The sequence below is a fragment of the Dipodomys ordii genome, unplaced genomic scaffold (genome assembly GCF_000151885.1).
Source record: "Dipodomys ordii isolate 6190 unplaced genomic scaffold, Dord_2.0 Scaffold93, whole genome shotgun sequence".
Taxonomy (NCBI): domain Eukaryota; kingdom Metazoa; phylum Chordata; class Mammalia; order Rodentia; family Heteromyidae; genus Dipodomys; species Dipodomys ordii.
The window spans coordinates 2712070-2780948 of NW_012267309.1; the positions used below are offsets into that span (position 1 = coordinate 2712070).

General features: G+C 45.4%; 1 protein-coding gene across 3 annotated transcripts; it reads left to right on the plus strand.

Annotated features, from left to right (window-relative positions):
• The first annotated feature begins 9501 nt into the window (after window positions 1-9501).
• Window positions 9502-59455, plus strand: Bicd2 (bicaudal D homolog 2 (Drosophila)). 3 transcript variants are annotated; one of them, XM_013026423.1, is made up of 8 exons: window positions 9502-9881; window positions 42105-42317; window positions 47817-47969; window positions 50776-51234; window positions 51885-52934; window positions 53442-53593; window positions 55399-55609; window positions 57349-59455. In XM_013026423.1, the coding sequence occupies exons 1-8, from the start codon at window positions 9642-9644 to the stop codon at window positions 57352-57354; spliced, it is 2484 nt and encodes an 827-aa protein (XP_012881877.1). In that variant the 5' UTR covers window positions 9502-9641; the 3' UTR covers window positions 57355-59455. The 3 variants fall into 3 exon arrangements, with proteins under 3 accessions (XP_012881877.1, XP_012881876.1, XP_012881878.1); XM_013026424.1 differs by having other exon boundaries at window positions 9547-9881; window positions 51885-51980; window positions 52293-52934; window positions 55399-58551; XM_013026422.1 differs by having other exon boundaries at window positions 55399-58551.
• Window positions 59456-68879: the final 9424 nt, after the last annotated feature.

Here is a 68879-nt window from a genome sequence, read left to right on the forward strand (position 1 = left end):
CTGAGGATCACCGTTTGAAGCCAGCCTGGGCAGGAAAGTCCAAAAGACTCTGATCTCCAATTCATTACCAAAAAGCTGGAAGTAGAGTGGTGACTCAAGTGACAGAGCATTATCCTTGAGCAATAAAGCTCAGGGATAGCATCGGGCCCTGAGTTCAAGCCCCAGGACCATAACATACACACACAAACATAAGCACAGATTTTAACTTTGATGAGGTCCAACTTATTCTCTCTTCCTCCTTTTTGCTGTCTCTCTCTGAGTTCAAACCCTGGTACTGACAACAAACAAATAGTGCCTATCACACAGTATTTTAAGATGAAATTTTTTTTGCTAGTCCTGGGGCTTGAACTCAGGGTCTGGGCACTGTCCCTGAGCTTCTTTTGCTCAAGGCTAGCACTCTACCACTTGAGCCACAGTGACACTTCCAGCTTTTTCTGTGTATATGGTACTTTAGAATTGAGCCCAGGACTTCTTGCATGCTAGCAAGCACTCTACCATGAGCCACCTGAGTTCTCAGCACTAAGATGAAATCTTTTTTATTATTTTTTTGGGGGTCCGGTCGTGGGGCCTGAACTCTGGGCATGGGCGCTGTCCCTCAGCTCTTCAGCTCAAGGCGAGCACTCTACCACTTAAGCCACAGCGCCACTTCCGGCTTTTTTTTCTTTTTGCTTATGTGATGCTGAGGAATTGAACCCAGGGCCTCATGCATGCAAGGCAAGCGCTCTACCACTGAGCTACCTTCCCAGCCCGAAATTTTTTTTACTAAAAGTAAATGATCAAGGGATATGCACATATATACTCTTGTTAGGAGTTGACTTTTCTCTGTATATTTTTCATGTATGGTTATGTATAATTTTAGTATTGGTTTATTTTATCTCTGATAGAAATGAGCACTGTTGGGTTAAGATCTAACTCATCGAATTAAAAGCTACAGAATCATTTAACAGTTTATTAAACTCAATAAAATAAGTATACATTGGAAAAGTTATAACAAAGTCATACTGATTTTAGTTGACAAAAATAGCTAACTACTCTACTGAGACATACATTTTTCACTTTATTATGATTAAATTGTTCTTAGAACAAATTAATTATACAGAGACTTTGAAAAAATAAAAAAGATATTTTGATGCTTTCATATATGCATATAATGTATTTTTATCATATTCATCCCCTCTATTACTTTTTCTTTGTTCCTCCTTCTTTTTACATTTCAATGGATTTCATTAGTCTACCATACACACATATATTCGATCATATCTACCCCACCATCATATCACTGGCTCCTCTCCAAGCATCCCCTTTTACACTCAAATCATTTTTTAAAGATACTGATTCCTCAGATGAGGAAATACATGCACTATTTGTATTTTTGAATCTGGCTTATTTTTCTTAATATGATGATCTTCAATGTTCCATCCATTTTGCTGAGAATGACATAACTTCATTCTTCCTTATGGCTGAAAAAGTTTATAATGTATATCTACATTTTCTTCAGCCATTCAATGGCTGAGGAGCACTTAGCCTGATTCTATAGTTTAGCTATTGTGAATAGTGCTGCTGTAAATATGAATGTGCAGGTGTCTCTTGTATGTAGATTTTCACATACATGTATGCATATAATATATGTACATGTATATACAAGTATTATATATAAATATATATCCTATTTTCTTGTCCATTCATTGTTTGCTGGTTACTTTGGCTGATTGGACCATTAGGATATTGTTAACAGCTATGATAAAAATGAGTATACAAGTATCTTGTTTATAGATTGATTTACACTCCTTCCAATATAGGCCTGAATGGTGGGGTTCATAAGGTATGTCTATTTTTAGTTTTTTGAGCTTCCATGGTACTTCCTACAGTGATTGCGTTAGTTTACATTCCCACCAACAGTGTGTATGAGGGTTCCTTTTTACCACATCCTCTCCAGCATTTGTGTTCTCTCTATATATATCTGTTAGGCATGAGGCTTGAGGCTTGAACTCAGGGTCCGGGCACTGTCCTTGAGAATTTTTGCTCAAGGCTAATGTTCTATCACTTTGAGACACCACTCCACTTCCAGTTTTTTGTTTTTTGTTGGTTGTGGGGCTTGAATTCTGGGCTTGAGTGCTGTCTTTGAGCTATTCAGCTTAAGGCAAGTGCTCTACTACTTGAGCCAAAGCACCACTTCCAGTTTTCTGGTGGTTTATTTGAGATAAGAGCCTCATAGACTTTCCTGCCCAGGCTGGCTTTGAACCATAATCCTCAGATCTCAGCCTCCTGAGTAGCTAGGATTACAGATGTGAGCCACCCAGAGCCCAGCTTCCATGTCAGTTTTTAGGTGGTTAATTGGAGATAACTCATGAACAGGGCTGCCTTTGAACCTCGATCCTCAGATCTCAGCCTCCTGAGAAGCTAGGTTTATAGGCGTGAGCCATCAGTGCCCAGCTGGCGTATGGTTTTTTGATTGCCCATCTCACTGGGGTAATATGAAATCTTAGTGTGGGTTTGATTTGCATTTTATTATGGCTGAAGATGTTGAACATTTCTTCATCTACTTATTAATCATTGGTATTTCATCTTCTGGTAGTTTTCTGTTCAATTTGTATACCTATTCATTAATTGGATTATTTGTTCTAGTTGTTGCTTAATTTTCTAAGATCTTTACATATTCTGGATATTAATCCTTTACTTATTATATCCATTCTGCTGCAGTAGGCTAGAATCCCAGTGGGGTTTTTTCTGTTGTTTGTTTGTTTGTTTCTTTGGGTCCGGTCGTGGGCCTAAACTCTGGGCTTGGGCGCTTTCCCTCAGCTCTTCAGCTCAAGGCTAGCGCTCTACCACTTGAGCCACAGCGCCACTTCCGGCTTTTTTTTCCTGCTTATGTGGTGCTGAGGAATCGAACCCAGGACCTCATGCATGCAAGGCAAGCACTCTACCACTGAGCCACCTTCCCAGCCCCTGTTTGGTTTTTCTTATTTGTTTTGTGCCAGTCCTGGGACTGGGCACTGTCTTTAAGCTTTTTTACTCAAGGCTAGCTATTTTCTAGTTGAGTCACAATTGCACTTCTAGTTTTGTTTTGTTTTGTTTTTGGTGCTTAATTGGTGATTGCATTAGTTTACATGAGAGATATGAGTCTCAAGACTTTCCTGCCCAGGTTGGCTTCAAACTGTGATCCTCAGATCTCAACCTCCTAAGCAGCTAGGATTACAGGTGTGAGCCATCACTGCTTTGCCTCAGTGTTCTTTTATTTGCATTTCCTTTAAGACTAAGGATGTTGAAAATTTCTTCATGTATTTATTTGCCACTTTCACTTTTGTGAGAATTATCTGTTCAGTGAAATTGTCCACTTATTAATTGAATTACTGGTTCTTTTAATGTTTAATTCCTTGAACTCTTTATTCGTGTGTGTGTGTGTGTGTGTGTGTGTGTGTGTGTGTGTGTGTGTGTGTGTGTGTGGTGGGGGGCTGCCTCCAGAGTTTGAACTTAGTACTTCACACTTTCTTGTCTTGCTTGCTTGGCTGGCGTTCTACCACCTGAGACATGCCTCTAGACTGCCTTTCTGTTTGTTATTTTGAAGATGGACTGTCTCCAATTTTTCTGTCTGGGCTGGTTTTGAACTGCAAACCTCCAGGTCTCTGCTTCCTTAGTAGCTAGGATTACAGGTATGGCATTCAGTACATAGTGTTTTCATACATTCTTATTATTGATCTCTTGCCTGATGAATAACAGGCAAGAGATCAATAATATAGGCTATAGGCTATCACTTCATTCTGGAAGTGACTTCCTATAATATAAATAAACTTTTTAATTTGATGCAATCCAATTTGTCAATGCTTTCCTTTATTTCCTGAGCTACCATTTTATGATTAAGTTTTAAAATTTTGAGAGCATGGTAGATTGACACATTTTAAGAAATGAATCCAGTATGGTGGTGCACACCTGAAATTCCAGCACTCAAGAGATGAAAGCACAAGGATCATGAGTTCGAGAGCAACATAGGCTACACAAAAAAATAAGAAATAGGGCTGGGAAGGTGGCTCAGTAGTAGAGCACTTGCCTTGCATGCCTGAGGCCCTGGGTTCGATTCCTCAGCACCACATAAGCAAAAAGAAAAAAGCCGGAAGTGGCGCTGTGGCTCAAGTGGTAGAGCGCTAGCCTTGAGCTGAAGAGCTGAGGGACAGCGCCCAGGCCCAGAGTGCAGGCCCATGACTGGACCTCCCAAAAAAATGAGAAATAAGATACAGGGGTCTTATGCACTATTAATCCAGTTTCACATTTTCTTCACACAAGATACACAAATGATCAGTAAATACATGAAGTGATGTTCAACATCACTAGTCATTAGGGAAATGCAAACCAAAACCACAATGAAAAACTACCTCAGATTCATGAGGTTGCTACTATTTTTAAAACAGAAAATAAGAAGTGTTGGTAGATTGTGTAAAATGTGACACTCTTATACCTTAGTAGACAAGTTAAACAGTAGAACTGCTAAGAAAAACAGCAGTTCCTCAAAAGCTGAACAGAGTTATTATGTAACCCAGCAATATTTACTAAGTAAATACTCCAAAGAAGTGAAAGCATTCCTCACTCTGAAACTGGTATAGTACCATCATTTAAAAACACACAATGGGGCCGAAATCTAGGTTATCTACAAGCAGATGAATGAATCAAGAAAATGTGTTCATATAATGGACAAGTATTTATCTATAAAAGTGAATGAAGCTCTGGTACTTGCTACAACATGGATAAACTTTGAAAATATTCTACTAAAAGGGAACAATTACTGTATCCACATGTACCTGCCTGAGCTAGATAAACCCCACATAGAGTTGAGCCCCGCCAAAGGGCTTAAAGGCAAGGCTACAGACCTGCTCAGCCTCTTCTATTTCCTATCATGGGGCTTCTTCCTGCCTTCCTAAGGCTTGAACTCAAGGCCTGTGTGCTGTCCCTAAGTCCTTTTGCTCAAGGTATGCACTCTACCACATAAGCCACAGCTTCATTCTGGCTTTTTGATTGCGAACTGAAGGTAAGATCTCACAGACTTTCCTACTGTGAGCTGGGTTGGAGCTATATAATCCTCAGATCTCAGCCACCTGAGCAACTAGGATTACAGGTGTGAGCCACTGACTCTTGGCCCTAATAAACAACGTTAACCCCTAACTGTCTCAGTAATTCCTTCTTCCAGAGATCTCAACTGGTCACAAATCTCAAGTCATTCTGGTCAGCATGATCTTGGTAAATGGTGATAAACATATAACAGAGCTTGGCAATCTAATGCCAATAGACCTCCTCTCCTGATGTGCACGCGCGCGCACACACACGCACACACAAACACACACACACAAATACACATGTACACATTCCACATGACAAGAGGCTCCAAAATTCACTCAGCCTTCAATAACACTCATTCATAAACTCACATTTTCATAGGTCTGCAGGCCTTCTCTTGGGTACAACTTCAGTGCCTGGTAAAGAGCTGCTCATCCTCTGAGACTCAGCCCGTGTTCCTCAACTCCACACTGCCCCTCACAGCCCCCAGAACCTCACATACATACATCATCTACACATCAAAGCAATTAGCAGGTGACATCTGTACCTCCTGCAATGTGAGCCCCTTAGGACAGATCTGTCATTGCTCCATTCAGGGAGGGTTAGGCGATGGAGCAGGAAGCTGGGAATACAGAGTCACACACACACACAGTCCTGGGATCAGGTGTGAGGCTCCTCCAGCTACTTTGGGCTTCATTTACTTCATTGTGCCTCAGTTCCACAATCTATGAGATGAGAGCAGTGGAACCTGTCCTTAACTTGTTTATGAGGCTTAGGAAAGATAGCAAACATTTACCAAGGCATAGGATTAGAGCTCAAAAATTTTTTGAAGTCTTCAGTACTACCATCAGTTCTATGTCTGAATCCATGCCCCACCCCTGCCCTGGCACTGTCCAGACCTGGCATAGAGAGGTGTTTATTGAATAAATGACATTTTGATTTAGGCCAAAGCCCCTCTGATGTCATACAGCATAGATATTCAGGTATGTCAGACCTGTCTAGGTAGCTTAGTCAAGCATACCTGAACAGGCCATCACCCAGTTCCCAACTGGAGCATCTGTGTATAGAAGCTTCCAATGGGACTTCGGCACTTTTGCTAACAAAGACACAGCAGGTTGACTGGCAGGAGGAGTCTCCTTTGTCTGCAGGCCCCTGGCTAAGCAGTCAAGTCCTAGAGGGGACCACTGTATGCATGCTTGATATCCCCAAGTCCCCACTACAACTTGTTTCTGGTTCCTTCTCTGCCAGGGATGCTTCCATCCTTCTGTGCATTTTTTTGCCTTTTCAACAGAGCGAGCAGGCATCCAGGGAGCAGTGCCAGGTAAAGCTAAATTCTTTGGGACACTGTCTAGGGCCCTGAATGTGGGCCAGTTGATGCTAGGCTTGGTGGCATATACCTGTAATCCTAGCAACTCAGGAGGCTGAGATCTGAGGACTGGGGTTCAAAGCCAGCATGGGCAGGAAAGTCTTTGAGACTCTTGTTTCCAATAAACCACCTGAAACCCTAAAGTGGAGCTATGGCCCAAAGTGGTAGAGTGCTAGCCTTGAGCAAAAAAAACTCAGGGACAATGTCCAAGCCACATAACCAACAAGAAAGAAAAAGTCCATGCTCTCTGGGAGTAGCTAATATAGGGGATACTTCACAGTACAGCATATTTTGCCCACCAGAGGAAGGAAATAAATTCAGGGACAGGAGTCAAAACCCAGAAGGTTGGTGTGAGGGCAATGCCCTTCTGAAATGTGCACAACTTTCAGGGAGGCTGTGATGATTTGGCTTTGACTTGGATTTGAAGAGGACAGGATTTGAGTCTCGATTTGGGAACCTAAGCATTCCCTTAGGTGGGGGAGGGTATGTGAACATGCCTGCCATGATACAGGCAGAAGTGAAGGGGATGGGCCAGCAAGTAGAAGACTTTGTTTTCAAGCACAAGCAAGACAGACATCTGCTGGCAGATGTTAAAAGCCTCAGTCTCCTCATTTATAAAGCAGATGGTCTTAATTTCAGGTATTGTATGGACTAAGTAAAGGAATGCATATCAAGGACTTGGCAGTGTTGGGGACCCAGAGTGTTCAATATTAGTAGCCCTTCTTCCATACTATAGATTCTACAGAGTGGGGTAGGGGAGATCAAAACCTGCTTTTCTTATCCTTGTGAGTACCTTAGTCACACAGCCTTGGCCTAGCCAATTCCTATCCATCCTCTGGGTTGCCCTTGTGTGTCACCTCCTGAGGGAAGCATCTCTGAATTACTCCATCCTTACTCATCACACATCATGTATCCCAGATTCCTCCCACACAGTCCTAACATTGAAGATCAGTGCCATCCCTCTTGTAGGAAGCCCACAATGCTAACGACCACATGTGTTTGTAACTGAAAGCGCCTGAGATCATCCTAGCCACATCAGGTCTCCAAGTTCAAAGTACCTGCATCAGATTCCCATGGCTGTCCCTCTCCCTTCACAGACCAGGACCACAGGTATAAGATGGGAGTGGGAGGTTCCCTGTCAGGCCAAGCTGGGTCAAGTGCATGTGTTCTAGAGGCTGTGTATTTGTTTGAAAAAGGCTTGTTCCTTCTTTTCCCTCTGGTTTCTCCCATTTATTATAAACAGCTTGCCCCAGCCAGACACATAGGATTTTCACTGTAATGTCAGAACAATCACAGTAACCAAACTGGTTGGTCATGTTCTATTACCACTATGGCTGAATTCCTTAAAAATAAGTTCATGTCACAAGTCAAAATATGACACATTCTTCATAAACAAGACATTAAAATACTAAAAGAATTAAGGTTTCATGGGAGAAATAGATCATTCCATCTGGGACACAGTAAGTATAATATTATCTCCATCTTGGAATGTGTTGTGACAGAGATTTAAAAAGTGCTAAAAAGTTATTACACTTTGAAAAGCTATGGAGCCAATGTGGAGGGGCTTTTACTGGCCAAATCTAACATTTAAATACCAAAGGGAAAAAAAAGTTAAGGGCTGAATGTAGCTCAGTGGCAAAGCGCTTGCCTAGCAAGTGCAGTGTGCTGGGTTTGATCCCCAAATGAACAAAGAATAGACAAAAAAGTACAGTTTTAAAAAACCCAAACAAAAGAAAAAATAATGAATTGTAATCTACTGAAGAAAAGAATCTATAGATCCATACTGCTAATGAATGAACAAGCAGGAATACCTTTCCCACTCCGGCTTGTCTTTCTTGCTCATGGCTGTTGTTCTAATACCTGAGCCACCTCTCCAGTCTCACATTATGCAGGTTAATTGGAGATAGATTCTTACAGACTTTTCTGTCCAGGGTGGCCTTGAACTACAATCCTCTGGATTTCAGCCTCCTGGGTAGTTAGGAACAGGCATGAGCCGCAGACCTCTAGCAAGGTTACTCTCTTGAGAGTGGTAGTAAGCCAAGGTAACTTCTTGGGGGAGGGGGAGCTTGAGGAGTATTTAGGTGTGCTTGATGTCATTGTAAGGTGAGACACAATAAGGAAGTAAAATAAAAATGGATGAAACAAATTTGTTACAGGTCCAAAGAGGTTGGGGCATGAAAAAAAGAGGGAGGGGGACTGTAGGACCGTGCCTTTATTGAGGTCCATAGCATTATCCCTTTATTTTACCTTAGAGAAGGAGTGGATCGGCTAGTTTTAATAAAAAACGGGAGCGAAGGATGAACTTATTTACACGACGCTGGTGTTGACCACTCTTATCTTCATGACGTTCGGCAGTTGTGGGCTGTGTGGGCTCAGAGAGAAGAGGCCCAAGCAGTTGGACACAAACGACCAGCCAAGGGAGGAAAGTTCTTTCTAGGTCTAAGGTAAAGGGCACGACATCTGCAAATGGGTGCCGGGCAGCAACTGTATTAAACTCACTTATGACCCTGTGCTCATAGGGCCACCTTCCTTCCCGCACCGCCTCGCCCAGCAGTGGGGGGAGTCGCTCAAAAGTCCCCCCTACCCCATCCCCCGAGCGCCGGCGTCCCCGACGGACCGGCCTTTTGCCAGCAACTCCCGCCACGCTTCCATCCAAAGCAGCCCACACGGAGCGCGAGTCACAGGGTGTCCAGGTTTTTATTACAAGCGGGGCAATAACGCGGCCGGATGGCGGCCGGACACTCTCTACCTTGCTCGTCCCAAGGCCGGGAACCCCAAACCGGACGTTCTCCGGGTAGTCACTGGGCCCCCGGGTTTGACAGGTCGAGTCTGAAGCAATGGGAGGCGACAGACCAGCAACTGATCAGGGCGTCGGTGGCGCTGGCCAACCACCGCTCGGAGTTGGGCGGGAGACCCGCGCAACGGATCTTTGTAGTAGGCACCGCCGAGACCGCGGACACCTTCGCCAAGGCGTCAGAGAACCAGCCTCCTCAAAGTACGGACCAATCACAGCCGTGAACCGGGCGGACGCGGGGCATGGTGGGTCTTGTAGTCTTCCCTCAGTGGGACTGCAACCCCCAGTATGCCTTGCGCGAGTTAGGGAGAAGCAGTGCGGCGGCGCGGGCGGCCGTCGGGGCTGGGCGGCGGCGGCAGCGGCGGAGGCTCAGGAGGCTCCGGAGGGTCCGGCCTGCAGGAACCTTGGTGGGAGAGTCGGCTTCGGCGCGCGGCCACTATGTCCGCGCCGTCGGAGGAAGAAGAGTACGCACGGCTGGTGATGGACGCGCAGCCGGAGTGGCTGCGCGCTGAAGTGAAGCGGTTGTCCCACGAGCTGGCCGAGACCACGCGCGAGAAGATCCAGGCGGCCGAGTACGGGCTGGCGGTGCTGGAGGAGAAGCACCAGCTCAAGCTGCAGTTCGAGGAGCTCGAGGTGGATTATGAGGCCATCCGCAGCGAGATGGAGCAGCTCAAAGAGGTAAGCTGCCACCGCTCGACCCCCGTCCCGGGATCCCCGTGGGTGCCTGGGGCCTGTGGGGCTATGTCACCCTTGCCCGGCGGAGGATGCAGGGGGTGGGGGCACGGGCAGGGTAAGAGCGTGAGCTGGGCCTTGGCCCGCGGGCCCTTACCCGACTGCGGCTTGGGGGCGGAGGGGGGCGGGGAGTGCCCTGGCACCCTGCAACTCCCCTCTGCCAGCCAGCCTCTTCCTTTGAAGGCCCCGGCGGCCCTTTTTCCTTTTCGTAAGGGCTGATGCTTTGCGGTGGTCGTCGCTGTCCAGGGTGTGTCTGTAATGTGCGTGTGGGTAGATGGGCAGATGCTGAGCGCACGGACTCGAGTGACCCGCTAGGAAAGGCTGAGCCTGGATCTGGGTGGCCATAACTCTCTGTCACCTTCAAACAAAACACTTCCCCTCTCGTTGGTGCAGCTGCTTTTGGAGTATTTTCTGTTAGTTCCGTGAGTGCCCAGAGGCCAGGAAGGGACAGGAAGGAAAGGCCCGAGGAAGTCAGGGTCCCGAATTGCACTTCGTCCCTGTCACGGGCCAGGGTCCGCTAGCATCCTCTCTGGCCCAAGTGCTCTGACCTCGTCATCTTCTTCCATGATTGCTCTCCCACCGGTTTAGCTCGGATGCATGGCTTCCTTCGTCCACTTCCTGCTCTGTCCTCCCTTCTCGACCCTCCCCCTTGATGTGGCGCCTGTGTTCCTCCAGGAAAGAAACCTCAGTGGCCTGTGTCATTCCCACTGTGGGGAGAGAGATTAGACACCTTCCACCCCATCCAAGGCTGGCAGACAGCTTGCAAGAGGGGGCAGTAAGGAGGAATTTGGGCAATCATTTTCTGGGATTATTTAAACGTCACTGTGTCTTCTGTCCTCCCTGACTTCCCACCCTTCTTGTGGAGGTTTAAGAGGACACGTTTTTGGAGTGGACACACTTGGGTTTGGACCCAGGCTCTACCATTTGCAAGTGTTGTGGCTACGGTCTTCCCTTTTACAAAACGGGAGTGTAGCTTTGCTGGCTCAGAAAGGGTTGTTTTAAAGATTATATATTTAGAAAAGCCTGAGGTAGGGTCAGGCAGCAGAAAGCCTGTCGGTTTTCTTGACAGTGTACTCCTCCATCAAACTATCCTGGTCATGGTTATTGGTAACTTTCTGGCACCTTGGACAGGTGCCTGGACTCTGGAGTTTCTCTTACCTTCTTAGGGAGATCAGTAGGACTCTCTCTATGACACTGGAGAAGAATGATTCGATCTTTAAAACAAAGCCTAGGCAGAGCAGGTGCTGGATTAGCTCCTCTGGGAAGTTGGGAGTTAAGTCTTCATACCCAACTGTCTGTGACTATTGGCACCTTCTCTATCCCAGCCTCCATTGGCACTAGATCTAGTAGAGGAGTGGATATGGCACCTCCTATAAGAGCCTCCATCAAGGCGTAGGGGGAAAATGACAGAGGAAGGCAAGGGCCTGTGAAAATGTGAGTTGAGTGTGCCTTCATGCCCTTTCTAGTCTACCACAGCAGGACTTATCTTACCCCTGCCTCTCTCTCTCCATGCAGGCCAGTACTATCAATTAGAGAGCTCCTCCCTCTGCACACAGTGATAGGTAGCCTTATTTCCTTGTGGAGAGCTTGTGAACTGCTCTTAGCCAGCCCTTATAGTCAGTCCCCTTTTATATTAATCACTTTCCTTCAGTGGTATCTGCTTTGAGAAGAGACTGTTGCTGACTTAAATGGTCCCCCTTTCAGAGCCTTTCAGTTGTAAGCTCTTTGCTATCATGGACACAATTGTGTTTTGGCATAGTAAAGAACATGGCATAATCTTAGGGCAATTACCTTTTTGGCAAGTCCCTAGCAGAATTTGGAAGAATGTGTTACCATTTCTGTAGTGGCTTTTTGTGTGTTTTCTTAGTTTAATATCTCTCCTTCGCTCCTCCATACAACTTTGGTCAAACTACTTCTCTCCTCTTTGTAAAGTGGGATACTATTCTGCTTAAAGTCCCAAGCAGAGTCTAGCAGGGATGGGGGCCCTTTACACTGACTAGGACCATTTTGATATTTATAGCATCATTCTCAGTTCATACAAAATTATCAATACTGGCACGTGGTTGGGGGCAGCCAATGAGAAACATACATGTCTGTCCCATCATGTGTTTGTATTAAGTGATTTCTTGGGCCTTATACAGCCCTCAAGCTGGACATTCTCACCCGTGGGAGGAATGTGCATTAATTTCAGAAGTGCTGCCAAAATGTATTCTGGTTTACCTCCTAACCATATAGATTGTGCCTGTTCTTCATACCCATACCAGCATAGGTTCTTGTTCACCTGTTTAATCTTTGTCAATATCATATTGGAAAACTTTAACTCCTATCCCAAAAGTCAGTACTTAGGGAGCCAGTACCTTCTGGGAGTTCTCTCTCCTAGACTGGTAAACCACTTTAATTCTTTTAAGTTTATTTCTTGAACTAAGATGGTTTTGTTTGTTTTTTTTGTGCCGATCCTGGGGCTTGAACTCAGGGCCTAGTGCTGTCCCTGAGCGTTTTGTGCTCAAGGCTAGTGCTTTATCACTGGCCACAGCTCTACTACCAGCTTTTTTTAGTTAATTGGAGATAAGAATCACAGACTTTCCCATCCTTGTTGGCTTCAAACCTTGATCCTCAGATCTCAGCCTTCTGAGTACCTAGGATTACAGGCATGAGCCATCCACAGCCTGCTAAAATGGGCTTAGTTACTAACAACTTATGTTATAAATGGAGTTGCTGACACTCTTTCTTGTATTTATAAACATAACAATCATTGAAGGAAGGAAGATGGTTGACAAGCTGAGGGGGGTCCCATGGTGGGTTAGTAGAGTCATTGCTGGCCCTGCTACCTTTCTCCCTAGGGGGATGCCTGTATCCTGCTGACAGCATGGGTAAGGCTAGCAGTGGGGAGGATACCCAATGACTCAATTTGCTAATGATTTTTTTGAGTCTGACTTGGCCACATCTGTTCCAAGTTACCTTGTGTCTTCTCCCCTTCTCCAGCTTGGTAGGGAAGAGAATTGGGTAAGCTTTGGTCATCCACAGGTGTTTATAGTTCTGAGTGGTCATGGAACATCTAGCTGGGTCAACTTCAGCTTCCAGGAGACAGATGTGTTGGTACAGCACGACAGGTACCATAGGTGAATGGGCTGAGTCTGGGTGCCATGTGGGTCTCATCAGAGAGTTAAGGGGCAGATCTGGGTGCCCTCACAGCTTTGCTGTGCCACCTTGGATGGTGCTGAGCTTTGGGAGGTTGGCACCTTTGTCTTTGTGGAGTGGGTGGAATTGGGTGTTGGGCTGGGCTGGATATATCAAGTGTTTAGCCACCTTTGCTCCCACCTCATTCAAACCTAGGTCTCCTCATTGCAGTACCTGCAACTCCTCCCTGTTCTTTGTGATTTCTCATTGCTGGCTCCAGAGGACTGCCCTATGTGTCATACCTTTCCAGTTTGTAGGACCATCCTACCGGCCCTTCTTCCTGAAAGTCCCACCTACCCTTCAAGCTTGGATATTTTATGGGAAGCTCCCTTGACTAGTGTTTTTTGAACTTGCCTGAGCTGTTGTTCCCAGCACTTGGGTCACTGCTGGAGGCAGGGATAATAGAGGGATTAGTTGAAGTTCCACCTCTAGGTCTACTGCTTGGTATGCTACAGAGAAACCAGAGGTAAGGCTGGCGTGTTGGTTTCTAGAGTAAGAGAAATCCTGGGCTTAGTTACACCGAGTAGAAGATTCTCCTGCTCTTCTTATAGTTTGTGAAACTGTCTTGTGTCTGTTTTTTGATCAGAGGGGTCTCGGGGACTGGAAGATTGATGGAAACCCAAGGATTTTGGAGGGCGAATTGGTGGTGATCCGCTAGTTACATAACGATTACCTGTTTGGGTCTTGTAAATTCTTGACTCACTGAAAGTGCTCCTAGGCCTGACAGTTTGAGAGAGGCAACTTGAGACATCCAAACAGTGGTCATGTGGTCCCACTCATGTCACTGACTCCTTCTGGGCCTCCCTTTCCAACTACCAGATATGGAGCAGAAGGTCAAGAAAGAATCTTAAAGGGCCCTTCCACTTTAAAAAGTGTTTGGAACTCCCATATCAGGCCCTAGTGCTGTTTTCTGCGGTGCCTGGAAACTAGGCACTTAAACTTGGCAGAGAATCTGCTCCAGGCCGTGAATGGCTGCTCCAGGACAGTCCTGCCAGCATGTGGAGGTGTGGCCTTGGCCATCTTCCACTGGCATGCGGCTGACATAGCTGTGATGGAGTGGACCTGTCTTCAGGGATGCCAAGCATGCCTTGAGGCTTAGCAGGTGGGGCCATAGGAGGCCCAGGCTTAGTGCAGGGAGACTTTGGGCCCCAGAGGAGCTAGGCATTGCCTGAACAGGAGAGGAAGCTGTTCTGTGATGGTGTCCAGCCTTGTGGTCTCCACACTCTAATACTGGAGTGGGAGTTTGGACCCTGCCTAGATGTTAAAGAAATATGTGGCCCTAGATAAGCCACTCTGCCTGTCTAGACCACAATCGGTTAATAATGGTTGGTACCTGTCACCACAGCCCAGTGCTCTAAGAACACTCGAGCTTACAACTTGATAAGCCCTATCCCAAGTTCATTTAGGGTTTCTGCTGGACTTCCCTATCACTTTAGGACCTCAGTCCTTCCTCTGAGGGTAGAAATCAGAAAACTGTCCTTTAGGCTTAGGCCAGTGTCCCAGCAGTCAGAAAGATGAGGCTGATGAACTGGGCAGGACAGGTGCCCCTCCTCTTCCTCAGAACTGTAAGGGCTACTTTGCTCAGGTAGATGATCAAGGAACATGGGGCTCACTTCATTTTTAGAAGATATTGTGTGTGTGTGTTTTTTAATGTGTATCTTAGGAACCTCAGAATGTAAAGCAGAGAAGTAGTGTCTTTGTGGAATATGTGTAGACAGTAAATGATCAGTACAGGAACATCTGACTTTTTGTTGTTGTTGTTGTTAGCTCTTTTTCCCAGGAGTGTGTGAGATAACACAGACAACATAAAGCTGCAGAAACTGCTCAGAGCCAGTAGTTTATGCCTGTAATCTTACTCAGGAAGCTGAGATCCTGAGGATCAAGGTTTAAAGCCAGGCTGGGTAGAAAAGTATGTAAGACTATCTCCAGAATAACCAACAGAAGGCCAGGCTGGAGGCATTGCTTAGTTGGTAGAGAACAAGCTGAGCCAAGTACAAGGCCCTGAGCTCAAACCCTGGTACTGAGTGGAGGGAGAGAAAGCAGGGGAAATCTTCACACATCTGTCACAGTTCTTTTTTTTTTTTTTAAGAAAATATTGTTTAAGTAGATAGAAGGACATGGTGAGTTTGTCTGTGCTCTTGCCCATACCTGCAGTTTGTAGCCATGGCCAGTTTTGCTTTTGTATCTCAGTTTATCCTGCATGGCTACTTCTGAATCAATTGCTTGGCCACACTTGATTTTTCACACATAAAACCTAGCTGGGCATTGGTGGCTCATGCCTGTAATCCTAGTTACTCAGGAGGCTGAGATCTGAGGATCGTGGTTCAAAGCCAGCCTGGGCAGGAAAGTCTGTGAGACTCTTATCTCCAATAAACCACTCAGAAAACTGGAAGTGGTGCTGTGGCTCTAGTGCTAGCCTTGAGCTGAAGAGCTGAGGGACAGTGCCTAGGCCCAGGTTCAAGCCCCATGACCAAAAAAAAAAAAAACCAAACAAACTAATAATTGCTAGTCATTAATGTTGTCTGTTGTCTGCTATCAAGTAGCATTTGTGTTTCCCAAATTTGGCTCATAAATTTTGTTTTATGGTTTGTCTCTGTCAGGACCAGCATGTTTTATTGGAGTCAAGACAGCCATATGCAAAGTCCTGTGTACTTTTACCCAGCCGCTGTCCCTATCCCTGTCCCAGTGCTTTGGAGGAGCCCAGCAGGCAAACTCCCATCTTATCTGGCATGACTAGGCACCCTCCTGTCTTAATATTTTCCAGGGAGCCAACTTCAGTTGATGATGACATTGCTGGGTCATCTATCCAGCCATTCCTATACCAGCATTTATTGAACAACTGTGCCTACCTGAACTGAGTTGACATCTAATAGACATATCCTGAATACCATGCCCATGCCCAGTGTTCTAAACCAGAAAGGAGGGACAGCTGTTCCCATCCTGCAAGTAAGAACATGAAGGTCAGAGTGAGGACTGACTTCAAACTCTATCTCTAGCATAGCAGAGTCATTTGATCTTGGCTAGACTTGTGACCCAGAGCTGGTTGCCCTTTGTTGGCCTCAGTTTCCTTGTGTTAGGCCAGTTTATTTCTGAAGGCCTTGCAATGGAACCAGCTTTTCACTCCGGTGATGGTACTATGTCTAAGTTCTCTGCAACACATGCTGCTTCCTGCCTAGTATTCTTAGTTACTTTGCTCTGTCTTTCTTTCTTATATCCTGTGCCTCTTCCTTCCCTCACAGAGCAGCTACCAGGATCCAGGGCTGGCTGATGAGCACTGTGTCCCTGAATCTGAGGGATTGATACCATGAGTACCCTAGGAGTATGACCTGAGATACTCATGCTCACTGATGGGTACTTTTGTGTGGCACATTCAGTTCTCTAATGCTTGGATATAGGAGGATATATACACTTGCTCCAGAGTATTGTTAGGGAACAGTTTGATCATAATGAGAATTTTTGTATGTGTGTAATTCCATCCTTTAAAAGCAGTAAATGCTGAAAATGAACTTTACAACTGGGAGGAGTGGGCAGACGAGGGGGGAGGGGGAAAGGGAAGGAATGGTAGGGGAAAAACAAAGGAGGAGGTAACAATGCTCGATAGGAAATGTACTCATTACCTTACTCATGTAATTATAACCCCTCTGTACAGTATTTTTACAATAAAAAAATTTTTTTAAGTAAATGCAGAGCCATCCACCCAGCTAACCTGAACCATATGAGACTACATAGGATATAAACCCCCATATCTGGTTATACACTGCCCATCCTATTTCTTTTACCACTCCCCACATTTGGTGGTACACTTCTTATCCTGTTTCTACCACCTTACTACTGCTTGGAAGCTGCCAACCTGGTAGACCACTTATACCATTAAACCTCTCAGCATCTTGTTAAAATAAAGCACCATGTATAATGTGTGTGTGTGTGTGTGTGTGTGTGTGTGTGTGTGTAGTTTTAGCCCATTTAATGTGTTGAACTGTGCTGCTATTTAATCATTAGATTTACGGAAAAATTGCAAAGATAGTACGGAGCTCCTGTATCTTCCACATGCCATTGCCTTTTTAATTAACATCAGACATTTGTGTGGTATTTTTATTAACAGTTGATGAAACAATATCAAGGCATTGCCACTAAAGTCCCTATTTATCTAGATTACCTTAATTTTTATTCTGCATTCTTCTTTTTTTAATTGTGAAAATACCATACAGAGGGGTTATAATTACATGGGCAAAGTAATGAGTACATTTTTTATCAAGCATTGTTGCCTCCTCCTTTGTTTCCCCTTCCCAGCTCTTCCCATCTGCCACACACCCGCCAAAAAATTGTAAAGTTCATTTTTTTTGTTTGTTTTGTTTTTGTTTTTTTTTTGTCGGTTGTGGGGCTTGAACTCTGGGCTTGGGTGCTGTCCCTGCGCTCTTCAGCTCAAGGTGAGCACTCTACTGCTTGAGCCACAGCGCCACTTCTGGTTTTCTAGTGGTTTTATTGGAGATAAGAGTCTCATGGACTTTCCTGCCCGGGCTGGCTTTGAACCATGATCCTCAGATGTCAGTTTCCTGAGTAGCTAGGATTACAGGTGTGAGCCACTGGTACCTGGCTTAAAGTTTGTTTTTTGACTGTACATCTATTCTGCATTCTTTTTCTGACTCAAGTTCTCATCTAATCTTCTTGTCTCTGGAGGCTCCTCTTGACTATGACACTCTGATTTCCTCATTTTTGATGACCTTGACAGTTTTAAGGAAGATTGGTTGGGGTTTTGTCCTTCAATTGGTATTTGTCTCAAGTTTCTCATGATTAGATTGGGACTGTGGGTTTGAGGTACGGAGATCACAAAGCCAAGGGCCTGCCTCATTACTCTCCTATCAGTAGTACACATTGTCACTAAGATGGATCCCAGTTGTTGTTGACTTTGGTTACCTGACTGAGATAGTGTTGTTAGGTTTCTCTATTCTAAAGCTACTTTTTCCCCTCCTATTTTATACAGTCTTTGGAAGGAAGTCATGTGCAAATTATTTGGGAAAAGAAGGCTTATCCTTCTCCCACCCTTTATTTATTTGATTGTTATAGACTAGTGAAAGTTCCTTTTATATATTGGGTTATATTCAGTACTAATTTATTTTGTTACTCAAATTGTTCCAGCTATGGCTATTGAGAGAGTTCTTTCAGTGTATATTATGCTTATATGACATATAAAATCACTGTGATACTTTTTCCTTTTTTTTTTTGTTATTTTTGAGGTGGTACTGGGGTTGGACTCAAGGTCTTGGGCTTGTTTTGCAAGCAGCGCCTTACCATTTAAACCATGCACTTATTGATTTAGTTGTTTTTAAAACAAGGTCCTGCATTTATGCCTGGGTAGACCTGGAGGGTGATCTTGCTATTAATGTTTTCCTCAAAGAGCCACATTACTGTGTCTAGCTTTTAGTGGGCTAATGTCTCTTGGACTTTTTGCCTGGGTTGGCCTCTGACAGTGATTCTCCCTTCCCTGCCTCCCAGGGCCACTGCACTTGGCCTATTTTCCTTTTTAAACACTTTATTAACTTTGTGATACTACATGATGTTCCAGGCTTATCTTATATGTTTCCTGCCTCAGTCTTAAAAATCAGCCATTCCTTCCAAGAATCCCTTTAAAATGGGAAAGGTATTAAAATTACAAAGATCTCGTTTTTAGGTTGCTCATTGTACTAAGATATCCTTAATTATAGATACTTTCAGCTATAGAGCAAGTAGATAATATGTGTATCTACTAACTTATGTTAATATACATTTAACAGTATAGTTCTGAATGTAGCCATCTGCATGTTTATTTAGCAAAACATGACCTCATACTGCTGTGTCCAACTCTAATCCATCACCACATGAAGCATTCTCACCACTTGACCTCACTATCCATAGCATCCTACTCAATGAGACACCTGGCTCCCACTACCCACTACACAATAACTTAATTGTTCATTCCATTTCATAGGTACAGGTACAATTCATAGTATTGAATTGTTAACCCATACTACAGTAGGCTTCTGTGGTGTTCTTTTTGCCTTTAGTGTTACAGATTTCACTTTTTCCCAAAACCACTTACATTGCCATCATATTTGTCACTCCTTTCTATGAAGTTTTTAGTTATATATAAACACACACACACACACAAGCGTATGCGTGCGTGCACACACACACATACAATCTGTATATATACCTATTCTACATTCTACATTCTATCCTGGGATTCCCTAATGATTTTTAAATATTTGTATATATTAAGGTTGACTCTTTGTTGTTTGAAGTTACCTGATCTTAAATGAATAGTGCTGTTTATCTCCTATTGTAGTATCGTTTAGAATAGTTTTACCACCTTAAAAAAATCCCATGCTTCCCCTATTCTAACCCCATCTCTTATTGAGCCTCAATCAACCAACTCTATAGTTTTTTTTTCCAGAATGTCACATAATTGTAATCATATAGTATGTGGCCATTATAACTTGGCTTTTATTCTTAGCAATTATACATGTAAGATTTGACCTTGTCTTCTTATGGCTTGATTGTCTTTTCTTTTTTGCTGGTCCTAGGAGCTTGAAATCAGGGCCTGGGTGCTGTCCCTAAGTTTCTTTGTGCTCAAGTCTAGTGTTCTACTGCTTGAGTCATAGAACCACTTCTGGCTTTTTCTGAATAGTTTATTGGAGATAAGAGTCTCACTGACTTCCTTGCTCCGTTGTTCGTAGCTACTCAGCCTCCTGAGTAGCTAGGATTACAGGTGTGAGCCAGGCCATCAATCCATTCTTGAAGGCTCTACTCCCATGATTCAGACCTCTCCCACTAGGCCTCACCTCCCACCATTGTTACATTGAGCATTTAAGCTCAATGTAATTGAGCAAAGTAATTGAGCTAAGGCAGACTATGACCTGTCCCAAGTGACCCCAGGAGAGAGGTGTTCAGAGTGACCATGTGTGAGGTCATATAACTGCATGAGTAGGAACCAAAGACTCCCCTGAGAGACCAAGACAGCTGGGTTCACTGTATTTAGTATACACTGAGTCCTAGCATCCCTCAGTCTGAGCCTGAGGGTTTTAGGATATATACATCCCTTGTGACAGGGACCTGAAAAGGATCTGAGATTGGATTTGTTTGGTATCTTACTGAGCACTGCAACACTAGACAAAGGGTGCCTGTGACATTGATGCCTGGCTACCGTGTTGCCCACAGATCCAACCCCTCTTCCAGTGCTTCTGGACAAGCTAGCATTTATATCGTTACAGCCAGTGTCTGTTTCTCTTCAGGCTCCTGTTTTACCATGTGTCCTGTGGTGGGAAAGACTCTAAGGCCTAAGTTAAAGGTTCCTGACACTTGCTGACATCAGGCCTTGGTGATGTCCCTTCCTAAAACAGGCTAATGAGGTGAAGAAATGTGAGAGGGCTAGAGATGAAGTGAGAAGAAAACCTGGCTGATGCCCTACTCTTTTGTGATTTCCAGCCTGGCCCAGGCTGCTCTGCCTGCTGAGCCATCCTTTGCTGGCCTGGCACAGATGTGAACTGGAAAGCTGCCTGTTGGGACCAAGGGTGGGAGGGTTTAGGCCACCCCGCCTGTCTGACCCAGACTGCTGAATGAAGGTTTGTAATAGGGCAATCAGCTGCTTATAGCTGGTCCCCAAGTCCCAGAAGTGAGCTCTTTGTCCTTGGGCAGGTGAGCCAGGGTCTGTGGGGAACCCTGTCAGCCCCAGGACTCAGCTGGCCAAAAGCCTCTCTGCTGATGTGAGGGCAATTAGGGTGTAATCTTCTCTAAATGGCACCCAATTCCAGCTAAATCCCTCCTGCCCAGGGACGAATCCCCAGTTTTCTAAAAGCAGCTTAGTATTTGGACGCTGCCCAGGGCAGCTGGGATTCTCAGTTGGCAATGGGACAGCCACTGCAGATTGTTACTGGCTTCACAGAGGGGGGATCATGGGTAGTCAGGGACCAATTAACAGACATCACAGCCCTGTGTTAGTATTCTCTAGGTGTTCTCGTGACCCCTATAGCTACAAGTGTAGGAGTCCTAGAGGAAAGGGAACTATATAGCAGGAAGGGGATGGGTCTCTAGCCGTGAGTAGGATAGGTGGGTCTTTGGAGGAACTTGGGGCAAAGTATGTCTCCTGCATGTGGCCTGATAAACAAGGGAGGCATGCTTAGCAGTGGAGTGTGGTAAAAGTAGATATGTACTGTGCCCACCTGGCTCTGATTCCCAGGAGATCCCTATCCTCTCTCACAGGGATTTTGCAGTCTTTTCAGACTTCTGCTAATGGGAGGGCCTTAGGATCTAGACTCCTCAGCAATTCCCTGGCACTCCCTATACACTGTTCTGGGAGTCACCCTTTCTCAAAGGGTGAATTATTTATATATTATTATTATCATTTTTGTGTGTGTGAGACTCCTTGGTGGTACCACTCAGAAAGTCATCTGACCTTGTAGAGCTTCAGTTTGATTACCAGTGAAGTGGAGGTGACAGGTTCTATTTTGCAAGACTGTTGTCAAGATCAGATAAGATCACTGTCTCTTTCTAAAGGCTCTGAAGCCTATGCCATTTGCTGCCTGTGTCTGTTCAGGAAGTCTCTTTGAACAATGGGAGGAGGGTGTTGTTTGGGGAGGTCCTTCCTGGAGTCCCCTTACCCAGTGTGTATGATAAGAACAGCCAGTGAGTGTGATGAGAGTCTCTTATAATCTGTCTCTGGTTTCTCTTTAGATGAATTGGCAGGCCTGTGTGCCCAGATCTGCCTACACATAAAATCATCTAGGACTTTTATCATACTGAAGCCCAGGCCATATCTGGGGCAATTAAATCAGTCTCAGGAGTATCTCTGCTTATGGAATAATTCTGTGGGAAGACAAGTGGGCAGTCCATCTCTATGCAGTTTCTACTTGGGGATCTTGAACATTCTCACTCCGTCTATCATTTGTGATTTAGCCTGTGGCAGGATCCTGTGTACCATGGATACTATGTAGAGTGTTCATTAGCCCAGGGACCATTGGGTAAGACCAGATCTAGGAAGTAGGAGCTGTACTTGCCACATGGTCACTGGCAGTATGATCTTTCCACTGGCAAGAAAGATCAGATATCTCACAGGAACTTGTAAGACCAGCCCACCTAGCATCCCAGAGCTCCCTATACTTCTAGAGTCACCTAGCCCTACTCTGTACTTTCAGTGCTCCAGCATCTGATTCATCATCATCTCCATTTACCTCCTTTGAGTATGGTACCTATCATCTTCCAGCTATGTCCCTTTATCTGTCCTTTATTTGTTCTACAGATCTGAGTATCTGCTCTCTATTAATCATGGGCTTACTTTCTTCATCCCTGTACCCACCATGAAGATCAGGAATGGACTTGGTGCCAGTACAACATCCCCAGGATAGGCCTGGCTCTTCTTTTGCAAAGAGTGTTGCCCTGCCCAATACCATGTCTGGCTGGATGGCCCTGCCCTTGTCTCCTGCTCAAGCTTCCACAGCATCTGTAAACTGGAGTGATTAGTCATTGGCCAAAGGAGGCATTGACCTGGAGGTGATTCGGCAGTTCTGAGGGAGTTGGTGAATATTTTTTCCCTACCTAGTGGGTCCAGCCCTCCCTACTGGCCCCAGGGCTGACTCCAGCTCTGAACTGTGTTCAAGAGCTGTGTACAGTGCTCCCATGAAAGAGGTGAAGGACCGGCCTTTTCCAGGCACCCTCAGAGGCTTTTGAAAAGGACATTTAGACCCACTGCCTACTGTGTCTGGTTCTGGGGAAAAGTACTTCTCCACAGCGCCAACTGATTTCCCATAGTAAGCCAAGTCACTGTGGCCACTGTTCTTGATAGGGATAGGGTGGGTGGTATTAAGTCCATTTGGAACCCCTTTTAATATCTTGGCTTTGAGATGTGGCCTGAATTAGATCCAAGAAAGACGACAAAGGGTTCTGTTCACCTCTCTAGAAGATTCTTTCTTTGTTTGGGAGTTTGGTGGGCACTTCTGGGATTGGGGAAGTTCACTGTGAGGTAGATCTGATGCCTCTGACCTCCCAAGGAGTACACATTTCTGAAGTGACTGACATATGGATGATTCTTTTTGTTACAGTCCTCATTTTTAAAATTGAGGTGTAATTTGCCTATAATGAGGCACATACAGTGGTATACATTCCAGTGGCAGCCCTCACGTGGGAGCTTACCAGAAGTCTTTCATTGAGGTGTAAGATAAGTACAGAAATTACAAAGATGATTTGTCAGTGGACACACTCATGCAGCCACTCACAGATCAAAAAATCATGTGCTACCCATGAGCCAGTGGCTCACGCCTGTAATCCTAGCTATTGAAAAGGTTGAGATTTGAGGAGTGTAGTTTAAAGCCACCTGGGGCACGAAAGTCTGTGAGGCTCTTCTCCCTCCCCTCCCTCCCCCCCTCCCCCGTCAGTTGTGGGGCTTAAACATTGGGCCTGGATGCTATCCCTGCACTCTTCAGCTCAAGACAAGCATTCTACCACCTGAGCAAGAGTGCCACTTCCAGTTTTCTGGTGGTTATGGAGATAGGAGTCTCATGGACTTTCCTGCCCTGGCTGGCTTTGAACTGCCATCCTCAGATCTCAGCTTCCTGAGTAGCTAGCATTACGGGCGTGAGCCACCGGCTCCCAGTCTGCGAGAGTCTTTTAACTCCAGTTAATCACCAAAAAGTTGGAAGTGGGGCTGTAGCTCAAGTGGTAGAATGCTAGCCTTGAGTAAAAAAGCTCAGGGACAGCACTTAGGCCCTGGATTCCGGCCCAGGGGGGAGCTTGGTGGGCATCATGTGCTCTGGGTCTTCTAGAGGCTTCTGATGCCATACATTAACCTTGCCTACTTTTCAACTTAGTATCCATGGAGCTTCACAATGCTTGTTCTCTGTGTTCACACAGCATTACTTTGTGAGACAGCCTGGTTGCTGCCTGGTTTGGGGCAGTCTTCACTGCTTGGGGCTTATTGCATGGCTGTACCATACTTTCCTCACCCAGTGTTAGGAAGATAGCATTCTGGTCATTTCTAGCCTGGGGCTGTTGGAACATTCAGGTAGATAATAGATGCTCATTTCTGTTGGGTAAAATGCTGGGTGACATGGATGGGCTGTCCCCAGATAACTCAGCAGTGTGCAGAAGCTCTTGTCTTCCTCCTCCTCACCACTGGATCCTTGGTGATGGTGTTAATTACTAGCCATTCTGAATAATGTGTGACACCTTCTAGAGCTGTTTGTCTTCTCTATGGACCATTCCTGTTTCTTGCAATTGAAGATATGTCAGAACCTTTGTCCAGGGTCCTGTTGGGTACTGTATCTCCCTTCTTATTAAAATAGGAAACTTGATAGTGAAGGAATGGATCCCTTTGCTGTGGGCAGTGTTCTGGGCATGATGCAGCAGAGGGAGATGGTATGCCTCTACCCTGTCACATCCTTAGACTCTAGGAGCCTTAGCTTCTTCCTCCATAAAATGGGAACATGAATTCCTAGAACTTTGAGATAGATATTAAGCGAAATGATGTACTTTAGGAGTCTTATGCAATGATAGCTATGATTGTTACTGTTAATTTGTAAAATGGGAAGAAACCTCACACTAGCTAGGATGGCTCTTGTCAAAAGACAGATAATGCAGTGCCTGTAATCCTAGCTACTCAGGAGACTGAGATCTGAGAATCCTGGTTTAAAGCCAGCCTAGGCAGGAAAATTCTGTGAGACACGTCTCTAATTAACCACCAGAAAACTGGAAGTGGAGCTGTGGCTCAAAGTGGTAAAGCACTAGCCTTGAGCAAAAAAACTTAGGGACAGTGCCCAAGCCCTGATTTCAAACCCCATGACTGACCAAAAAAAAGAAAGAAAGTAAGAAGTAAAGGGGGGGGGAGGAAGGAAGGAGGGAAGGAAAGAAGGGAGGGAGGGAGGGAGGGATGAAGTGTTGGCATGCATGTGGACAAATTGGAACCCTTCACTGCTAATAGGAGTATAAAATGGGGTAGCCACTATGGAAACAATGTAGTAGTTCCACAAAAAAAAAAAGAAGAAAAGAAAATTGAAGAGATAAAATATGACTTGGCAGTTCCACTCTTATCCATATATCCTTAATATACAAGATTAATATTCATAGCATCAGTATTCCGAATAGCCCCATGTAGAAATAACCCAAATATCCATCAAATAATCAAATGGATAAACAGATGTTTATCCATGGTCTTGCCACAGAGTATTCAGCCATAAAAGAGGAATAAATTACTGACATTTGTTTATAAAAATGAATGACCTCAAAAACATGCCAAGTAAAAGAAGCCAGTCACAAAAGGTCATATAATATTATATTTATATGAAATATCCAGAATGCATTGGTGGCTGTTAGGGCCTGGAGGAGAGGAACATGGGAGTTACTGCTAATGGGGCTGGAGATTTCTTTGAGGAGGAGTGATGATGTGGATGATCATACAACTCTGTGAAGGTATTAAAGGATAATCCTCCTGTGTCTACCTCTCAAGTAGCTGAGATTACAGGTTGAACCATCATTCCAGGCCTTAAAATGTTTTTTTCATGTCAGACAAGCAATGTGCTGATGTTGTAACAATATTTGAGAGAGGTGCCATGTCATGTGATGACATCAGTACCCAATTATTGTGCTTATGAAGTGAAAAATGAAGCAAGGATATTTTTTTTCCTTTTTTTTTTTTTAAGCCAGTAGTGGGCCTTAAACTCAGGGCCTGGATACTGCCCCTTAGCTTTTTCAATCAAGGTTAGTGCTCTATCACTTGAGCCACATCTCCACTTCAGCTTTTTGCTGGTTGATTGGAGATAAGAGTCTCATAGACTTTTCTGGTCATACTGGCTTTAAATGTTGATCCTCCGATCTCAGCTTCTTGAGTAGTTAGGATTATAGGCATCAGCCCTGGATGCCCTGCCAAAAAAAATTTTTTTAATGTAAGTAAGGACCAGAGTCTTTTTGCTTGTTTTATCTTACAGATAATTTCACTGTTAAAGTAATCTTTAAGAATTATTGCAGCGGGGCTGGGAAGGTGGCTCAGTGGTAGAGCGCTTGCCTTGCATGCTCAAGGCCCTGAGTTCGATTCCTCAGCACCACATAAGCAAAAAGAAAAAGCCGGAAGTGGTGCTGTGGCTCAAGTGGTAGAGTGCTAGCCTTGAGCTGAAGAGCTGAGGGACAGCACCCAGGCCCAGAGTTCAGGCCCCACAACCGGACCCAAAAAAAAAAAAAAAAGAATTTATGGCAGCTTCCTTCTAGCACTATGGCTGTCGTACCCATCTGGTGGTTTCTTAGCTATAGAGTACCACCTAACAAGCACAAGATCCTGAGTTCAAGCCCTAGTACCTCAAGAAAGAACAAAAGGGACTTATTATTAGTTTGTGGCATAAGTTAGTAGTTTGCCTTTGGACATAGAGTATGATTTACTCAGTTGGCTTAACCTTGTTCCATCACAGATGCTAAATACAATTTTTTTTTTTTATTGAGTTGGTTTGCCTTGACTGATGTTCTGGAGATGGCCTCCTGATCACACTGACTAATTTTTAAGATAAAGATACTGGTTCTGTTTACTGAGAATTCACTGTTTTGCTTCAGTGTTCAGCATGAAATTGGCCCATGAGCACCCACCCTTAGGAGGGGAAGATCTATTGAGGGTCTGTTTGAACGTTCCTCATTTAGTGAATGAGGCACCTTGGACCTGACCTTGAGTTCAAGAACCACTGCTCTGCTACTTGGTGCCTGGGATGCCTCTTGAGCAAGCACTCCTTCCCTTTGCTCAGATCTCCCATGCAACAGAGCCTGTAGTTGCTATTTTTGCCCCAACATTCCAAGTAGAAGCTGTGACATAGAAGCTCAGTGCTCAGATTGTAACGGCAATATAGTCAGAAAGTGTTCCTTCCCAGATTTAGAGTGATGGACTTTGTATTCCTCTTCTCTTTCTTTTTTTCTTTTTTAAAAAATATATATGTCTTTACTTACAATTTAACAACTATACACTTTTTACAACCTTGAAAACATTTTTGTACTTGAATGGGAAAAATACAGTTTGACCAAGTCTTAACATTTTTTTCTAGGATATACATATACATATAGGCATACAGCTAAACACATACATAATACTATAACCAGTTGGCACCGTAAAATTAAAATGAGTGATACCAAAAAGGAAATATAAGTCATCCACCTCAGAAAAGTAGTGAGAGAATCCAGCAATTTCAACACAGAGTTAAGTTATTGGTAAATTCAGTAAGTAGGTAGAAAAATGCTTTAGTGTTATGTTCAATGTTGCTTAATTTGTGTCGTAGTTTAGTTTGTGAAGTGAGAAATTTCAAATCATATGTGGGTATCATTGTGCTGACAAGGAGTAGAACTATGTAATTGTAAATGCAATAGTCAACAAAAATAAGAATCTTCTTTTCTGGGTTTTTGTTGCCTTACTTTCCTTGTGTAAGACTTTTGCCTTGCTACTTTGTTTAATTTCTGCAATCTCAGAGTAGAGATGCTGCTTCCTTTTTATCATTGTTCTCAGTGCAGTGTCCCTCCCCCAGCAGTTCTGCTTGGCAATGGTCTCTCAGTTTTGATATGCTGTTACTATTTTTTGTTTACTCAGTTTCCTGTTGTTTTGTTCTGTATATCTTCCCTGATATATCTTTTAAGAGATCTTTTTCCCTCAGTTTCCATGTTTGAGTACATGCTAACATAGTTTTCTATAATGTTTATTTCTTAGAACAGTTTTAGATTTACAGAAAACTTATGAAATGTTGTATTTTCTTCTCCCATAGTGGACAAACATAAAAGGGAATTTCTTCCTTTTTTAGACCATGTTGGCGTCATTTTACATGTCTTTGTGATCTCATTTCCTCATAAAAAGACCTTTCTTGGAAAGAAGGTTGAGTCTTCAAGCCCCGATGTTGAGTCTTCTGTATGTGCCTGTTCCATATTTGCTATTGTGGAGATCCCAAATCTCTGGTTCTTTGTCTAGTTGACACTTTCACTTATGATGTGTTAGGCTTATTCAGTGACAATAGATCTAATCAAACTTTGATTATAAGTTTAATCTCTTAATGGTATAAATTCTTTATCTTGAAATAATAGTATTGAGCTTGTATTTATAGCAGCTTAGTAGGCGTGAGTCTCATCTTCAATTTAATAAGATTTGATGCCATTTGGTGTCCTATGGAATCCTGGTTATGCAGGACTCTGAACAGCTACATTGAGCGGCCCAAAACTCACAGACATGTGTGGGTGGCACTTCCCAGGTCCCCACATCATTCTGCTACCCATTTCAGCTTCCTTCCAGGCCTCAAACACATTGAATTCCACATTGATAATCATCAAATGTTGAAATACTGTGACTTGTCAAGTTCAGGAGCGCGCGCGCGTGCGTGCGTGCGTGCGTGCGTGTGTCTGTGTGTGTGTATCCTTCAGTGGATTGGCATTTATTGAACAGTTGGGTCCTAGGGAATCTGATTGTGTCTTCTCTCTCAGCATCAGAGACCAGGTATGTTAGTGTTAGTAAGTGTTAAGACTGTACTAAGGTTGATAGGATGCATGTGCCATCCCCTGGGTTATTCAACGAGCCTGAATAGAAAGCAAGGTAATATACAGGGGGTGTTTCTGGTTTCTGGAACAGATAAAAAATACATTTAAACCATGGCCCCTAGCCCTGAGGAAGAGTACAATATCTCTACTTCAGCAGGTCGTGGAAGGACCCTACCCAGGCTGACATGCCAGGGTGAGCAGCTGGTATAACTCAAGGATTCCTGGGATTCCAATCCCAGCCATTCTAGGAGCTGGATACACCCTGATGGCGGGCATGGTAGACCTTCTGGAACAAATGTGAGACCTACTGTCTTTAGTGGGTGGTGCTGGATAAGCCCAGACAAAAGGCGTGGAGGATCCAGCTTTGTTGTGGAAAGTGTTTCCTGGAACAAACCTTGCCTCATTGGAATGCTGAGGCCAGCTCCCCTGGCTTGGTTAGGGTTGTACTTGCTGCATCAAATGACCAAACTGGTTTAGGAAGAAAGAATTCCAGGGGCCAGCCCTGCCCAGAGGCCTGTTCCCTGTTGTATTGGTGTAGGCCTTCTCTAGTGAAGGCCTCTGTGGACAGTATATAGGCAGTGTGTGCATGGAAGGGGGTTGTTAATGCTCAGTGTCTGATGTTCCCAGGCCCTCATTAGTCCAGAGACTGAAGAGTCATAAGCCTGTACTACTGGAGCAGATAGTCAGCTCTCATTGTGAAGTATGTACATTGCTCTCTGAATAGTGGAAACGGGGTTAGGTGGCTTTTCTTTGTAATTGAAGACATTAGTAGCAGAGATACTTCCCACATGTGTATGAGCAGTGAAAACATTTAGGATTTTTGGTATATAACCTGTGAGGACTATCAGGTATTAGCCAATGATGTTGCAAGTGGAAAGAAACAGGCACTGACTTTGGGCTGATTATGGGTACCCCTTAGGTGGTACCAGCTTCTTCAGCACAGAACTCACTTCCACATACCTAACCTTGAAGCTCAAGCCTTGTAGACAGTGGCAGAGATAGGAGGTGAGCCCAGATTGCTTGGCTACCACACTCTTCTAGTGTATGACTAGGAAGTGCTCAGGAAGTTGGTCCCTCCTGCCTTGTGGTTTAGCAAGGTTGGGGGGTTTCATGGCCAGGGAGGACAGGGAAAAGATTATTGTCAGAGGCTTTAGAGGACCTGTTCTGAGGACCCATGTCTTCTAGCCCTACCTTGGTGCTTTGCCCATGTTGTTCCCTCCACTTGGAACTCCTCTCCATTCTCTTAGGCTCTGAGCAGTTGTTTGTATTTCCTCCTCTGCACCCGGCTCAGGATCAAGGCCGCAACTCTTCCAGCATATACTTAGAGATTTTTCAACCTAGCCAGTTCACTTCTCCTTAGGCAACCTGGTGGTTTCCTGCTCCTGGAAAGTCACCATATTGGTGCCAAACAGCACTAGTATCATTAGATCAGTGTTGCACACTATAGCCTAGAACTCCTAGACTCAAGTGATTCTCTGGTCTTAGCCTCTTGAATAGCTGGGATTATAGGCTCACACTATTGCCCAACAACTTAAAGCTTTTCTTTTCCTTTTCTTGGTGGAGGGGAAGCACAATATTGGGCTATAACCATAGGACATACTTGAAAGTCCCTCCAGGCTGGTAAGGACACCCAGATGACAATAGGGAGCTTAGCAGGTGTTCCAAGTTGTGAGATGAAGAGAACTGTTTAGAACAGCAAACCACAGCTCATAGACGAGCTTGGTTTTACAATAAAATTTGGTCGCAATACCACCATTCAGTAGTCTGTGATGTCCCCAAATCCTGCTTCTGCTTCTGGCCCTCAACCTTTGTTCTGAATGATGAGAACTTGAACATCTGATATGAGCTGGAGCCTGGGTGTTGGCTAGCCCCCGAAGCCACCTGGCCTCCCATCCCCTGTGCTTGCCTTCACTCTGGGGTTATGGGAGGTAGACTCAACATATTTATGCTGGTTCAGGGGACAGGAACCTTGGCCATGTCCTGAGTTTGATGTATGCTGACTGTGGAGGAGTAGTTTCCTCTGGGCCACCAGGAAAGAGAAGAGTACAAAGAATGACTGACTAAATTTGTATTGTTGGGGGCTATATGAGGCCAGTGGGGTGAGAGGCCACTCAAACTCTGGTAAATGAAGTGTTAAGTAAAACTTGACAACCACAGGCTCAGGTTGAAGGTCTTTTTAACTCAGGTTTCAGATGAGGAAATTGAGGCACATCACTATGCGCTTCCTAGAGCCTGTCCCGCTCCTGCCATTTGTCTCCCAGGAGTGAGGGTTGGGGACATCTCTTACATGTAGCCCAAAGACTCTGTCCTCATGGCCCCCTAATACTGTACCATCCCACAGTGCCCCCAGATTGTACAGTGTTTTCAAGACTGATTTCTGTTGTGCCTCCATTTGTCCATATGCAAAGTCAGTGCATTGCAGAGTCCCCTCCCCATTGACCTATGGAGCTTTAAAACTGGCTACCACATATGCTGTGTTCTATGCTGCAGTTGTATGATGAGTCCTACAGGTCACTGGTACTGCTGTTATTTAGCAAGAAAGTCACCTACCTACATGTATTCACCCTTAGGGAGAACAAGGAAGAGCCAGCCAGAACCTGGACTGTCCTGAGAAGGACCCATCACTTCCTTTCCTCATGAGACTTTTGTAGTGAGACTTAGGACCTTGAGCGAGCAAGGATGAGGTGACTCCAGACCTAGTGTGCTGTGTTCTGGAGACCTATAGGCTGTCACTCCCCAGCTAAGACAGGCAATGACAGAAAGGACATACTTGCCTGCTCCTAGATATGCCCTACCTGCCTGATGTATGCTACCAGACTTAACACCCTCTTCCCCCACTTCATCTTCCCAGGGTTCTTTCCTTCCTACTCAGGCCCTTCTATCATCTTCCAACCCTCACCTCTCTCTACTGCCCTTAAAGAGACTCCCTGATGCTTTTGAATTCCAGGACCTCCTTTCTGCCCATCCCCTCCTATAATTGCTCATGCTGTTCTCTGGAGCCTCTGTGATTTCTTCTATTGCCCTGGAGCTTGCATGCACATGCCCTATTCCCCACTCCCCACTCCCCACTCCTATACTACATTTGACAGACCAGCCTGGGCCCCATAGCCTGTTCAGAGGCCACGTCTATAAGGGAGGACCCAAACTTCCTAGTCATGTTTGGTCCTTGCTCCCTAGAGGCATAGATGCCTTATGTCCACATGAGTGTGGCTGACATTGAAGCCAACGGGCTGTCTGTTGGTCAGACGCAAACATAGGCCAGTCTCCCTCTTGAAGGCGCCTAGTTGGCTAAGATCTCATGCCTGGGCTTTTCCAGCCCTGTTGGATCTTGCTGAGCCTGGGCAGCTTGAGAGCAGAAGGCAGGGTGTGGCCTGGAGCCTGTGTCAAAAACAGCATCTGCCTGCATCTGCCCCTAGGAGACCAGGGTGTAGCCTCTTCCTCCCGGCCAGATGAAGAGGGTGGGAGCTTGAGTCTTCCTGTCCTTCTTCCCTAGAGTATCCCACTCTGAATCCTAACAGCAGGGTAATCAAGAAATCTGCAAACATGGGCCCACAGTAGTGATTCCACAAGACAGACAAAGCTGCCCTTCCTAGAGCAGCAGCTCAGAAGGGAATAGGAGGGAACAACCTATTAGCTGGAAAGAAAGTTAGAGGGGGGGAGGGGGGAGGCTGGGAAGGGATGTGAAGGGTAAACAAAAGGAGGAGGCTGCAATGCTTGGTAAGAAATGTACGCATTATCCTGCCCATGTAATTGTAACCCCTCTGTACAGTATGTTCACAAATTTAAAAAAAAAAGAAAGTTAGAGGGAATGATGTCAGATATCCTAGAGAAGACAGGTTTTGAAATGGACTCATGAGGTAGGGTTGAGGGTGTTTGGGTCAGAAGAAAGAAATGTGACAGAACGTGTCTCCACCTATTTGAACCCTAGCCTCCTTGCTAATGACATCCTTGTCTCATCAGTTCACACTGTCCAGTGTGAGTGAGACGCTTCAGAACTATCAGAGTTGCTTTTTTAGTGAAATATAATATAGGATATGCTCATGAGACCATCAATATGTACCAATGGGGCTGGGAAGGTGGCTCAGTGGTAGAGTGCTTGCCTTGCACCACATCAGTAGAAAATGCCGGAAGTGGCACTGTGGCTCAAGTGGTAGAGTGCTAGCCTTGAGCTGAAGAGTTGAGGTCCAGAGCCCAGGCTCAGAGTTCAGGCCCCACGACCGACAAAAAAAAAAAAAAAACGTACCTCACCTCCCTTGTTTCTCCCCCATTTGTAGTCCTTTCCCATTCACCACCTCCACAATATAAATCAGTTTGCACTTTTTGAGTTTTATAGTGATGGAATCATATCATATATACCCTTTTCATTTGGCTTTGCACTAGGTGATTTTGATGTTACTTATCAATAGCTGATTTCTTTTTACTGTGAGTAGTAATTTATTATACAGATGTACTGTTGGCTTTTATAAATTCATTTTCCTGCTGATTATTCAGGTGGTTTTTTTTTGAGAGAAAGTCTTAATATGTAGTCTAGACTGTGAAATATACATTCTTGTGCAAGTGTTTTTATATAATATGTTTTCATTCATCTTGGATAAGTACCAAAGAATGGATAACTATATATCTATATATTTGATACAGTTGGACCTTTGTACCTTGAGTTGTGCATTTGGGGAGTCAAGCAAGCATAAACTAAGAATATTTGAAAAAAAATTCGAGCAAGTTTTTCTTGCTATTCCCACAGAAGTGAAGAACCATTCTTCTGCCAAAGGCCATTTGAATATTTTATATTTAGGCTGAGGGCCGTATAAAATAATCAATATGGATATGGATCATTATGGCTGCTGGCAGCCAGAGAAGCATATAAGCCTGTTCTGTCTTGTACCAAATGATTTCTAGGGTCTTGTAAAATGTTCCACCCATGCAATAACTACTTACATAGTACTTACATTATATTCGGTGCTAAAAGTTATGGAGTAGAGGCTGGGAAGGTGGCTCAGTGGTAGAGCGCTTGCCTTGCATGCCTGAGGCCCTGGGTTTGATTCCTCAGCACCACATAAGCAAAAAAGAAAAAAACCGGAAGTAGCACTGTGGCTAAAATGGTAGAGCTCTAGCCTTGAGCTGAAGAGCTAAAGGACAGCGTCCAGGCCCAGAGTTCAGGCGCCACGACCGGGCCAAAAAAAGAAAAAGAAAAAAGAAAAAAACAAATAAAAGTTATGGAGTAGAGATTTAATTTATAACATTCTAATAGGTAATATAATGGTATCTCATTGTGCTTGTAATTTATATTTCTCTAATGACTAATGTGTTAAGTATCTATTCATGTGATATTTTCCTATGTGTGTACATATTCTAGGCGAATTTTTTGCCTACTTTTACACATTTGATTTTTTTTTTGTCAGTTTTCACGTTTAATGGGAGGCATGGGTGGATCAAAGTTCTTTTTATTGTTGAGGTTTGAACTCAGGACCTTGTGCTTAGCTCGGCAAGAGCTCCACCACTTGGCCGAACTTCCAGCCCTTTCTGCTTTTAGGTTATTTTTTCAGATAAAATCTTGCTTTTTCCTTGGAGAGGCCTTGGACTGAAATCCTCCTACTTTATGGCCTTCCACAGATAACTGGGATGATAGACGTTTACCATCATGTGAAATGGGATTTCACTAATAATTTTACCTGGCTGGCCTTAAACTTCAATCTTCCTACTCTCTACCTCCCATGTAACTAGGCTTTCAAACATGAGCAACTGTGTCCACAAATTTGTTTTTCAGAAAAAGTGTGTTTTTGTTCTTGTTTTTTGCCAGTCCTGGCAAAAAGTCCTGGGTCTTGAACTCAGGGCCTGGGCACTGTTCCTGAGCCTCTTTGTGCTCAAGAGTAGTGCTTTACCACTTAAACTACTGTGCCACTTCCACCTTTTTTGAGTAGTTTATTGGAGATAAGAGTCTTATAGGGACTTTTGTGCTCAGGCTGGCTTTGCACAGCTATCCTCAGATCTCAGCCTCATACATAGCTAGGATTATAAGTAGGAGTCACTCATACCCAGCTTCAGAAAGAGTTTTGCTATGTTACTTAGGCTGCTCTTAAAAGTCCTGGGCCCATATGATCCTCCAGCCTTAACCTTCTGTGTACTGGGGACTATAAGTATGCACTACCCTGCTTGGCTTTGAAGCATACTTTTTGCTTATAGATGTTCATTTATTTGAACCTTATTTGTTAGAAGATAAGTAATTTCCTACCAAGTTGCTTTTGCTCTAAATCATTTGACTATACCAAGGATCTACATCTGGATTCATGATTCTGTTCAAGTCTGTTTCACTATCATGATGTAATAGTATATATTTTGATTACTGTACCATTATAATAAGTCCTATATTTTCAAAATCATCTGGTTTATTATAGATCCCTTGAATAATTTCCACTTTATCATGATGCCTTATCCTTCTTACATATTAGTAGATTGCATTTAACAAAATTTTATGAAGATATTTGCATCCATGAGAAATACTAGTTCGTGAGATTTGGGTCATAGAATAATGAGTTTCATAAAATGATTCCATACTCTTTAGTTTTCTAAAAGTTCATATGGAATTGAACTTATTTCCTCTTTAAATATTAGGAAGGATTTTCCAGTGAATCATCTGAGTCCTGATGTTTAACATTAATTGCTTTAATAGAAGAATATTTAGGTTGTTTATTTCTGCTTCCATGAGTTCTGGTAGTTTCTGTCCTTAAGAGGAGTTTACCACTTTCTCTTAATTTCTGTAGAAGCTGTAGTGCTACTTCTTCTTTTAGCTGATTCTGGTAAGTTGTCTTCTTTACCCATCCCCATTATTCTAATACAAGTTTATCAGTTTGATTGGTCTTTTCATAAATCTTGCTTTTGTTTTTTTCCAGTACTGGTACTTGTACTTGCTCAATTTTCGTACTCATGACTGGCTTCTGCCATACTTCCAGCTTGGCTTTTTGCTGGTTATTTTGGAGATGGAGTCTTTTGGACTTTGGGCTGGCCTCAAATCACAATCTTCCGAGTCTTAGCCCCCTAGTAGTGAGCTAGGATGGCAGGCATGAGCCATTGGTGTCATGCTCATTTCTTCTATTTTTGTTGTTTTTATTTTTATTTTTACTCAGTGCTGGGAAATAATCCTGGAACCTGACATATATAGGCATGTGGTTTTTTGGAGCTACATGATTTTTTTTAAGTAAGTAAAATATAGAGCATAAATCAGAAACGTGAATTTTCACAAGCTGAACACACCCATGTAATTAGCACCCAGATCAAGAATGAGAATCTCACAGACCCTAGAAGCTTTCATAGGGGTCTCCAAGGCACTTGCCCTGTCAGCATAAATTAACTTTACCTACTCTTAGAACCTAATACGTACGCGGAGTCACAGTGTGTACAGGTATGTGTTTCATCTTTTTCATATAACAATATTCATTGTTCGTTTCTGCATAGTATTCTCTTGTGTAAATAAATCACAATGTATTGACACACCCTCTGTTGATAGATCTTAGAGCCTTTCTAGTTTGGACTTTTTCTCAGTAATGTTCTTAGAAATGTGCCTTTTCTTGTATCCTCCCCAGCACATTCCTAAGAGTGGCAATGCCATGTTGGAGAACAAGTACATGTTTAGCTTTAGTAGGTAATGATCCCCTAAGTATCAATTCCAATTCTACACCAGAGTGGAAAGGGTCCTGGGATTTTAGAGGGAGTGACAGACCGTCCTAGTACATCTTTCATGATACTAGGTTGAGCAACCAGACACCACCAGCCTGGGCCCATGGTACCTGGACTAGGTTTTGAAGATGGAAACTGATAACTTACTCATTAGACTTCTTTTCAAAACAAGCATTTAGTACTATTGTTATCCTAAGTACTTTGTTTTTGACATGCTATAAATTCTAGTGTACATTTTTTTAATTCAAAGTATTTTCATTTGACACATGGGTTACTTAGAAGTAGGTTTAGTTGTTAGATCTATTTGGGGATTTTCCAGAGATCCTACCATTAATATGAATATTCACTTGTCCTAGCATTATTGGTTGAAAAACTATTCTTTTATCACTGAATTATTTTTGTTCTCTTGTCAGGAATCAGTTGACCATATACAGGGTTTATAGTTGCTCATCTCTGTCTGTTCTTGTGGTAGACTGTACCGTACTGTAGTCATATTTTACTAGGTTTTGAAATTGGAAATTTTGAGCCCTTTTGCTTTGTGCTAGTGCTTTACCACTTGAGCCACAGCTCTACTCCTGGGTGTTTTTTTGTAGCTAATTGGAGATAAGAGTCACAGATTTTCCTGCCCTGGCTGACTTCGAACCATGATTCTAAGATCTCAGCCTCCTGAATAGGTAGGATTAGAAGCTTGAACAATTGGTACCTGGCAGGTCTTTGGAATTATGATAGAGGTTGCTGAAATTAATTATTTTGGTTTGGATTGGGTTTGTTGTTGTTGTTGTTTGTGCTGGTATGAGAGCTTGAATTTAGAGTCTTGTACTCTTGCTTAGCTTCCTTTGTTCAAGGCTGGTGCTCTGCCATTTGGGCCATACCTCCAGTTCCAACTTTTTGCTGGCTAACTAGAATAAGAGTCTTTTGGATCTGTCTGCCCAAGATGTCTTCAAATCTTGATTTTTAGGCCTCAGCCTACTGAGTAGCTAGGATTACAGGCCTTAGCAACCCTAGGTCTGGCTTTGAGATTCGTTTGTATGTTTGTTTCAGACAGTTTCACTAAGTAGTTGGCCTGGAATTCACTGTGTAGCTTAGGCTGGCCTTGAACTCATGATATTTCTGGCTGAGCCTTCCAAGTACTAGGCTTTCAGATGTTTATCACCACACCAGACTTGAAATTAATTGTAAGTTTAAAGGAACTTAAGAACAAGTCTTCTGGAAGTAGCACTGTGGCTCAAGTGATAGAACACTTGCCTTCAGCTGAAGAGCCCTAGGCCCAGAGTTCTCCCCACAACTGACAAAAAAAAAAAGAACAAATCTTCTATATATAACCCACATATCACCTAGTTAATCTTTTTTAGAGCTTTTAATTTCCCCTATAGATTTAGATTTCTATATGGTACCATTTTTAATCTGTGTGAGGGAGTTTATATAATATACTTTGAAATACAGATGTGCTGTTAATAAATTCCTTCAGCTTTTGTTTTTTTGTTTGTTTGGTTTTTGCCAGTTCTGGAGCTTGAACCAGGGCCTGGTCACTTTCCTTGATCTTCTCTGTGCTCAAGGCTAGCACTCTCCCACTTGAGCCACAACGCCACTACCGGCTTTTTCTGTGTATGTGGTACTGAGGAATTGAACCCAGGGCTTCATGCATGCTAGGCAAGCACTCTACCACTAAGCTACATTCCCAGCCCCTCCTTCAGCTTTTGTGTGTCTAAAATCTTTATCTCACCTTATTTTACCTCTTTTTCTGATAATTGTTTGGGTTTGAAGATGTTGTTGTCTTCTGGCTTAGCAGATCGATCTGCCATCATCCTTATCTGTGCTCCTCTGTAAGTCCTGTATCCTTTTTAGTAGTATTTTTAATTTTTTTAATTGTTATTATAAAGGGTACTGTTCTGAGGGTTACAGTTGCATAAGTCAAGTGATGAGTACATTGCTTTTTGGACAGTGATGCCCCTTTCCTGGCTCTCTCCCAGTTTTTCCCTCCTATCCTCTCTTTTTTTTTGGGGGGGGGTCTGGTCGTGGGGCATGAACTCTAGGCCTGGGTGCTGTCCCTCAGCTCTTCAGCTCAAGGCTAGCACCCTACCACTTGAGCCATGGTGCCACTTCGGCTTTTTTCTTTTTGCTTACGTGGTGCTGAGGAATCGAACCCAGGGCCTCATGCATGCAAGGCAAGCGCTCTACCACTGAGCCACCTTCCCAGCCCCTCCTATCCTCATCCACAAGGTTCATAGTTCATTTTCAACATACTGTCTAATGAATACCACTGCTGCATTTGTTCACTGTGTTTTTAGTAGTTTTGTTGCATTGCTAAGTTTAAATGATTTTATCTTATGCTGTGGCATAGCTGCCTTTATACTTTTTGTGCTTTGTGTGCCTTTATATTTTTGTGCTGCTAGTATTTGTGAATTTATAGTTCACCAAAATTAGAAACTTTTTCAACCCTTTTTTCCTCAAATATTTTTTCTGTCTTCCCTTCTTTGTAACCTGAAGGGATTCCAGTTCCCCATAATAAGGCTCCTTGGAATGATTCCACACTTCACTGAGGAATGCTCTGTCTAGCTTATTGGATTTTGTTTGAGCTATTTTTCTCTGTATTTCATTGGAGCAGTTTGCTCTGTTTCGGAATGGACTTATCTACTACACAGTGTGTCTGCTGTTATTTCCTACCTTTCATTTCCAGGAGTTCCATTTGGGTCTTTAATATATTCTATCTTTGCTTAGCACATCTGATCTCCTCTCTGTCCCTAACTAGTAGGATTCAGTACTGGTATTTGACTTCTTGGTCCTGTGGGTATGTCAGCTCTGGGTGCTGTCCATTGATGTTTTCCTTCGCAAAGCCATTCATTGGGGGCTCTTAACCTACTAAATGTTTTTGCTTTCCTGCCTGTGTACTTGAGCTTTGTCCTGGAATGTAGTGACTAGGAAATGGGTTAATGCTTTCAGAGTGTCTGTGCATTATTCTGCCATACCTATATAGTGTGTAATCCAGGCTGATTTTGCCAGTCCCTGGGAGTGCTCCCTCTGCTGTGTGTGAATCAAGACAACACCCCCACCCCCACATACACACCCCAGAGACTGGTAAAGATTATTCCCACTGCCCCTCTGTGTGCTCCTTTTTTATGGTTTCCTCAGCTGCACACTAACCATCCTCGGTGAAGACTTGTGCCAGGCTGCAGCTCTGCTTGCCCTTGCTGTTCTGCCTACTGTCTCCCAGCTCCTACTCCACAGACTCTAGCATTGGTTTCAGTCTCCTTCAGCCAGTGCCAGTGGCCTGAAAACTGCTGCTTATTTATTATTCATGCATATTGTTGCTATCATTTTCCAGTCCTTACATTTTCACATAGGAGGTAGATTCAGTCTCTGATGATCTCTTTCCTGCTGAGGTCGACAGTCTCCATCATGGTGTGTTTGAAAATGCTGGGAGCTTGGGTGGAGAGGAGATTCAAGGGCAAGCTTGGGCTTGAACAGTGTGTCACAGTGTTCAGCCTTGCACTTTGAGAAAGCGCTGAGGAAATACTTGTGTCCTCAGCTCCAGGTTTATGGTGAATCTGGAGCAGCCACAGGTGCTGGACTAGGCATCAAAGGACCTGCTTCATATTGGCCTGCAGCCTCCTACTCCCCTTTACTTGATGAGGAACTTGGGTACTACTCAGGCAAGGAGCTCAGGGTGGGTGCCAGCTCTGTGTCTCCTATGGTCAAGTGCCATGGAGATATAGGAGTTTGTGACTTGGTCCTTCTTCAAACTCTAGGATGAAGGAGAATAGAAAATACATCACAAAGTTGAGCTGATTTGAAATACAGAGTAAATGGCAGAGGACTGGGAACAGATGCTCCCATCTGGGGAGGGAGCATGGTTGTCTTAGATGTCCAGTATCCCTATTCAGTCCTAATGCCCACCCTGGGCTTTCTGCTGGTCTGAGTTGTCTTGTTAGCCCATTCTGAGGCCTCCCCCATCATCACTGGACATCTAGCACATGGCTCAGCCCATATGTGTGCTCTTACAGGCAGGATCTCATGTTCTCAAGGTGCTACAAAGTGTGCCTATCTTCCCTTATCTCCCCTTTGGTTGTTTTGTGGTTACTGTTTTTTGTTTGTTTGTTTTTGTTTTCCGGTCCTGGGGCTTGAACTCTGGGCCTGGGCACTGTCCCTGAGCTCTTCAGCTCAAGGCAAGCACTCTACCACTTAAGGCACAGCGCCACTTCCAGCTTTCTGGTGGTTAATTGGAGATTAGAGTCTCACAGACTTTCTTGCCTGGGCTGGCTTTGAACTGCGATCCTCAGATACCAGCCTCCTCAGTAAGCTAGGATTATAGGCATAGCCACTGGTGCCCAGCTTATCTCCCTTTTGGGATGAGACCAGACCTGACTTTTTTTGGCTGGTTCCCTGTCAGGAAAGAAATGAGTCATTCTCTTATGTTTTGATTTATTGATATTCAAAAACAACTGTCTAGCTGATTAATAACATCCTTGTACAGTTGGCTTTCTATATTTCTCCAATTGTTTTCTTGGACTGAAGTCCTAAACTTAATATTAAGTAGTAAATGAGTGAAAATGTTCCTTTTCTTAAGACTGAAAAAGTCCTTCTCTCTCTCTCTCTCTCTCTCTCTAGTGGCTTTTTTTTATTGGGGAGAGGAGGGTACTGGGATTTGAATTCAGGGCCTCATATTTCCTAAGCAGACACTCTATTACAGAGCCATACCTTCAGCCCTGTTCTTTTGCTGGTTATTTTTGAGACAGGGTCTTGCTTTCTGCCAGGTATATACTTAGAACTCAGTCTGCCAATTTTAGACTTTCTGTCATTGCTGGGATGGCAGGCACACGATACCTCATCCAGCTTCTCTCATTTGAAATGGAGTATAAAGGACTTTTCTGCTCAGGCTAGCCTAGAACCATGTTCCTTCCATTCTCAGCCTCCCAAGTAGCTAAGATTACAGGTAGGTACCCTTTCTCTTGATCTCGTTTCCTGCTGTGACATGCATCCCATAAAGAGTCAGGGAGGAAAGAAGCAGGGAAGACTCCTGCTGAGGGCCTGGCTCTTCTAGGGAAACATGGAATGGAAGTCTAGGCCAACCAAGGTCCTAGGTCAAGGATGCAGCACAATTACTGACCTCAAGTATAAACTGATACCCAGTACCCCTTGCTTGCCACTCTCACCTTTCCCTGGGCTCAGGGCCCTGCCCACTTGCTGCTCACTCCTTGTCTGGTACATTCTAGGCCTGCATACTGTGCTGGCCTCTCTGGCTGATTCCTACCTCATCACTGACCCCAGGGTTAGGGTTGTTACGGCCAGCCCAGGTTTTCTCAAGAATAATTAAAGGCTATGTGAACATCAAGGAGCTGGATAGGAGGACTCCCTCACCCCCGTGTGTGGGTGGTTAGCATATCTTCCTGAGCTTGATTTTCCCAATTGGAGTTGGGAGGAAGTTAGGGCAATAAGTAGCAACTCCAGGGTTCTTGGCTTAGCCAGGCTCATAGTACCTTTAGACCCCAATTGGTCCTCAGGAGTTTCTCTGCTGGCCCCCAGGCTGAAGCTTGGCACTTTATCCTATATTGACATTGCTCTTGCCACAAAATACATCTCATGGTATCCTGTCCTCCATGCCCTGTCCTGGTACTGCGTACACTAAGACTAGTTTGTCTGTTATGATGAAGTGTGCTCACTTCATATGCATATTAGTGCTTGTTTATACACATGCATGCCACGGACAATCTCCTAGATCAAAGACCCTACTCTCATTTCATGTTAGTTGTCGTCTTGGGTTTTTCTTACTCCGTGGCCTCAGGATGTGCATCTCATGAATGTCTTTTCTCAATACAGGCATTTGGACAGGCCCACACAAACCACAAGAAGGTGGCTGCAGATGGGGAGAGCCGAGAGGAGAGCCTGATTCAAGAGTCAGCCTCCAAGGAGCAGTACTATGTGCGAAAGGTGCTAGAGCTGCAGACAGAGCTGAAACAGCTGCGCAATGTCCTTACCAACACACAATCTGAGAATGAGCGCCTTACATCTGTGGCTCAGGAGCTGAAGGAGGTGAGCAGGATTTGGGGGTGATGTTTGTAACTGTGACAGTACATTATGTGGCATATGTGCCTTGGGAAAATGTGCCTTGGCACCACCCCATTTGTTAGGAAATGGAAAGACTTGGAAAAAAATAGATTAAGTGAAGTAAGCCACGCCTAAAGAAACATAGGTCCCATGATTTCTGTTATTTGCAGTAACTAGTATATGTCTAGGACAAGCCAAAAAGGTCAAAAGCTCTGTACGTACATATGACCATATAAGATGATGTTAAGTGAAATGAACCCCAAGATAGGAACACAAGAGGTTTTTTCTTTCTTGCTGTTGTTTTTAATGTATTTATAATGTACCGTGTGATTTTTTTGTTTCTTTTGTATGTTCTTCCCCCATTGTATGACCCCTGTTTTCACTGTATTTGATGTCGGTGCCCTGCATCTTGTATATACATTTTTTTTTTAACTTAGGAAGAGGAAGGGAAATAACAAAATGCTGAAATAAGGACACAGGTTGACCTATTGTAACAACGAGATGTACAAGACACTGTGTTGAAAACAAACTTTCAACTTTGCCCAGGTGGGGGACCAAGGGGAGGGAAAAACAAAGGAGGAAGTAATAATGCTAGATAGGAAATGTACTCATTACCTTACTCATGTAACTGTAACCCCTCTGTACAGAATTTTTACAACAAAAAATATATGCAAAAAGAATGTAGCTTGGGGAACACTTGGGCTGTGTTGGCCTCTGGCTTTATCCAGCCATTGTCTGGTAAAAATATGAAGCCTACTGTGTCTAGGCTGTTAACTTTCTAACGATACAGGTCCATGAGCAGACTCAGATCAGGTCAGGACAGTAGTCATACTTCCATAGAGCTCCAGCCTAGTGCCCACAGGATGTTCTGTCACCGCACAACCCCTTACCTCAAGGATCTTTTGTTTCATTCAGTGCTTGGCCATGTTTGGCCTAGTAGGGGCATTCTTCCCCGGAGGGGAAGAATGTGGAATGTCAAGGAGAAATGAGTCTTAGTAAAGACTGAATAGGCCATGGTCCAATTTGCAGTGTGGTGACTCTCAGAACAAACAAAATCCAGAGAGAAACTGGCCAGGAGATGAGGGGGCTTAAGAAAGTCCATGGTCTTTAAGGAAGGGTGATATTCTATCACCAAGGCAAGGGTAGGAGAGTAGAAGACCCAGGCCCCACATGAGTTGCAGCCCTAGCTGTGGCCACCTAGCTAAGAGTTGGAGGGATGTTTTAGCTCCCACTGAGCCTGAAGGCCTAGGCAAGGGCCTGTTCTCATTACAGTCTTAGTTTTCCTGTCTGTACACTCATAGTCTCTAAGAGCCCCTGAAGGGAATACACTGTGCTCCTTTGCCCCAATCATCTCTAGACATCTGTTCCAGCTGTAGAAGCCCCACCCTGTGCAGTGGATATTCTCACTGAGAGGTCAACAGGCCATGAGGGTGTACAGCAGTCAGGGCCCTGCAGGGCTGTTGGTTGTTGGCTCAGTATGCCACGACCTGGGGAGAGGCTTGTCCTGGAGCTGGGGAGGCAACCATGCAGCCACAATGGATGATCTCATTTCCTCCCACAAGTAAGGCTGTGATGAGGGCAAGAGGAGAGGCTGTTACCCACCTCCCTGGCTGCCATCTGTCTATCTGTACCTCCCTTTCCAAAAAGGCCAGTGCGAGGTTTTTATCCATCCCTCACATTCTATCCCTGCTCTGGGCAGCCAAGAGGGCTGGATGACTCTGCTGGTCCGGAAATGAGCTCAGTCAATTAAAGACAAGCAGGTCTGAGGTTAAGGGGAAGAGATTCCTGCTGTTCCTGTTTGTGTTTCAAGAGGAAATTCTGTGTCTCTCTACACAGCCTTCTTTTGTCTCCTGAAGTTCCCCACCTTGATCCCCAAGCCTGTGAAGCCCCCTCCCCACACTGCTTTCCCTCCCTTGCTACAGAGCGGTGGGAACCCTTCTGGGTCTGAGGTGGAGGCTCTGGTCTTACCACTTGTCCTACCACACTCAGCTCCTTACTCTCCATTGCTATTGCTTCCTGGTCTGAGACACTTGCTGAGCTCCTTACTGCCCAAGGCTGGCATCCTTGTGGGTTGGAGCTGGTCTTGCTGTCAGTGAGCATTTGATGATGGATTGTGCCTTTTGACCCACTACTTGCCTCCTGCAATTCCTCTCTAGAAACTACTGGTTTAGGTGTCTGATCCTCTCCACCCCCAGCACACTGTAAGAACCCAGGAAGCCTTAGGGGTACCAAATACACTGGACCTGTGGCAGGTAGTTCTGACTTCCTCAAACTGGTCATCCAGGTGATTCTCCCAGTGTTCTGTCATATAAAAGTAAACAAGCTGGTAGGGGTAGAGTGGTTCTGGACTTCTGACTCCTAACCATTGTGTGCTGTGAAGAGGATCTGCAGTGGACAGCTTTGGCCAGGTTTTGTCCTGCTGGTGTTCTTTCTAGGAGGTCTGAACCTTTGGTAAGTGGTTGATTATCTGAGGAATGACTCAGAGCTGTGTGTGTGTGAGTGTGTATGTGTGTGTGTGTGTGAGAGAGAGAGAGAGAACCAGAGAGAGAGAGAGAGAGAGAGAGAACCAGAGCCCTATACGCACACTGGCTCCATCAGAGGGGATGGGGCTCCCCTAGGCCATCAAGGCAAAGTGTTCTGAGTGGATAAATTTTGGGGGCTTTAGTAGGGGCAGCAAAGAAGGCTGCAAACCCCCATGACCAGTGTCCCTTTTGAGGCAGGCAGTTGTCATACCCTTCTTGCTAATGAGCACCTGTGGTCAGGGGGGGTCCTCCTCTTCTGGGCCTTGTCTGCACAGAGCAGAGCTTGTCCCTGACTGCTGGGCTGACATCACGTGGGCTCTCTTGGGAGAACGTATTTCCCTGAGAGAACATTAACCCCCAGTGACCAGTCAGAGCCTGCTTGAGCCTTCAGCGTGGGTGTGTGCTGGGTGGAGGAGCCAGGCATTAGGCCAGTAGGGCCTTGTTGCCTACACGTTGTGGTTGGTATAGAAGTATGGGTGCATGGAGCAAAAGTACATGTTTGGTTCCTACAATACCTTCACTTTCCATGTGGTATTGCCAAGCTACAGGTGTGACTTGGATGTACCTCTTTATGCTTATATCTGACCACAAGACCATATACCCACTGGCCTATAGAAGCCAAACACTCTTCTGATATAGAAAGCTCGATTGTGGGTAATCACCTAGATTCTGGGCCTAGTGATGGTGCAAGGACAGACTCCTAGGGAGCCTTCTGGCAGAGGCATTGCTTCTGAACAACACTCCCAGTGTGCTGTCGGTATCTGGCCTGGCCATCTGCCTCAGTCTTAGTTGGGCAGGTCGCTGTCTTTGTCTTTGCCTTGCAAACCCTCTTAGCACTTCTCTTCACACTGCCCACATGGATTTTAGGTCTATCATTCTTGTCCTATACACCTGGGGAGCTGATGAGTCTCAAGACCTTACCCCCACCTTCCAGTCCACCTGAGGCGCCAGCCAGTGGCCAGGGAGTCGTGCTGCATATATTTGAGTACCTACTGCATACCAAACACTTAAGTTTGCAAAAAAGAAGGCAAGAATTGGGAGCACTTATTTTGTCAGAATGCTATCTGAGCCCTAGGTTGTTTTTAGAGAGCCTAGGTATGCATTGTCTTACATGTCACCCCAAACTTTCAGTCAGGGACTAGAGTCCTGCCTGTGATAGCTGTGATGGGACTGATTCTTCTCCTTACAGCACATACCTCATTTGCCTTCTCCTCCCAGGTTAGGCTTTGCCCCCTTCAGTGTTCTCCCTCTTCAGTATCTTTTTATTCTGGTGTCAACTTTGTTACTTCCTTGAGTCACTGACCGGGCTGTGTCTATATAGCATCGATGTTAAGTACCATCTTAGTGCTAAGCATTTATGAATAGTGCTTGCTATATGTTGTGACATTACTGATTTGACATTATTGGGGTTTTTTTGTTGTTTTTTTTTTTTGGTTGGTCGTGGGGCTTGAACTCTGGGCCTGGGCGCTGTCCCTCAGCTCTTCAGCTCAAGGCGAGTGCTCTACCACTTGAGCTACAACGCCACTTCCGGTTTTCTGGTGGTTTATTGGAGATAGGAGTCTCACGGTCTCTCTTGCCCGGGCTGGCTTTGAAAACCGTGATCCTCAGATCTCAGCCTCCTGAGTAGCTAGGATTACAGGCATGAGCCACCAGTACCCGGCCTGACATTATTGTTTTGTGTGGACTTGTGTGGGGTTTTGGAGTCTTGTGTTCTTCAGATGGAACACATGGATATGATCAAGAGCAAACCCTGCATGAGCTGAGGTGACAGTGCTAGCAGGAATGTTGAGGGCCCATAGAGGCCATCAGGGCATTGAGAATAGGGGACAGGACAGGTGTATAGGACAGCTCCCATCATAAAGAATAATCTGGCTCTGAATTTCTAGAAGGTCAAGGCTAAGAGTCACACAGCTCAGACCAGCAGGTAGAGAGTTCCTAGACTCTAGATTGCATTCCATTCACCTGGGTTCTGCACTAGCCTCTCCCAGTGATTGTCTCTCTGGTGACTGGGAGGCTTGAACCAATGTCTTAATAGCGCTGTTAAGGTAACGCATCCTGTACATCTCTCCCACTTAAAAGAGTATAACCCAGGGTTTTAGCATATTTATAAATGTGTACCCCATCCCACAGTCATTTTTTTTCTTTTTTCTTTTTGTGGGACTAGGGATAAAACCAGGCATATGTTAGGCAAGCCATCTACCAGGTAGACTCACTGTGAATTTATAATGTTTTATCACTCCAGAAACTCCATTCTCAGTCACTCTAATTCCCTCACTCGAGCCCCACGAATCCACTGTCTGTCTGTGTGGATTTGTCTGTTTTAGACATTGCATGTAAATGGAATCATACAATGTATAATCACTTGTGACTGACTGGCTTCATTTACTCAGCAGAATGTCTTCAAACTTCATTCATGTTGTAGCAAGTGTCAGGATATCTTTCCTTATTGTGACTAAATAGTAGTGCGCTGTGTATTCAGACCACATTTATCTATTCATTCACCTGTTGATGGACACTTGAATTGCTCCCATCTTTTGGCCATTGTGAGTACTGATGCTGGGAACATTGGTGTGCAGGATTCTGTGTGGATGTATCTTATTTTTCTGGAGTATACACTGTTTAATTGTTTGATCACTTCTAAACTTTGTACCACAGCATTGCTTCATTTATCAGTCTATCAACAGGATAGCCCTATCTTATGGGTGAAAACCAAGGGTGGGGAGGTCAGAGTAGGCTCAGTCACTTGCCAGAAGTTCCAGAGCTGAGAAGAGCTAAAGGGATCTGATTATGTGTAAACTACTCCCTACACATCATGCTTCCCTGGATCCTAAGTCCTAGCTCTGTGACATGCCATGCTGTGCCTGTCCACTCTAAATTCCTCTCCAAGCCATTTGGAGGTGAGGTGCAAGGGTGATGGGGCCAGGGGTGGAAGCTCACACCTCTTTTGTCTCTGCCCTGGCAGATTAACCAGAACGTGGAGATCCAGCGTGGCCGCCTTCGGGATGATATCAAGGAGTACAAGTTCCGGGAGGCCCGCCTACTACAGGACTACTCTGAGCTAGAAGAGGAGAACATCAGCCTGCAGAAGCAAGTGTCTGTGCTCAGACAAAACCAGGCAAGTCTTCAGCTGCAGAGTGTGGGTGGGTGCCTCAGTCACCTCTAGGTCTCTCAGCCCTCTTGTCTACCCATCTTCCATTTTCCTATGTTGTTCTACAACCTGAGGCCTACGACCAATGAGGTTAGAGCAAACAGGATCTAGATACTTCAGAACCACTAAACAAGGACAGGCTGCAATGTTTGCTGACCTTTGGCCAATCCAAGGTATTAAAACAACAACAAAAAAAAAAAATCCAAGAGATTACAACAAAAAACCCTAGACTAGCCAGGTGCCGGTGGCTCACATCTGTAATCCTAGCTACTCAGGAGGCTGAGATCTGAGGATCACAGTTCAAAGCCAGCCCGGGCAGAAAAGTTTGTGAGACTCTTATCTCCAATAAACCACTAGAAAACCGGAAGTGGCACTGTGGCTCAAGTGGTAGAGCGCTCACCTCGAGCTGAAGAGCACAAGGATAGTGCCCAAGCCCAGAGTTCAAGCCCCATGACTGACGAAAAAACAAAAAACAAAAAACCCTAGACTAAACTTCTAGGCTCTGTCTTCTCTCAGATGTTGGAAAGCCTGAAATACTGACATAACCCTGACAATAGCAGGTACATAGAGGGCCCCCCGTAGGAACAAGGTGAACCTGGACTCAGGACCACTTAGGGCCCAAACACTCTCCCAACTTTCCAAGAGCCACAGTCCTGCTGGGAACTATTTTTCCCAGTAAATATCCCGGGATTGTCCCAGAATATCATGGATGCCAGCCTTGGTTTTCTCAGAAACCCCCCACATCCCAGATGCTCTTAGAACAGAAAAGTCTCACTATCGCTGAACCTGGTATTTATATCCTGCATGAGGAAACTCATACATTATGTAGAAATTTCTGCAAAAGGAAGCAGGGAACAGATTCTGCTTCCCAGGAAACCACAGAGCTCATAACCTCCAGTCCTTCAGTGACACAAAGATACCTCAAGCTAATTAGAGTCCTGAGGACAGGAGAAGCTAAGGCTTGGAAAGACCCTGCCATTGATGATGTACAACTATCCTGTAATTCCTTACTCTTAATTATGTCATTGACATTGGGGGCTTCATGCCCACCTCTCATGAGCACACAAATCCATGAAGAGGTCTTCATTGCTTCATTTATTAGTTGTTTTTTTACATAGATATTGGGGAGTAAAAAAAAAAACATGGTTTTAAAAATTGTCACAAGGGCTGGGAAGGTGGCTCAGTGGTAGAGTGCTTACCTTGCATGCATGAGGCCCTGGGTTTGATTCCTCAGCACCACATAAGCAGAAAAAGCCGAAAGTGGCGCTGTGGCTCAAGTGGTAGAGCACTAGCCTTGAACTGAAGAGCTGAAGGGACAGCGCCCAGGCCCAGAGTTCAGGCCCCACAACCGACAAAAAAAATTGTCACAGACTCAGTAGAGTGCCAGTGATCCAATCTACTGCTACTCAGAATGCTGATATCTAAGAATCATGGTTTGAAGCCAGCCAGGAGACTCTTATCCCCAATTAACCACCACAAGACTGGAAGTGGAGGTGTGGCTGGAGTGGTAGAATGCTAGGCTTGAGATAAAAAGCCCAGGAACAGCACTCAAACCCCCAAGTTCAAGCCACAAGACCATCATACACATATAAAACTGCCATAAGTTCTTCACATCAAATGTCACTTGCTACCTGCCTGCTCTATATTTGCCCACAAACACAGTGTCAAGTTGTAAAAACTGATCATGTTTTACCTTCTACCTTTAGCCTTTCAGCTCCTTCAAGTCTGTTTTCTGAAGATTTAGTGCTGAGATTGTCTGCCTTGGAAGAATTTAATTTTCTTTTTTTTTTTAAATACAATTTGAAATAACATTTTTGTCATAGCACACATGGAAGTTTATATTTAATGTGCCTTAAAGATTTGGTTAGCTATTAGTATTAAATTGAGTAATTTCACAGAATTTTTAGTTAGCACACTCTTGGTAATTTTTTTTTTTTTTTTTGTCGGTCGTGGGCCTGAACTCTGGGCCTGAGCCCTGTCCCTCAACTCTTCAGCTCAAGGCTTGCACTCTACCACTTGAGCTACAGCGCCACTTTCTGGTTTTCTGGTGGTTTATTGGAGATAAGAGTTTCATGGAGTTTCCTGCCCAGGCTGGCTTTGAACCACGATACTCAGATCTCAGCCTCCTGAGTAGCTAGGATTACAGGCATGAGCCACCGGCACCTAGCTATATTTATTTATTTTAAATTTAAATTTTTATTTTTGTGCTGATCCTGGGGCTTGAACTCAGGGCCTGGGCTCTGTCCAGAGCTTTTTTGTACAAGGCTGTGCTCTACCACTTGAGCCATAGCTCCATTTCCAGCTTTTTTTTTCATAGTTTATTGGAGATTCTCATGGACTTTCCAGCCCAGGATGGTTTTGAAGCATGATCCTCATAGCTCAACTTCCTGAGTAGCTAGGATTACAGATATGAACCACTGCTACCCAGCAGCCACCGGCACCCAGTAACCACCAGCACCCAACTATTTTTTAAAACCTAAGAGAAATTTGTCAGCATAGATGTGGCATTGCAGTTTCCGCACATCCCAAATGTTTGTGTTGCCCAGTCCTTTCAGGCACACTGGTTCTGACAGTAGGCTGAGCCTTTCTGTGCATTCGCAGCTCATGCTCTGAAATCCTCTTAGCATCCACATCCCTGAGTGGAGGAAGGGCTATGGTCTGGGCAGTTCTGCTTCTTCTGCAGGATGGTTCCCTAGCACATTCTCCTAGTATATGAGATCCAAACAGCCTCCACATTACCTTGACATGGAAGTATATGACCTCTTTTTCCCAGGTGGAGTTTGAGGGTCTCAAGCATGAGATCAAGCGTCTGGAGGAGGAGACTGAATACCTCAACAGCCAGCTGGAAGATGCCATCCGGCTCAAGGAGATTTCTGAGCGGCAGCTGGAGGAGGCACTAGAGACGCTGAAGACAGAGCGGGAGCAAAAGAACAGTCTGCGCAAGGAGCTGTCACACTACATGAGCATTAATGATTCCTTCTACACCAGCCACCTGCAGGTCTCCCTGGATGGCCTCAAGTTCAGCGATGATGCCACTGCCGAGCCCAACAATGATGCTGAAGCCCTGGTTAATGGCTTTGAGCATGGTGGCATGGTCAAACCACCGCTGGACAACAAGACATCCACACCCAGGAAAGATGGCCTGGCACCACCTTCCCCTAGTCTTGTCTCTGACCTGCTTAGTGAGCTCCATATCTCCGAGATCCAAAAGCTGAAGCAACAGCTGGTGCAGGTAAGCAGGCAAGGCCATGTCTGCTGACCCTAGGTCCATCCTGTCCCCTCCAAATCACCAAAAATTCTGCTGTCAGAAAGCCGGGCTTCCTGACAGGTGGCTAGTGTTAATTTACTCACATTGCCTTTAAATCCTATTGTTACCCTAAGTGAAACTCTGGTAGCTCAGAGAGTAGAATCCCAGAGAAGTAGGTTTCCGATTATTGGGTAAGGTCTGACATCCTGTATCCATGCTGCCCTGTTACCCACACTGTGTCAGATTGAAATTATATAATGCTGGCCCCTCATGTGACATTCCCCCTCCCAGACCACGTGTTGAAATGACATTAGGGCCCAATGCATGGGCTTACCTCTTGATCTAGCATGCATGGCCACTCTTGATCTAGCAAATAATTGAGCTCCCATCTTCCAGAGCAGAGCAGTGAGGCACTAAACATCCCGTAACAGCCTGCTGTACTTGCTAAGCCCCAGGGCAGCATTCTTAAGGCTCAGTGTGAATTGTGCCCACTCTACACTACACTGTGTCTTACTGGTATTCAGGGAATCTTCAGAGCCCATGGTCTATCCTAGCACAAACTGGTATGTTGCTAGGACATCCTGGAGGTCCATTAAGCACACTGATGAGCTTTCTTCATGCTTGAATCTTTACAGATGGAGCGAGAGAAGGTAGGGCTGCTGGCAACACTACAGGACACCCAGAAGCAACTGGAGCAGGCACGGGGAACCCTGTCTGAGCAACATGAGAAGGTAAGCCGCCTCACAGAGAACCTGAGTGCCCTGCGTCGCCTGCAGACCGGCAAGGAGCAGCAGACTGCCCTGGACAATGAGAAGGACCATGACAGCCATGAAGATGGTGATTACTATGAGGTGGACATCAATGGACCTGAGATCCTAGCCTGTAAGTACCATGTGGCTGTGGCTGAAGCTGGAGAACTCCGGGAGCAGCTCAAGGAACTGCGCAGTACCCATGAAGCTCGAGAAGCCCAGCATGCTGAGGAGAAGGGCCGCTATGAGGCTGAGGGCCAGGCCCTCACTGAGAAGGTCTCCCTGCTGGAGAAGGCGAGCCACCAGGACCGTGAGCTGCTGGCCAGGCTAGAGAAGGAGCTGAAGAAAGTGAGCGATGTGGCCGGTGAGACCCAGGGCAGTCTGAGTGTGGCTCAGGATGAGCTGGTAACCTTCAGTGAGGAGCTGGCCAACCTCTACCACCATGTGTGCATGTGCAACAATGAGACACCCAACCGAGTCATGCTGGACTACTATCGAGAAGGCCAGGGCCAGAGTGGAGCCGGCCGCACCAGCCCTGGAGGCCGTACTAGCCCAGAGGGCCGGGGGCGTCGCTCACCTATCCTCCTGCCCAAGGGGCTGCTGGCCACAGAAGTAGGCCGAGCGGATAGTGGGACCGGGGACAGCAGCCCCTCACCCAGCTCTTCACTGCCATCACCTCTGAGTGACCCCCGCCGGGAACCCATGAACATCTACAACCTGATTGCTATCATCCGTGACCAGATCAAGCATCTGCAGGCAGCTGTGGACCGCACAACAGAGCTGTCTCGCCAACGCATTGCCTCCCAGGAGCTGGGCCCTGCAGTGGACAAGGACAAGGAGGCACTCATGGAAGAAATCCTCAAGCTGAAGTCACTGCTCAGCACCAAACGGGAGCAGATCACTACTCTGCGCACTGTGCTCAAGGCCAACAAGCAGGTGAGACAGCCTTGGGGGGTGCTGGTCACACTGACCTGACCAGGTGGGTATTTCTCACCCTTGGTCTGCATCCTTCATCCATTTGCAGTGCTTCCCAGGCCCGCAAGATAGGGATGGCCCTGTATTAGCACAGACACCTGACCTCTTCTGCTCAGCGCTCCTATACAGGAGGCTAGAGTGAGTAGCTGGGCTCAATGTCCCCTTTCATGTAAGGAACTTGGCCAATAAGAACTTCTTCCACCTTACAACAAATGTCCTAAATGTCCTGAGGAGAGTGATGTGGAAATTTGTGGGGGTCCTGGGCAGGTTTGGGGGGGGACACAATCCTTCTCTTGATCACAAGTGTGTGGTACCCACTAAGACATGCTGCTGCCAGAGTTTGTCCCCAGGATTGCATCAGAGGAAGAATCTCCCCCACTTTGGACCCAGGGTCCCCATTGTAGCCCAGAGCATCTCTAGGACAGCTCTTCTCTCCTCACCCAAACACCCTGTGCCTGTCTGTCCCAGACTGCTGAGGTGGCCCTCGCCAACCTGAAGAGCAAGTATGAGAATGAGAAGGCCATGGTGACCGAGACCATGATGAAGCTGCGCAATGAGCTCAAGGCCCTGAAGGAAGATGCAGCTACCTTCTCCTCACTTCGAGCTATGTTTGCCACCAGGTAACTCACTGTCCACACCCTTGCTGCTGCTGCTGTGGTTATAGCCTCTCCCTTCTGTGACCATCAGTGGTCATCACACACAGCCCTTAAACCTCTTGCCTGAAACCTGCAGACCTGCTGGTCCAGTTTCTGTGTCCAGCACCATGTGCGGCTGATGATTTCTGGGTTTGGAATTATGGACCCCAGCCCATCATGACACACAGGGGCCTCAAGTTGGTGACAGGGCAAGTGGGGCATTTGTGAGGACCACGTATCACCAGAATCTCTAGGCAGCTGCACTTTAGCTTGTCATGTATCATGCAGGGAGGTGCCCAGTAAAGCGTATCTGGGGGTACCACATGGCTTATGTTTGGTAGGAGGTATATAGTCCTTTCCCTGTTTCTGTTCCTGCCTAGTCTAGCCCCCAGCTGCTTGATTCTGTGAGCTATGTCTAATTTTGCTATTAATGAGAACCTACCAGGCCTAAATTGTCCTGCTGTTGAACATAAAGAGGCTGAGAAGCAGAGGAGCTGGGAGGCATGAGCTTTTAGGGTGGGTGGGATCAAACAGTTATGAGAACTAACTTCTGTCCAAGTTAGCCACAAACTTTGACATAAGGCACATACATGGGTTTATGTTTTTAGATTCAAAGAGGTTTTCCTCCAACTCTGCACCTGGTTACCCATCCCTTACCCTCCCTGTGGGGGAAGAGTGAGGAGGAGAAACTTCATGCTTTCTTTCTTCTCCCTTGGGGCTCTTAGTCCTGAGGTGAGCTGGGAGCCATTTAAGTGTTTACCCATGCTTTCCTGGGATGGGAAAGATTAGACTCAGACTGCACCAGATAGTGCCACCACCTGCTGGTGGACATTGGAATGGCATGGAACCTGATCAACTTGGCTTTATTCTGAGCAAGCTGAGACTTCTAGGATGGGGAACTGGCAGAGGTCTGCTTTCCTCTTGCCAGGCCAGACACTCCCAGTTTCTCAGTATCCACTCAGGGGGCTTTGTTATAGCAGATAGGGTCAAAGAGAGTTTCAGGGTTTTCCTAGAACCTTCCATTCTTCCTGGGATATAAGAGCATTCTTGGGAAAAAAATTCTATAGTTCCGATTTGAAAACACCAGCTTTTTAAACTTGTTTCATTTAAAGGTTTAACTAATTTAAACCAGGACTTCAGACCCATGAGAAAGACAGTTCAGCATGTGTCCCTGAAAGAATGTTGTCAAGGGACCAGCTAGACAAATGAAGGGAAACCAGTGCAGGTATCCCCCCCTGCACATCCCCCTGGTGGGTACTTGAGCCTCCACCCAAAGACCAAGAAGAACTGATTATAGAATCCACTCACACCTTTCCTTGACTCTGACTGTGTGGCCCAGCAGACTTAATAAGCATCCATCATGGCTTGGAGTGAGAACAAGCCTGGTCTTGCCTCAGTTTATACTCAAATCTCAGTTTATATTCAAATGTCTTCCTGTTGAAGCTACTTCTTAGCTTTAAAGTGGGGAGAGCACCCCACTCCAGGAAAGCCAAATTGCTGAGGGTCATAGCCTTGTTATAGGAACCACTTCTAGCCTGTGAACAAAGCAGCCTCTTATCTGTTCCCATTCCAGATAAAATAAAACAAAAAAAAACCCCGCAGAATCCAAGCTAGCATTATATTTTTGGGCTCCGAGTGCTTTTCTGGCCCTCATCAAAGTTGTAATCTGAAAAATCTTTTGCTGAAAGAAACCAGAACAAGCCTCCCCTAACCCTGGCCCCAACTCAGGAGGCATACCAGGGTCTAGAGGTCCTTGCTTGGCCCTTCAACTACACTCTTGGTCCCCACAGGTGTGATGAGTATATCACACAGCTGGATGAGATGCAGAGGCAACTGGCAGCGGCTGAGGATGAAAAGAAGACACTTAACTCCCTTCTGCGCATGGCCATCCAACAGAAGCTGGCACTTACGCAGCGACTGGAGCTGCTTGAGCTGGACCATGAGCAGACCCGACGGGGCCGCACAAAAGCAGCCTCGAAGGCCAAGCCAGCCACTCCGAGCGTAAGTCACACCTGTGCCTGTGCCAGTGACAGGGCGGAGGGCACCGGGCTGGCCAACCAGGTGTTCTGCAATGAGAAGCACAGCATTTACTGCGACTAGGGCAGTGGGGTTCCGCACGCTGCAGCTAACATCTGCTTCACCTCAACTAACCCAGCAGCGGGACAGCGGTGCTAGGCCAGTCTTAACGTGACTAATGCACAGAGGGCAAGATTCTAGCCAAGTGGTGGTGTGGGGTACCAAGACACTTCCGTGAGCTTTGTGTCACTTCCCGCTCCATTGCCTCCAGTGTCAGCTGCTGTCTTGGGGGCTTTGGCAATGGGGTGGCGCTTCATATCTTTGTGGAAGACAGATGTGTGGAAGTGTCTTCCAGGAGCCCCAGGTATGTCAGGAGAACCCAAGGGAGAAAGTCCTGCTCCCCTCCCTGGATATCCCTAGAAGGGCAGAACCTGGAGCTCATATTTGCATGTTCCTCGCATGTGTCTGTGTCAGCGCCTGAAAGCAGTTCCCTGAGGTTCTGACCTGCATCCTAGGTCCAGCCTCAGAGGACAGCTCTGGTGGGCTGGCATAGTTTTAGGAGAAATGATACATTATAGTCCGTGCAGCATCTGCAAGTCACATTCAGGATTAAGTGCAGAACTTCTTCCCCAAATCCAGAGAAGAATAGCCCTGGACTCTTGCATTCTACACATGAGAACCACATATGTTGGAGACAGCTGACCATAGCCTGGGAGAACAGAGGCTGGAGGCCACAGTTTCTCATTTCTGAGATCTGCATGCTGGTCTGCTGGCCGGCCTGTGAGATAACAAGATGGCAAGGCTCAAGGGCCAGGGTTTTTTTTTTTTTGTTTTGTTTTGTTTTTGAAATGAGAAAAGTGTTCCTTCCAAGTGCCTGGCCAGACCTTGGTCCTTGGTGTGCAGCCCTTCCTTCTATACCCAGCTGCCTATCCATGTTCAGGCCTTCTTTGTAGAGGGTTTCAGACCTGAAGAAGCAGAGTCTTGAGAGCTGCTAGCGGGGTTGGCTGAGTTACAGATACACACAGATGTAGCACAACACAGCCCTGTGCGAGGAGAGCTTTGCACAGGTCCAGGGCAGATAGGAGGTTTATGGTTTTCTAGTGCAATTTGGGAGTGAGGACAGAAAGAGGCTAAGTAGCCAAAGTACTCTCCTGTTTCTGGAGGCTCCATTCGTGCAGAGCTGTGGCATCAGGCACCTGAGTTCCCGCACTGTGAAACAGAACTCATGTCAGTATTCCTTCCCTGTCCCCATATGGCATCCAGACCTGAGGCTTCCCCTTGCTCCCCTGAGGCTGCTTGCCAGTCTGTCCCAGTAGAAAGGGGATTGACATTGTTGCCTGATGTGAAACTCTGTTGACCCTTTCACAGCTGTCTGTCCCTACTTTCCCTAGATGCCGAGAGTATCTTGGTCTCCTCCAGACTAGGCAGTGAACAGATGCACATTGGAGTGTAGAACAGGCCATGTTTGTCCCCTGCATGTCCGTCCTAAAGATGGCTGTTCGCATGCTCACATATTTTCTGCCTTTTTCTCTCCTCACTGGGCCAGCAGCAGCTTCTCTTGTACTTACAGGGGCTTTGTGGGCACTTTGGAGCCACTGGCCTCCCTAACATATGCCCGTCGACTCTGCCAACTAACGAGCTCGCTCACTCCCAGCACAAGAGCTTTAGTTGTTAAGTGTCAGGTGACCATTGTCTAATGTTGTCTTATTTTCTCCTGTTTTCAGCTGTAGAGTAGCTGCTGGGAGGACGTGACTGCCCAGCCCTGTCACACTGCAGCCCCTTCCCCCAACCCCCTCCCGTGGCCCATGCAGAGGAAGGAAGGGCAGCCTAAAAAATCACATTTTAGAAACATTTTGGATATGCCACTGCAATTCTTTTCAAAATAGCATTCCACAAGTTTTTGGTGGGTGGAAAAAAATAAAGCTTTAATGTTGAGAATGCCACGAGCTGCTGCTTGGAAAAGCCTCTGCACAGCCGAAGAACCTGCTTCCACAGCCACTGTCAGGCTTGCTAGAGCCTGCCAGAACACCCACTGCAGGGGTCTCCTTATTACACACGTTCCTTTTTTACCCAATCAACCTGTGCACTTTTGATATTTTGATATTATATTTGCTTCCCTACTCCCTCGTATAGAGACGGTCTCAGATGCCATGGTCTGTGCTCGTGGTCCGTTAGCTGTTTGTCTTAGCTCCCAGTCTGTTGATCTGGCATCAACGTGAGGCAGAGCTGTGCGCCATACATAGTGTGTAGCTCTAGAATGGAGATGGGGCTTCGACCCAGTGAGGGGCTCCGCTAAATGTATCCACACTGTGGTTCAGCAGCCTTTTAGTTTATACGGCATTATGGTTCATGTTTGAAATTACAGATCTTAAATGCCATGTTCATTAAGAAATCCAGGGTATTCTGATTCTGGGGTTTTTTTCATATTGTATTATTATTATTCTTAGGAATAGTTCAATGTAACAAGAAGAAAACTTGACCTTTGCTCTGGTTAAAACAGTAATAGGCACTTGAGAAAAAAAAAGATAAATTATTGAATGAGTAGTATTACCTACAAATTCCAGAATTTTCTGGGTTTTAGGACATTGTGAAGCATGACTGATTAACAGAATTTTATACAACTGTACCAGTGAAATTCCAAATTGGAATTGTTTTGTTACTCTGGTTGTTGTGCCAAATTGTGGTACACTTAGAAAATTCTACAGTCGTCGATTTTTAGGGTGTTATATTTCAACACCTTTTTGTTAGTAATCATTGCCAGTAGTGCCTTCATCAGTTAAGGGAGGTGTCCCAGTGAAGTAAATTCTCTGAAATGGGCAGCAAAGAGCTAGGTGGGAATGCTGAAGGCCAGTGTGAACCAGCAGGTGGGAACAGGTGCCCACCTCACACTTGTCCCTGGGCATCTCATTGAGGGGAAAAAAAAAAAACCAGTAATTGTGCAAAATTCTGTTAGTCAGTGATTCTTTACTTGCAAATTCAGGGGCTTAGCAAACAAAAAGAAACACAAAACTTTGAGTGTGCTTTGGGAACCAAATGGACTTTATGGGACAAACTAAGCAAGCTGTATGAACACGTTTGTGAAGAGCAGAGGGCGGCAGGAGAGTCGGCAAGGTTGGTCGGCACTCGATTAGGGGATGAGGGTTAGCCATAGTATTCTTTGCAAATGTGAAAAGGAGGACATTTTATCTTCTCTTGCTTGGTGTAACTAATCACTGTTAATTTCAGGAAACAGAACTCATTAAAGCTCCTTAGCAAACTGCTTGCTAAGTGAGGTGCACTGGTGTGGTCAGATTGGTACTAGTGGAGGAGAAAAACTAGCCTCCATCCTCCAAAAAAAAGGACAAATTTTAATAATATAAATTGCAAGGCTCAAAGAATTCTGTTTCCTGGAACGAGCATTTCTTATTCCTAGTTGTTGGGACTCCTATTTTTACCTTCTGTTACAGTGTTGACTCATAAGAAATATTGTTACATTTAAGATAACCATCTGTATGGGGTATTTATTTGCAATGATGTCTAAGTACTGTATTTTTTTTCTGTGCATTACCTTAGTGTCTTAATGTTGGTCTTTATTTTAAAGTCATATGCATGTTTTCCTGCCAAGGAATCTTTACACAGACCCAAACAAACAAATAATAATAAGCAAATGCCTTCAGTTTCTGAGAAAATGAGGCAAAGTATGGGAAAGGAATACGAGGGAAAAATTACCCAAGACTCTTGGAACATAGGCATGAATGTCTACAAAGCCAGCGTTCATAGGAACAGTGGGCCTGGGTAAAGAGTCATGTTGGTAGGACCAATAAATAAAGAATAATAAAAAGATGAAGCACATGGCTTGTTCCCTGTGATTGCTTTGACTCCTGTTCTAGGTGACTGGTTCCAGCAGTGCAAAGTGAGCCTATCAGAGACCCTGGGGTGGGAGCTTGGAAGCAGCCTGGGGTCTGTCCTGGGTATGGAGTGCACCTCCAGATTGCACACCACATTGAATGCGAATACCAGTAGCACATTGTATTCACAAAGATGATCTCCAATCAACCACTAAAAAGCAGAAGTAAAGGTGTGGCTCAAGTGATAGAAAGTCAGCCTTGAGCAAAAAAGCTAAGTAAGAGTCTGAGGCCCTGAGTTCAAGCCCCAGTACAAGCACCAAAACGCAAAAATTCCAAGTAGCCTATACTATCCTTACTAGGAAGTGGATACTGTGGAATCCTGTCTTGCTGTGTAAACCCAGGAATAAACAGATTGAAGTACCAAGTTTTACCTGTTTGTCAACATAAAACCATATTAGAATGACTGTGGATATTAGAGAAGGGAACAGTATTCTAGCCACAGGGACAATGGTCCTAGTACACTCAGGCCTCCTTTCTGCCAGCCTCATCTATCTGTGACCTCCCACAGGACTATCAATCTCTGGTCAGGCTCTCCTTCTAAAATTTCTTCTGCTGAGGGTCTTACCACTCCTTTGGAGCCACCACCCTGACAGTCCCATCCTTTTTTTTTGTTGTTCATGGGGCTTGAACTCTGGGCCTGAGCACTGTCCCTGAGCTCTGCAGCTCAAGACAAGTGCTCTACCACTTGAGCCATAGTGCCACTTCCAGTTTTCTGGTGGCTAATTGGAGATAAGAGTCTCACGGACTTTCCTGCCCAGGCTGGCTTTGAACCGCAATTCCTCAGCTTCCTGAGTAGTTAGGATTACAGGTGTGAACCACTGGCGCCTGGCTTCAATCCCTCTTTTCTATGACCTACTTTGGTTTCAGTTGTTCTTTATGGGACTCAGCAGGCCCCAACTGTTCTGGAGTGAGTCTCCTCAAAGAGAGGGAGGTAAGAGGCAGGCAGCCTGGCTCAGTAAGGCAGTCCCCTTTCAGAGGATTCTGCCTGTCCCCCCCTGTCCTCACTGTTCACTGTGGCCTGCCTCTCTTCTGCTTTTGACTATGATTGAGTCACCCGTCATCCAGGTGCTGAGTCTGCCCCTGCATTCCTCATCCTTGTACAACCCAAGCACTGAGTGTTTTGTTGTCTTAGTGAATGGGGCCCTGGGGTCCTGTGAGGAGATGCAGCCCATGCTGAAAGGCCTCCTACTTGGCCTTTCCTTCCAAGAGGGTATGGTCTCCTGCCTTCTTATTTTCCATATTATTTTTCCTGTAGCAGTCTCACTCCACTCTCTGGCAGGCTATTAGGGCTGAAAAAAACAACATAGTCTTGGTAGCTGGAGTACTTGTTGAACAGTTTGGTAGCTGGTTGTCCTTGATTGACAGCCTGTAAGTTGAAAGAACTGGCTCTCAGAAGTGATTGGAGCTGTATCATGTCCTTGGTTCCTGGCATGCAGCAGGTGCTTAGTGGATGACTGGTGGCAATGTGGTTCTGGCTGATATCACTTGGGCCTTTGGGATAGTATTATTTTAAGTCAACCTTTATTCAAGGCATCCAGAAAAGTGCATACATCCTAACATGCAGCTCTGATTGACAGTGAACACAGCTGTGTAACTAGCGGCCTTGAAGTTTCCTGACAGCCCCACCCCCACCCCAGGAATGCTCTTGGGGTGTGTTGACTTCATCACACAGAATAAAAGGTCCTTTTTCCAGTCCTGGAGGTCCTGGGCTGTCTCCTTCCCACAGAGCTCCAGATGTTCCATACCAGATCGGCCTCTCTATGAGCTCATCTTTTAGTCACATTCACACAGAACTGGAAAGAGCTGTATGTGTTACGATTTGTTTATGTTTTTCCTAAGCTCATCTCCTTCATCCAAGACTCTGCTTTCTTGAGCTCAGTCTCTGAGGGGAAGGGATCTTCCCACATGAAGCTCCTCCTCCTGGAAAGTAAATGGAGGAAAAATCTCCCCTCACCCCTTCCTCCTAGGAGGCCTTCTATTCATCCATTCTCAAAAAAGGAATCAAGAATTATTGTTTTCCTTAAGGTCTTTTTTCCCCCCAAAAGATGCAAAACTTTTTAAATTAAGAAATAAGAGCTGGGCATACTGGTGGCTCATGCCTGTAATCCTAGCTACTCAAGAGGCTGAGATCTGAGAATCCTGGTTCAAAGCCAGCCTTGGCAGGCTTGAACTCAGCCTGAACACTGTCCCTGAGCTCTGCAGCTCAAGACAAGTGCTCTACCACTTGAGCCATAGTGCCACTTCCAGTTTTCTGGTGGCTAATTGGAGGTAAGAGTCTCACGGACTTTCCTGCCTAGGCTGGCTTTGAACCGCAAGGAAAGTCTGTGAGACTCTTTATCTCCAATTAACCACCAGAAAACTGGAAGTGGTGCTGTGGCTCAAGTGGTAGAGCCCTAGCCATGAGCTGAACAGCTCAGGGACAGCACCCAGGCCCAGAGTTCAAGTCCCACGACCTAAGAGAGAGAGAGAGAGAAAGGCAGGCAGGCAATGTCATGAACAGCACAGAAAGGCTCTCTCAGGAGACTGAGCCTCTTTCCTCTCCTCCAAGAAAGCATGTGACACGATTGCTGCACCATTTTGAAATTAAAATGGTCATTGTCTCCCCTCCTGGGCCTTCAGTCAGAATGGTGGCTTGTCGTGGCCAGGTTGCCCAGCTGGGTCCTGGGGTCCAATAAATATCAGTCACGGTGTGGGAGAGGATCAAGTGGGACCTGTCACGACCACGGAGTGGAGGGGTGACCGGGGCGGGCTGGGGGGAATCTCTGGGTCCGTGTGTCTCTTCTTGTGTAGCACCAGCGGGTCAGGACTGGCGAAGTCCGGGTCGCACAGGTGGCGCTGGAAGGCTCAGCCGGTGGTCTGTGTGCATGCAGCATTGATACAGGGGCTGGTGCGGGGAAGCTCGCGAACGTGCAGTGGCATTGGTTACGGGGGGGGGGGGGGGGCTGGTCTCCTGCGTGCGTGGCGGGTGCGCCCTGAACGCGGAGCCCGCGTTGCTGCAGGTGTGCGTAACGGTGTGCTTTCGGGGCTGGAACGAGGAACGTGATGAAACCGCGGGCGACAGCGGGCGCCAGGCCCCGAATCCGACCCGCGAGGCCGTCAGCCGGCGGAGGGCGCCACCCAGGCCCTCACAAGCGGGGCGCCCTCGCACTTCCCGGCGGCCTTAGCCGTCCACCTGGCTGGGAGAGCTCCGCCCCGGGAGGGGCGCCGCACGAAGCTGCAGCGCGGGGACACGTCCACTTGGGGGCGCAGCCGCTCCGGGGCAGCCTCAGCTCCCAGGCCGTCCAGCCCCAGGGACTGGAGGAAGGGCAGCTTGCTGTTATCGTCATGGGCTTTGCGGGCCTCGGGCAGGCAAAGGTGGAGAAAGACGGTAAGTGGGGCTGGCTGATCCCACGGATGTGCAGGGAGGGCTCTCTGCCCTTAAGGTTTTTGTGAGCTGTTATACATGAGAATGTAAACAAAAGTGACCGGTGTTGGGAGGGGGGAAGGAAGTGGTGTCCTGGGGTTTGAACTCAGGGCCTGAGCACTGTACCTGAGCCTTTTCGCTCAAGGCTAGCACTCTACCTCTTGAGTCACAGCTCCACTTCCTGCCTTTTAGTGGTTAGTTGGAGTTAAGAATCTCAGGAACTTTCCTGCCCTGGCTGGCTTTCAACTGGGATCCTCAAATCTCAGCCTCCTGAGTAGCTACAAATACACGCGTGAGCTACCAGTGCCAGGCAAGCTAAAATTTTGCAAACCACAACGATGTGGTTTGTGCATGAGCTGAACAGGTGCTGTTCAGGCATGAGCCATAGGCACCTGGTTGCTTCCTGGTTTTGTACCAATAAATGAACCATTCAGTACAGACCTGAATCTTGATCAATTCACCTACCAAATTGCATTTAGCACATCAGTAGTGTCTGTTTGGAGGTGGTGACTCCCTTTACCTTCGAAGACACACTCTAATTAGTCAAACTATAGGAAAGATATTTCATACAAAATGAAAAGACACATGGGTGGTTACATTAGTATCTGACCAAATAGATTTGAAGACAAACTTTTTATGAGAAGCAATGGTAACAATCCATACATCAAGAATATATTACGGCTATAAACATTTATATACCAAAGAATTCTAAAATGCATGAAGCAAAAGCAGCCAGAATTTAAAGGAGAAATGACTCAATGATAACATTTAACGTGTGTGTGTGTGTGTGTGTGTGTGTGTGTGTGCGCTGTGTTTGAACTCAGGGCCTAAGTGTTCCACTTAGTTTTTTCACTCATGGCTGGTGTTCTACCAACTGAGCTGTAGTTTCACTTCCAACATTTTTTAGTAGTTAAGAGTCTTACAGATTTGGTTAATTGGAGATAAGAGTTTCACAAACTTTTCTATCTGGGCTGGCTTTGAAGCAAGATCCTCAGATCTCAGCCTGCTGGGTAGCTAGAATTACAGGCATGAGCCACCAGTGCCCAACTTCTGATGAGGTTTATATTCATTGAAGCTAAGGCCTGATTTCTCCTTGCTATGAAAAGAAAGAGATAAATGGAATAAGGAATTGTTTTAAGGAGTAGGGAACTAGAACTGTAATATTTGTCTTACAGTTTTGTCTGTACCTATTATAAAAATGAGAGGGGCTGGGAAGGTGGCTCAGTGGTAGAGTGCTTGCCTTGCATGCATAAGGCCCTGGGTTCAATTCCTCAGTATCACATAAGCAGAAAAAGCCAGAATTGGCACTGTGGCTCAAGTGGTAGAGCGCTAGCCTTGAGCTGAAGAGCTGAGGGACAGCTCCCAGGCCCAGAGATCAAGCCCATGACCAACCAGAGAGAGAGAGAGAGAGAGAAACATGTTCTAGAGAAAACACCAAGGATGTGACTGGGTAGTTACTCCTAAGCAAATTGCCCACAGTGTTAGCCACCTGAGCAGAAGCCAAAGCTAGAGATGAAGGTAAGCCATCTGGGACTGAGATAGAGGACAGAATGAAAGAAGGCTGTCAGGCATTTTGGGATTCTACAGAACAGGACTTGGGCATCCATTATCCTACAAGAAAAGGGAACTATGTACCTAAAGATGATTGACAGATCAGCAGGGCTGCAGCTTCTGCCACAGGCTTAGAGATCAGGGATGGGTGTGGTGGGAGGCTGTTTTTCTCTGGAGTCACAAGGCAGGGCCTCCTTCATTTCAGCAGGTCACATGATGATTCCCAGGAGCCTCAGGTTCCTGCACAACATCTCAGGGCTCCAGTGAAGAGTCACTACCATGGTTGAAGGAGTGATGATGCTCTCAAGCATCACTTTTGGAATGAGTATGTCTTTCCTGTACTTGCCCCATCTGTATTTTGGAAATATAAAACATGTTTGGATTCACATGTTTCTGGCTAGAGAGGCGTTTTGCCTGATGATGAGTCATACCGTGGTATACCACTCAGTGAGGCAATCCAAGTCCAGGAATGTGGCTGGCTTATGCTTTTATGCTTTTCTCACACAGGCCTTGATACAACTCTTCCAGGGACAGTGATTTGGGTAAAAGTAAAGCTTACCCACTCATCACTGATTTAGATGATTTTTATTTTCTTTTATTATTAAATATTGTTATTTTAATGGTCATGTACAGAGGGGTTACTGTTTCATGAGTCAGATAATGAGTACCCCCCCCCACCTCTTTGCCAGTATTGGGACTTGAACTCTGGGCCTGCACACTGTCCCTGAGCTTCATTTTGCTCAAGGCTACCACTTGAGGCCCAGCACCACTTCTGGCTTTTTCTGAGTAGTTTATTAGAGATAAGAGTCTGGACTTTACTGCCTGATCTTCAGATCTCAACCTCCTAAGTAGCTAGGATTACAGGTGTGAGCCACCAGCGCCAAGCCTATTTAGAGATATCTTTACAGAGACAGTTTGCTGGGCTTTGGTGCCCACACATGCAATCTTGTCTACATAGGAGGGTTAGATCTGAGGATCACTGTTGAAAGTAAGCCTGGGCAGAAAAGTCTGTGAGACTTTTATCTCTAATTAACCAGCTAGAAGCCAGAAATAGAAAAAAAAGAAAAAGAAAAAGAAAAAAAAGAGGTGTAGCTCTAGTGGTAGAGTGCCAACCTTGAGAGGAAAAAGCCAAGCAAGAGCTTGAGGCCCTAAGTTCAAGCCCTAGTACCAGACATAAACAATCAAGCAGAAAACAAAGGCAAGTAATTTGAAAGGAGCCTTTAAATGAGCCCTAATCATTCTGATGAGTGTCCTATGAAGAGAGATTAAGGAACAGACCAACATACAGGAATGACCACATGAAAATAAAAACAAGATGGCTATTTACAAGTTAAGAGTAGCCTCTGGAGCTGGGTGCTGGTGGCTCACGCCTGTAATCCTAGCTACTCAGGAGGCTGAGATCTGAGGATCGCGGTTCAAAGCCAGCCTGGGCAGGAGAGACCGTGAGACTCCTATCTCCAATAAACCACCAAAAAACTGGAAGTGGCGCTGTAGCTCAAGTGGTAGAGTGCTTGCCTTGAACTGAAGAGCTGAGGGACAGCGCCCAGGCCCAGAGTTCAAGCCCCACCACTGACTGGAAAAAAAAAAAAAGAGTAGCCTCAGGAGAAACTAAAGCTGACAATACCTTGATGTTGGACTTGCAGCTTCTACAACTGTGAGAACATAAATGTCTGTTGTTTAATCCATCCTGAGGTATTTTATTATGGCAGCCCTACAAAATGAACACACTACCACTGGGTCCCCCTGGATTCCCAATGAATATGACACCTCTGCTTAAACTTCTCAAGGCTATGTGAGAGGAGATGGACTTGTGTGAATTACCCTTTTGTGTGTGTACGTGTATATGCTAATCCTGGGGCTTGAACTCAGGGCCTACTCACTGTCCCTGAGCTTTTTGCTCAAGGCTAGTGCTCTACCACCAAGCCACAGCTCTACTACTGGATTTTTCTGAGTAGTTTATTAGAGAGATGAGTCTCATGGACTTTCCTGCCCAGGCTGGCTTCAAACCATGATCCTCAAATCTCAGCCTCCTAAGTCGCTAGTACTCCAGGTGTGAGCCCATTGGCACCTGGCTAGATGACCCATGTTTAACAGATTTTTACTCAGACTACCAGTGTTCAAATATGTACCCTTTCTGGGTTCCCAAGATGTCAAAAACTTTGTTATGATGGGATAATTCCCTATCATATAAGTTGGCAGAAGAGGAAATGACCTTTCACTATTGAAGTTTAGAGGAAGAACCAGATGCCTTCCAAGCCTCTTGCAGCAGGGTTCTGCATGCCTGAACTAAAATGTTTGAGTTTTCAGCCACAAAACAGCTTCTTCTCACAGCCCCTGTCCCACACATACACTTTAAATAATACTGACACTTATATAAGATATATAAATACTGCTCAGTGAGGTAATCCATGTCTTGTCCATTTATAGCATTCAAGTCCAGAAACTATAGCTGATTCATAGACTTCTTTGTCAGATATAGATATGACTCCTGAAAGGGATAGTGGCTTTGGCTAAAAGAAGAGTTTAGTTAGCCAAGTGCCAGTGGCTCATGCCTGCAATCCTAGCTACTTAGAAGGTTGAGATCTGAGGATCATGGTTTGAAACCAGCCCAGGCATGAAAGTCCATGAGTATCTTCAATTAACCAGCCAAAAGTGAAACTGTGGTTCAAGTGGTAGAGTGCCAGCTCAGAAAGAATAAGCTAAGGGACAGTCCCCATGCCCTGAATTGAACACTCAGTACCAGCACTCAGTACCAGTACCAGCATTGAACCGTCAGTATCAGCTATTTCACACTACCCCAAGAGTATAATTGTAACAGATGAAAATAACTCTATATGTTTCTGGCAAGAAGGGTCTTAATAGAGGGAGTTAGTTGTTTGCAAAATCATGGAAAGGACTAGAAGAGAAGGATCAGACCTGTGGTTAAACTCAAGTCATCACAGCATCCGTGATCCAAATATCTGTCAAGAAGCTGCATGCACAAAAATGGAACAATGAACCCAGTTGAGACTGTCTTAAGAGGAAGACAGTAAGGAGAGAGTTACAGAGTAGATGGAGCTGATCAGATCCTTTGTGTACATATATGGAAATGTCACATGAACCCCCCTTGTACAAATGATATGTGCTAATAAAAAAATAATAAAGAAAACCATTGCCAAAGTCACAGCTGCCATGGCCTATGAAGCTAAGTGAGAGGTCAGTGGGACACAGAATGGAGTCCTTTTAAAATTTACAACCTGCATATCACTACTCTCCAAAGATTTGGCACCCGCCCTCTGCCTCATGCAGTCACATTTCATTGATAGAACCATGTCAATCCATCCAGTGCCCTAAACCTCTCAGCCTTTGCAACCCAGCAAGTGGAATAAATGTACAAGTAGTTTGTGAGTGAAAGTAGACAATGCTAACCTTAAAAATAATTTTTGTGAAGTGGTGCTGTGGCTCAAGCGGTAGAACACTTGCTTTGAGCTGAAGAGCACAGGGACAGTGCCCAAGCCCAGAGTTCAACCGACAAAACCCACAACCAACAAATAAAAAATAAATAAATAAATAATTTTTGCAATAAACTGTGTTTTTTGGAACCAAATGTGGTGGTTCAGTAAAAGACTGAGAGGCCAAGCTCAGACCTATAATCCTATCTACTCAGGAGGCTGAGATTTAAGGATGAAGGTTTGGAGCCAGTCCTGGCTGACAAATCTGAAAGACTCTTAGCTCTAAACAACCAACACAAAAGCCTGAAGTAGGTATGGCTCAACTGGTAAAACACTAGCTGAGTGAAAAAGCCAAGCAAAACCCCAAGGCCCTGAGTTCAAGCCCCAGTACAGGCACAGGCACAGGCAGGCATGTACACAGTATGTTTATCAAGACCCTGTCTCAAACAAAAACCAAACCAAACAATAAAAACCTAGGTAAGTAAAACATTACTCAGACTTGCTTTTGTTTTTGTTGTTGTTTTGCCAGTCTTGGGCCTTGAACTCAAGGCCTGGGGACTATCCGTGAGCTTCTTGAACCACAGCGCCACTTCCAGCTTTTTCTGTGTATGTGGTACTGAGGAATCCAACCCAGTATTTCATGCATGCTAGGCAGTCACTCTACCACTAAGCCACATTTCCAGCCCCTACTCAGAGTTTTGTTTTTTTTTTAATGATTCCTTTTTTATATAATTTTATTTCTGTTGGTTTGTTTATGTGGCACTGAAGAATCATACCCAAGGCCTCAAGCATGCAAGGCAAGCCTTCTGCCACTAAGCCACATTCCCAGCTCCACTACTGAGAGTTTTTGACATGAAGTTACCATAAATCCTTTCCTAAAGAGTTCCTATGATGGGCTGGGAAGGTGGCTCAGTGGTAGAGCGCTTGCCTTGCATGCATGAGGCCCTGGGTTCGATTCCTCAGCACCACATAAGCAAAAAGAA

Coding starts and splice junctions, on each gene's coding strand:
- Bicd2 (XM_013026422.1), top strand. CDS start 9,642: ATGTCCGCGCCGTCGGAGGAAGAAGAGTACGCACGGCTGGTGATGGAC. Junction 9,882..42,104: donor AGATGGAGCAGCTCAAAGAG/GTAAGCTGCCAC, acceptor TTCTCAATACAG/GCATTTGGACAGGCCCACAC. Junction 47,970..50,775: donor CTGTGCTCAGACAAAACCAG/GCAAGTCTTCAG, acceptor TCTTTTTCCCAG/GTGGAGTTTGAGGGTCTCAA.